Source organism: Apteryx mantelli, chromosome 3, assembly GCF_036417845.1.
Source record: "Apteryx mantelli isolate bAptMan1 chromosome 3, bAptMan1.hap1, whole genome shotgun sequence".
Classification (NCBI taxonomy): domain Eukaryota; kingdom Metazoa; phylum Chordata; class Aves; order Apterygiformes; family Apterygidae; genus Apteryx; species Apteryx mantelli.
This window is the reverse complement of record NC_089980.1, coordinates 100,895,984-100,968,072: the sequence shown is the minus strand read 5'-3', so window position 1 is coordinate 100,968,072 and position 72,089 is coordinate 100,895,984. Positions and strand designations below refer to the sequence as shown.

Here is a 72,089-nt window from a genome sequence, read left to right as displayed (position 1 = left end):
AAGATTCACCAACACAAGCATCTGGCCATTTTTCCCTTCAGGAAGAAAATACATTGATTTTATTGTAAAATCAAATATAAGAATAAAAAAAGACACAAAATAACATTCTAATTCAGATTAGCATCCTCATACAGACTAAGTATCTACAGTTTCAATTAGATTTTTTTCTTTGATAAAAAATTGGGATTACTTGATCCATCTGTTATTTTATTTATTTTTAAATGTAATATGAGTAAAAGCTATCTTCAATGAAATGAGGTAATGTACATCAATAATTTACTTTCAACAGCTATAATATTTAAAGTTAATCAGGCACTCAACCATTTACTAGCCCTAACAAAGTGAATACAGTGTCAGATATCACTGAAAGGCCTGGAGGATTAAGGCACCAACCCTGCAAACTCTGACACACTTGCCAGTCAAACTAGTCTCCAGGATATAGTTAAACCAAGTCATAACCCTTTGCTTGAAGTAAATGCATTTAAGTCTATTCATGCTTTGGATCATTGGCTCTCTGGCTGCAGGGAAAGTGCAGCTCAGTATTGGAGGAAGAGTAATATATGTAATATACATTTATTTTCTTGATGCATAATTTAACAGGCAACTGGTAGTCTCTATAATTGTCTATAAAACTGTAATTATCTATTCTGTAAGGTATTATGATAATTAGAAATAAAAAAAAAATAGATTGATGTGCTGTTTCAGTGAGGTTAGGAATTTCAGCAAGCAGGAACCCTTCAGGAATTCTTTTAGACCCTTCAGTGATGTGCAGGAAAGAAAAATTTGCTTTCAATATTTGAATGACATTTTATTACAAAGAAAAGTTTTTCTTCTCATATTCTGATTTAAAGAGAGTCATAAAATGAGATCATGCTGCCACAGCACCACAATGCATTTTATTCATTTAATATCTATGTTTCTGCAATACTCTGTGCATCCAAGAAAAAAAAAAAAGCAACACCAGCACCCTTTTTTCCCCTAATTTAACACCTTTTCATATTGGACTAACAAACTATATGCTATATTTAGAAGCAATGCTGCTAAAGGAGGAGAAAAATGAAAGACTGAGCATTAAATCTGACCTGCACATCCAAGTCAATGTTGCTGTCTCGTGAAGCAAATAAAATTTTATTGGCATTATCTGCCCCGCTCTGTGATCTGTCATGCAGACCCACAGGCTAGCTGACAAGTGTAAATTAGTCCCATTTAACATGCTTTGTCTCGGACCAATGAACCAGACAATAGTTGGGTTGTGTTAGGTGGAGAGAGCAGCTGGGTTGCTGACGATTCTCGGTTGGTGACTGCTGCAAGGAGGTCGCCTTTGCCTGGGTGCCCAGTGGCTTTTCTGGGGGTGCAAACAGCCCCGTGAGAGCACATATGCTTTGCTGCAGCACTGTTTGTAAGGCAAACACAGTACATTGCACAGGTAGAGTGAGTCTGAACGCCTCTAACTCAGGCGCAAATTAGGCTGGATGGTTCTTGCTTAGGCTAGGTTTACCTTAAGCTCATCTGTTTCATGATTATAATCTGCATATTTAATCCTAGAAAACCAGCTCTGCCCTAGAAGTGGCAAGTAGGTAAGTTTTTCTTCTTGCTGAGTTTCACGTTCCTCCTAGAATAAAGAATCTGATTTCTCTTTTTACTCTGGATCCAGTTTTATGCTTATCTCAGAGCTACAGTATCTTATATGTAATGAGCATACTTTGCTTCCTGGCAAACTGCAGTCTCCATGTGCACTGCTAGAGCTGAAAGAAGATATGGACAGTATCAGAAACGCTAGGAGGAGAAAAAGGAGAGCAAGGGAACATTTGTTTTTATTCATTTCATGTGGAAAAATCAATAATGTCAGATTATGACAGAAAGTCCAGTATTATGAGCTAATAAAGCCCAGCCAGTTATTACATGACAGCTGCTGAAGGTAATTAATGTGCCTGGTACCTTCTCATCATATTTTAAACAAATGAGCCTATTAAACTCATATAAGGAAACTTTTGCACACTGCAGGCTGATTAAAAGTTTTATTGTGTTGCTACGAAGACCAGAAATGCCTTAAAAGTCTTTGCAAAAAATTACTGAAAGGGCCTACAACCCCCTCAGTTTCACCTGGAAAGGTAAAGTAGCATTTAGCACCATCTGAAGCAAGCAGGTTCAGGAACTGCAAGACTTAAGCAGTCTTGTTTCCAGAGGCTGTCTCCCAGATGGATTCTCAGCTGTCTAGTAATGCAACTGAACTTTACAGCCTTTCCCTCAGTGGAGGACCTAATTTTTCGCTCAGTGGAGGAATTAATTTGGGTATCTCATAGGGGGAAAAGGAGCCAGGGTGAAGTAGTCTGTAGACAGGCAATACCTTTGAGATCTCTACCCTTTCGGTCAAATTCAGCTGAAATTAGCTGACATATCAAAAATTGCAAAGCAATGCACGACGAACAGATCACAGAAGCCCAACTGCCTTTGGAAAGCAAGCTATAAAGGCAAAATGGACCTACTCAGCATTTGTGCCTCCGTTATACCCTTAAAAAAAGGAACTCACAATAAACAGACAAAATAGGAAAAAGACAGTAGGATGGCTGGTAGGTAGTGGCTAGAAAAAAAATGCAGAAATGATGATGAAAAAATAACAAAATATTAGCACTGGTAGTCATTCTTTAAAATCAGTAAAGCTGAATAATGCTATTTTCAATGACAAGGGAGATAAAAGCAGAGCTTTTAGGACAGAAAAGGAATTGCTTGAAGGAAGGCAAAGTTTGAAAGCCCAAGACCCAACTACTGTGCTTCAACGTCAGAAGAAAAACTTCAAGATAAACAGAAGTAATGAGTCAAATTTATCTATCTTTGGTGCATCTCTCAGATAATTCCACCAACCCCAGCAGAACCATATTCCTATACCAGGGATGTCATCTCGTTGCGATATTAATGCACCATACAAACAGGCTCTGCCTTTGGGGTCCCACAATAGCAGCCCGATTTAGCCAGCAGCTTGTGAACATGCCTAATTGCATTCGCCGTTAGTCACGTTCTCAAGTCCGTTGCTGAGATTGGACATGTTATGCTTTTTAGTAACGTGGCCATTGTGCTAATAGTAGATTAAGTAATACTATGTAGAATTAACAGCTGTTTTCAAACACGTTTCCAAATTTGTAACCTGGTTCACATGTCGAGTAGTTATCAGATTGCTGTGCTGAGCAGAATCAGTACAGCATGCTTTAAATATCTGGACTGAGACAGCTAAAGAAAATGATCAGCAAATGGCACGAAGCAGATGTACAGTAGCTATAGAAACCACAGCTTAGACAAAACAAATAAGCATGGACCATTACCTACAATTTGGTTCACGTTCCTTCAACTGCGTCGTAACATCTGTTGTAAGGAACCTTGTAGGGAGAGCTGAGAAAATATGTTGAACACAAATACTGCTGAACGAAGAATAAAGCCATTTCAGACTTAATGTTGCTAAAAGAGTATTTAAATGTACTAATAAAGAAATTAATGAGGGATGCTGTTGGTGCCAAAGCAAAACACCAGAGAAAATTAGTTATAGCAACCTGCCTATGGAGCAACACGCATTACAACACATTGGCACAGGCAATAGCAAGACAGGGTTGTAATTGCTTTAAACATCAATTTAAAAAGCAAACTGTTAAGAAGTTTGCATTTTTTTTATTACTTGATGACAGACAATTGTCACCCTTGAAGATTTTGGTTTTCCCTTCTGAAAATCTACTGCTCACTTCAAAAGTAGTTTTGAAATAGGAGGATTTGAAACGAAGATCGTATTTCAGCCAACAGCAGCGATCACAACCTTATTTGCCTCTCTCTGGTCCTCTGAGGGTCTGCTAAGAGAATATCTGGCATTTTTCAAGGAAGAAAACCTGGGAAAACATAAGAAGTAGATACAAAAGCAGGCATTGGAAGTAATGAGGTATTATATCTATCCTAAGGCAGAGCTGAAGTACAAATAAAATACTTGCAGCTCACCTCTTCAGGATTTCTTTGCTCTAATTGCAGACAAATTGGGCTGATGCCCCGGAGAGTGCTTTAATGTCAGTATAAGGCAAGATGCTGAGTTTAAAAGGGAGGTAAGTGCATGAGAAAGTCAAGAGGAAAATAATTTGGGAGCCAATTCTGTGGACGGTCGTGAGGCTTTGCCTGCAGATAGGGCCATAGCCCTTCTCCAGCATGAGTGGGGCCAACGGGGAGGGAGCAGCTGCTCATCAGCAGCAACACTGAGCTCCTGGTATGGGACTGCTCTAATTAGTCCCCAAATAATCATGTTGCACTTGTATTTGTTAAAGCAGTTTTGCTGACTCTCTGCCATTAACCACAGTCAACTCACTGTTAACACATGTGCCCAGTTTTTAAAAGGACCCTTTATAGGGGATCAAAAAGGAAGACTGGAGGAAAGAGTAGACATATAAACTCTAAATCCTGGAGTCTTCCTGCATAAACCAGCAAAATAAGAAATGAAGATCAGGGGATTAACTAGTATCATATCAAAATATATCAGATAGACTGCTCCACTGCACTCACTTGCAAATTCTGTACTAAGTTTCCCCTAGAAGTCAATCATCAAATCCCAAGTGTTTATTCAAAGGCCAATGTCAGATTTCAGACTATGCCATTTTAGTTTATAATGCTTCCAGGTTTATGATGGATAATATTAATTTTCATTTCATTTTCCAGGGTTTCACTGTACTAATACCCAGCTAAAATGTATCATGATAGCATCCAGAGGCTCCACTGCACCACCAGGTGATATACAAATATATAGAACAGAAACAATCTTTGTTCTCAAGACATTGCTGTCTTAATAGACAAGAGAAAAGGACTGCAAAAAGGAAGGCCTATGGTGCATATTTTACCAACAGAAGACTGACATACAGGGAGATCAAGACTCCAAAATGCAGAATCTATAAGTATAGTTAAATGAGTACTCCTGCTCTTGCTAGCTCCAGAAAGTATGCCTTCAGTAGGTCAATAGCCCATAATACTAAAGTAAAAAAAATATATAGTTTTTCAGGATTTGAGACTAAAAGATTTTCCCAATGCTGTGACAAAATTTAGGATTTCCCAGTTCATTTCACAGTGATAGCGGAAGCAGAGAGGTGGGAGTAACCACTCAGCATAATGCTCTGCAACTGTGCAAGATGCTGATAAAAGAAATTATAACCTTCACAGAGCAAGGTGCTTCTTTCACCTAGAATCATCATCTTTAGTAATAGTTATCAACGTGTCTCTATGTCCAGTGGGATATTTGGGAATAACCACCTCAAATTCAACATGTAAAGATTTGACAGGTATGAGGAAAGAAGTGAGAGACTGATACAAGAGACACAGAATGGAAATGAGGAAAAAATCCTACAAGTGTTTCACATTTTACCATTTGGAAGGTAGGACTCTGAAAAGGAATAACAAGAGTTTCCCTATGAACAAATATCCAGTTAAGATTTGTCATAGGGAGAAACTTCTGATCCATCTCTCTTAAAGGAAGCATCGAGCACTCTCTCAGCTAATCTTCATAAGTTTTGTGACACTTATTTTTTTTCTGAGGAGCCCTGGTGACAGAATCAAGAAGCTGCATGAAAATCTTGTCCATAACTTTTTTAAAAAGTGAGTTTCTAGCCTCAAGACAACTGAAAAAAAAAATTGAGATCACCAAAATGATATCCCTGCAGAAATCAGAATAACTTAAAAGAACCTAGAACATAGTAGTATTCTTTAAATCAAAGGGATTTTAAACCAATAGCATGACTTCTAGGGACTGGCTCCTTTTTCAGTTCTGCAAGCAGTCCCGAATGTTTGTGTATAAACAGAATGCTCCTCAAGACAAGGACCTGGAGCACGCGCCGTAGGGGCTGCACCTACTAGAAGCAGGCTAAATGAAAACTAACAGAACTTGTAATGCAGAGAGGAGGCAACGGCACAGTGTACCAACAGACACTGACGGAAAACACTCCGAGGTCTGCCACTAGAGAGGCAAAAATAAGCAGCCCTGCTCCATGACAGGGAGTTAAATGTACCTCTCCCACAGAACGGGACACACCGAACTGCTGGCTTTCTAGCCCATTTAAAATTATTTGGTATTGGTTTTGTACCCGCTTCTGTTCATTTGTGGTGAGTGGCTGGGAAAGGTCACTTCTGCATTGTAAAGAACAGGGAGGCATCTGAATGCAGTCTATCACCAGAATTTAACGAGGTGCTCCAGTCTCGGTATGTGCTTGTAACATGTCACAGCAATGATAATAAAAAGCATATGTATTATTATTTTTTTCTTCTTCCCTCGATAGATAAAGGAGTTTAAAAAGGGACAGGTAAGCTAGTAGGAGGAAGAGGAAGGAGAAGGAAAGTTAATAGCTCATCCCATGTTTTCCATTCTGTAAGTAACAAGGTGTCATTTTCAAGATATCTTGTCTCTGGTTATCTGAGCATATATGCTGTATCACTGACCTGCTGGGAATTTAACAAGCAAAATCCAAGTTTAAACTGAAGCTCTAGGCCCAATTTCCATATTTCCCAAGGGTGGACTGTCAGCTCTTACACTATATAATATTTTTCACATTACAAGTGTTGCATTAGGCCTAATACATCTTAGCTGCCTGAAATCTACTTAATTGGAGTTGACTAGAGATTTCCACAGGCAAATCTGTGGTAAGTTAAAGACAGAGGATATTAAATATAAACAGAAAATTGCTTATACTATATTTCATATTATTTATTATGGACCACTAAAAATGTGCCAGGAGACAAAACTGGCTGGGCAATCCTATACCTGAATGTCCAGAACAGGAATGACAGAATAGTTGGGGTAGGAAGGCACCTCTGGAGACTGTCTAGTCCAATCATCCTGCTCAAAGCAGGGTCAACTACAGCAGGTTGCTCAGAACCATGTGCAGTTGGGTTTTGAATTTCTCCAATGATGGAGACTCCATAACCTTTCTGTGCAACTTGTTCTAGCTCAAACACCCTTACAGTAAAGATTTTTTTCTTACATTTAAAAGGAATTTCCTGCATTTCAGTTTGTGCCCATTGCCTCTTGTCCTGTCACTGGGCACACTGAGAAGAGTCTGGCCCTGTCTTTTTTATTCCTCCTTGTCAGGTATTTATACACTTTGAGAAGATCCCTCCTGAGCCTTCTCTTCTCCAGTCTTTCCAGCTTTCACAGCCTCTCCCCATATGTCAGATGCTCCAAGCTCTTGATCACCTTTTTGGCCCTTTGTTGGACTCTGTGCAGTATGTCCACGTCTCTCTTGTACTGGGGAGCCCATGACTGGACCCAGCACTCCAGATGGGTCTCACCAGGACTGAGCAGAGGGGAAAGATCATCCCCTCTACCTGCTGGCAACTGCCTAATGCAGCCCAGGATGCTGTTGGCCGCCTTTGCCACAAGGGCTCATTGCTGGTTTGTATTCAGCTTGCTGTCCACCAGGACCCCCAGGGCCTTCTCTGCCAAGCTGCTCTCCAGCCAGTCAGCCCCTGCCCAGCCTGTCCTGATGCCTGGGGTAATTCCTCCCCAGGGGCAGGACTTGGCATTTCCCTTTGTTGAGCTCCATGAGGTTCCTCTCTGCCCATTTCTCCAGCCTGTTGAGGTCCCTCTGAATGGCAATGCAACCCTCTGATATACCAGCTACTCCTCCCAGTTTTGTATTGTTGGCAACCTTGTTGAGGGTGCATTTGGCCCCATCATCCAGGTCATTAATGAGGATGCGAAACAGCATTGGTCCCAGTATTGTTGCTAGTGACTGGTCTCCAGCTGGACTTTGTGCCACTCACCACAGTCGACCTTATTCCAGTGGCAAACACATGATTAGCACAAGTACATAGACTCTTTTCAGAGCTGGAAGAATTGTTTTCTTTCCTGTAAAAATATTTGAGATTTCAAGTGCATTCCTAGTTTGCAGCAAGGGTAAACTAAGGGGCAGATTCTTAAGGCGTCAAGCTTGTAACTCCAACTTAAGTTTTCAGTGAGAGTTTAGAGTGTAAGTACTTTTGTGGATCTGGTGTCAATGTCTTACAATATTTTCCCAAACAGGTTGAAAGGGAAAAACCAGCCCAGTCATTGCTGGGCTCCTAGGATGTGGAAGATCCAGGCCCAAGATCCGATTCTACTTCACTCATAGGAAGTTGCCTTACACTTTGGTGCGGGCTCCTGCTGGAGCTGTTTCAGTTCTGGGGGAAGAGCTCCTCGAGGTTCTTCTATACCTGCTCTTTATTTCTTATTTTTAGTCAAAAACTCAGGCACCAGAAACAGGTGCTATCAAAATAACTATTTTTAAAAATCAAATAAAAAGGAACAGATAAACATTAAAAAAGCCAAATTTCCTCAGGATGTGTGAGATAGAAAGGATCTATTTCATGAAAATAAAATCTGCTTTTCTCCTCAGAGGGTGAAGTTTTCTTAGGAAAACATCATCCAGCATGCCAGCTGTGCTAGAGATAGCAGCTATTATCACTGTCATGCAATATTTTTGTCTTGGTAGCTCCTGACAGTGTTTGGCAGAGAAAAAAAAGTGGTTAATGGGCAGAGAAAGACAAATTTATTTTAAAAATTGCTTGTCAAAAATCAAACAAAACAGGGGGGAAAAGCTTCATTTTCATAACGATAGTTCTTTTAAAATACAACCATGTAAAAATACAAAAGTGAATATGAAATACCTCAAGTAAATTACTTGTCTCCAAGCAGTTCTCTACACCAGTTAGTCCCGTGTAGGGAACTGGAAAGTCAGCATATTTATACACAGTGATAATTATTTCTTATCCATTCAAATCCAAGTTCTGTTTAAATCACTTATCTGAGGTTCAAGGCTCTGTTTCTTAATCCTTTCCTCCTAAGCCCATGTTCCCTGAGGTTCTTAATTGACATTGCTTTAGAAGCTGATTTTGTAATGGTGTTCATTATCTGTACTTTTAACACTTTTAACGATCATTTTGCAGAAAAATGTGAAAAAGCTGGTCTACCAAAAAGGATTTTCACAATGTAAAGTCATTTTTCATAGAGCCTACTATATACTTTCATGCCTTTGACGTCATTGTTTTTGCATTCTTAATACTTCTCGTATTATTAGAGAAACTAGTAATTCAATCCAATTTTAACAATGTGTTTCCTTAGAGCTAATTTAAATTAGCTTACAAAGGGAATCACACAGACTCCTTTTACCTCCACTTCAACTTTTTAAAGCAGAAGTTGCCAGCTCTCCAGGTTTAGGGTCTGATCCTACCAATTGCTCCATGCTCATCCACCTTTGTAGGTTCTGCTGATGACAAGAATGCATCTACAGGTACTCAGGGAAAATACAAGAGAAGGAAGAATAGATTTCACATAATTCTAGACTTAGCTCAGACTTTTCAGCCTTTTGAAGGAAAACATGCTAGCATTTTTCAGACTATAAGTGGTAGAAAAATGAAGCTTCTGAAATCCATTTGTATATTTCTTGGAAATTTTGTAATATCTAATGGTGTACGAGATATGCTATTACTCAAGGAAAAACAATATTAAAAAGTACTTGTCTGTGGAAAGAAGTAGAAATTACTTTCTGGAGGGACAGACACTCCGTATATCATCCTGAACTCATCTTGAGTTCATTGTGTTCTGGTTCTCACTAACTGTTGCATATTTCCCATGGAAGATTCATTGTTTAAACACATTTACAGACCAGAAAAGTTAAGTCAGTGTGCTCTGTAACACACACTTATGTGTTTTTGGTCTGGTTTTCCAGGGGAATACTGCTTATGTGATTTTGCCATCTTTGTCCATCTATCATGTGCTGACTGCAACCAAGTCTGACAGTAAGGTAAGATATCAATGACTAATAATTTCTGACAAATTTCATGGGAGTCAGTGGCAGGGCAGATGAGAGAGATCTAAATTACTGTCCTACACTGAGGGAAAGGTTGTAGAGACAATCCAACTTATTGCTGGCAGCCTGGTCAACACAAATACCTCAGGTAGACAGGTGGTGTGATCAGTCGGCACACGTGAGGGACACGCACGGCCCCTTGCCTTGGCACAGAAAAGGGGACACGACAGAGATTGAGCAGCATCATGGGCATGGGAAGGTGGGTCACTTGGGACACCCTGTGTGCCCGTAAGAAGACGAAAACTGGAGATAACGTAGGGGAAGCTGAGCAATGACCCGAGGCAACCATTTGGCCATCATAGAGGCATAGGGGAGGCACCATGTTATTGTGAAGAAATATAGCAGTACAGCCAGCAAATCCATATGAAGGCACCTTCATTACTTCTGCTGATTCTGAAGCAGTTTGTTTGCTTGGAATAATAATGGAGATTACTGTTGCGTTTGCTGTTTTAACATGACATTCCTGAGTATTTCAGGGTGGTAAAGGTGGAATCCAGAACTATTGGATCTATTAGTGTGAATTTTGCTGACAGACTTGAAATGCTCAGCTTGGACCCAATATTACATTCAAACCTCTTGAGTGGGTGTACAGCCACATTTGAAAATGTATTTTGCATGCACTATTTATTTATTTATTATACTGCAGTTCCCCAGACACATTTCCTCCCAGTCATTGCTGAAAAAATTTTAAAAAGTTACATTTAGTATTTTGAAGGAAAAGAAATGAGAGTAAGATCTGCAGGTAGTGTATCATTCTGAAACTTCAGCAGCTGAAAAGATTTAGTACTCACATTAACAGCAAATAAAGAGTGATTGATTGTACTGAGCCCAATAACTTGTCTTCAGCTAAAGTGTATCTTCCAGAGAAGCATGCAGTCATAATTTGAAGATAACTAAAAATGAAAAATCCACTACCAACCTTGGTAATTTGTTTCTCATTGATTACAAAAAACAATTGTTCTTAATATCTCATTTGTATTTAACAAGCTTGAGCTTCCAGCCATTAGTTCTTTTTATACCTTTGTTAGAATGAAGAACCTTTTAGGACCCATATTTTCTCTTTTCAAAGCACACTGTAACCATGTCACTTCCAAGTTTTCTTTTGATAAACTAAACAGATTGAGTCTGTTACTGCAACTCTCTTGCTCTTAAATCATTTCATGGTCCTCTTCTGACCAGTGTCCAATTATCCAGCATCCTGCAAGCAAACGTGAAACTCACCTCACCAGCCTGCAAACCTCTAAAAGGACCTCTAATCATCTTCTGCTAGCAGATAATTCACCTTGGCCTAGCTTGGATATCTATTTCAAGATGAGATTAATCTCTCTAAATTAGTGCTGATGAATCCCATTCTGTTATTCCAATACCGAGTTCATCAGTACTGTATGCTGAGGTAAAATTACATCCTACTACAATTCACTACTTCTTTGCTTGCATAGTCAAAGACTGCATTAATCCTTTCTGCTTCAGCACCACCCTGGAATTTCATGTTGAATTGTCTGTTCATTGTGACCCCTAAATCCTTTCCAGAACTGTATTTTCTGGATTCAGTACCTGATCCTAAGATTTTTCTTAAGTATGCTGAAGGGTTTTCAAAATCTTCAGCTATACTGCGGCATCAAACCATATAACAAGAATAAATGCCACTCTCAAAACTGGACGGCAAACAAATAGATGCTACAACAAAGTTTGGGTCCAAAAGTAGCTAAAGACAGATTATTTCAAAACATGAGATAGTACTCTATCTCCAAAACACCATGTTTTGTCCTTACATTTCTGTCACTGCTGCATTCTTTGTATGAAGACAGAGAGTTAATGTGTTCCTATTGCTATCTCCATCCAGCTCTGGAGCAAAAAATTAATATTTCACCTTGGCTTTATAGACTAATATTTTTAAATGGCTTCTCTGCAACTATTGTGGAGGTTGCCAAAACAAGAACACAAAGAAGAAGAGGGACAATGTAGCTGCCTACATAACTTATTACACCTGTAACCCATATAGTCAGACATCTATATTATTTCAATAGTTTCTCATACTTATGTGAGAGAGTTCTGGCTTACAGCCGTTCCCCCTTCTCCCCCCAGACCCCTCCACATATCTTACCGCCATTCCTGTCAAAATATGCAAGCTGTTTCTCAAAGACATACAATTCCATCTTTCTTTATTATAACCTAGAACTCAGCTGAGAGCCAGGATCTTGATTCTTTAGAGTGTGATATGTTTGAGTATTGTTAGTCCATATGTACTGAGCTGTGATATAGCTCTTTACCTGACTTAGATGTAAGAATTGTCAAGGAATCCCAAAGGCTACACTTTTCATGAAATTAGGTATATATTCTTGCCCAAGGTTACTTGGTTTTCTTCACTGTAGTGTGTAAACAGGAGAAGGCTGTAACATCAAGTCATCGAAACAATATTGAAAAACATACATACAGTTTATATATATCGTAAGCATAGTTGTATATTCCTGCTTCTCATTGACCAAGTTAGTCACAAAGGTTTTTCTTCATTTATCCGTAAATTGTACTAAGCCAAATTTTATTATCTGTTATATACACATATGGCAAAAAACAGGCAGGCAACCACTTATGTTGGGGGAGACCTATAAAAATTATCTTATTGACTTCAACCTGCATAAGTAAATGCTCTCTGCTGCAGATGAGAATACCTGAGCAAGAAAGCCCGTGAGGCTTGGGGAGGTGAGACTCCGTCACTGCTGAAGTTCTGATAAAGATTCAGTTTCATCAGGCCTGAGCTAAGACTGTATAATCAAGTATTGTGATTTGAGCACCTGGTAGCACTTGTGTAATAGAAAATCTGTCAGCCTTTTTGATATGAATGATTTTTTCTCCTGTTGGGACAGTAAGAAATTAGGCGGTTTCAAATTTTTTATTCCTTTTTGAAATGCTCTGAAAGGAATTGTCTTTCTGTAAGAGAGAACAGGGATGTTCAATGTGATTCCTGATGAACAGGCAAACTAATCCTTAAGATGACTTTATATATATATATATATATTTAATATATAACCATAATGCTATAGCTTAAATAAACCCTGTGCAATGTACTATTTTGTTTTGCCTGTGCATTTTTTCCTTAAAGCTTAAAATATCTCTTTCCCTGAGATATCATTTGTCATCTGAAAGCCATGAACAACATGTCATTTCCTAGAGACACTTCCTTGCTTGCTGTTGGCACTCATCTCGCTCCTGCACCGCACCCTGGGTACCCTCCAGCCATGGCCCTTGCAATGCAAAGGACCTGCTGGCTGCAATAATGTATGTGCGCCACAGCTTAACAACCAGTCAGTGAGCAACATTTGCACCTGGTTAGCATATTCCAATCAGTGCTAATAGCATAAAGGAGAGCAACTGGATAGGGAGTTTGGGCAGGTCCCAGTGAAAAACAGACAGATCTAGGGAAAAAGAACAGCCCAAATCACCCTCATCATCCTTGTCATCTTCCGTCTTGCCACATGCTGCACTGGAGAGACCCCCCATGGGGAATGATCACTGGGACCTCATTGCTGCTCTTCATGGCTGGCCACTAAGGAGTTTTCCCTGTTCCTTTTTTCTCTCTCTCCTGTTTTTATTTTTCCTCGAAAATAACTTTTACAATTAAAATCAACATATGCCATCAGCTACAGACACCACTAATAAATCTTTGCACGTGTGAGCCTTCCTCAACATCCTTTGTGCCACAATCTCACCCAGTAACTTGTCTTTGAGTGTAGACTTCAGTGAAAGCCTAGAGTATGGGAACAAGGTGAGCCTATAACAGTATTTCCCCAGAACACTTTCCTAGACCCATTAAAAGGAGCAACCTGAGCCAGAAATCCTCAAGTGATATACTTGTACTTAAAAGTCCTTGCTGTATTTTTCTTCCTCAAATTTGTCCCATTGCTTTTTAAACCCATGTAACCTTTAAGCACCTCCAATATCCTTTGGCAAGGAATTCTGTTTCACTATGCACTGTGTGAAGAACTCCCTTCTGATTATTTTGAACTTGCCATTTTCCAGTTTCATCTGATGCCCCTTGTTCTTGTATTAGAAGAGACCATAAAAGACAGTTTCCAAGCTTCTCTGTGCCACTTAAGATGTCAAAGATAACCAGCATGACCTCATGGCTGTTATTTTTTCCAGGCTGTAGCTGTGGAGGTGCATGCCTTGTGGATGCAGAAGGAATAGATGCAGGGGGTTCTGCTCAGGTCACATCATTAACGAGCATATTCATGAAGGGCTGGGAATTTCAGCAAACAGAACCAGATTCAGCATTTTAGGGTAGGAGTGGAAATGCGTGCAGTCTACTCCAGCACCATGCAGGCCCCTACAAAACCACATGGTGAATGTTACACCACTGTGCACAGGACAGCGTATGGGTGCACATTTGTGCACAATGTACATGCACATTTGTGTGAATGCACATCATGGGATTAAAAGGTCTCCTTTCCCAATGTACTGTGCACAGAGAACCCAGTTCCACTGTCTTTTCAGCTCTTTGCTTTTGTTTAAAAGCTGTTTTTTTCAAGGGTAAAGAATAAGGCCTCAGAGGTTGGATTTGATTAGCAAGGACCTGTGTAAGCTGCTTCCAGCTCAAAGGATCAATCAGTTCAAAATTCAGAGGGTACAGACCGTTTTGTTCCAAATGGTCTTAACTGCATGTCTACCTTGCAAGACAGGCACAATACTGAGGGCATTGGTGTGAGCATCTGCACATGTAAATTCCTGACATACCTCTGTAAAGGAGATAATGTACACACACAAGTGAGTCATTTTGATGAAAGTATCTCACCTAGCAAGGAAAGGCAGCTTGTCAGTGTCAGAAGACTGTCACTTTCACACAGCTCCAAACTGAAAAATGTTTTATATTCTCTGCTCTGTAGTCACATAAAGAACTCTAAACAAACTGAACTCTCCAGCAAGAGAGAAAAAGTCTTCCCTGTGAGAAAGAAAAAGGTAGAAACATATATTTCATTAGAAATAAAATACAAAATAAAATTTTTACCTTGGCATATTGACCTACCAATAAAAGGTGACTAAGTTACCTTCTAAGATCTCATAATGGCATCTTTTACATTCTAAGTGCTAGACTTGAAAACAGATGAGTTAAAATGCAAGTTTTACTTCTAATTTGGCCTTTATTGTTTTAGAGTTGCCTTGTAGCAGCACTTTAACCTATATTTTCTGGTTTAATTAACAAAAGACGTAATATAGCACCTTCTACCTCACAGCAAGGAAATAAGTTTTGCAAACTGCAGTTAATAGTAGTTTTGTTAGGTTCATACTACTTCTCATGAATAAAAACAGCACACACTGCATACTGAGCTTCACAAGCTGGCAGAAGTGTAAAAATAGGCAGAAACGTTTGCTGTCATTTAATCTTGTCAATGCAAAGTGGATTAGAGCCTGGTCCGTAGAAGGTCAACACATACTTAGCTTCCAATGGCCTCTCAGGATCGGACCCTTACACTTTTGCCAAATTGATAGATATTTTAATCAAGAGATTTACACACTGGAGAGCAGTGGAATATAGACATTCTCTCTCTTAGTTTCAGCTGTTCAGTAAGCAGATCCCAAGAGAATGCATATATTTAAAAAGTAGTGCACTGAGCAGAGCCCACAAGCAACAAGCTAATGGAAAACGTTCAGGTAAGGTATGCAGCATTCGGACTTTCCTTATGTGATGGGCCAACGTTTCCATGTCCTCTCACCAGCTACATATCTCAGATCTTTAGCTGGTCTCCATTTCCTAATCTGAACTATGCATCTGAGCCATCAAAGAAGATATTTCATCCTAAATGTCCTAACTGACATGCAAACCAACTACCGACAAGCTACAAACCAACCTCCTCCTTGATCACTGACCCCATGGTCTTTTGTGGACTTCCCAAATGCAGACAGACATCTAGAGGGCAAATGGCAAAACTGAAAGTGTGTCGCACTATTAGAATCAGCTCTAACACAACAGGTTTCTACCTGGAACAAGCATCCAAAGGTCACAAGCAACCCTGGGAGGGTGAATACTGTGTTCACAGCCTCTCTACTAGAGGGAAGGGCCCAAGGTTTTGTCCTTTTGCCAAATGGGGCATATAGCAGTTTGAGAACTACAACCTCAGATAATACCAGAAAACAGAAAAGGCATCGAAAAACTTGAGTGTCGATAGTTCATATGAGCAATTGCTTAAGTTTCTGAGATGTTCTGTGTGTGCATTTCTAATGTACTCATTACAATAATAGCTGCAAAGCAATTTCTTTTATTCCTTTTTTTTACTCTTATAGTAATTATTTATTTTTAAAAAGTAGCTATATCAGCCAATCTCAAATAAGATATTATCCCTGCTTACAAATGTTACCTATGTGGGCAGGCAAAGTTTGTAATTTAGAAATGATTGATCTTCAGATGATCACAACTCCAACCACAACATTGGTACATACAGGAAAAGACAAACCAGATATTTTCTGCAATGAGAAACTGGACACTGTCAGATCAACACAGTGTGTTGTGTTGACAAGTAGGACTCCAGGGTGAACATTTTCCAAGGTTGCCATCAACACTGAATGTTTCAAACCAGTACTGCATGTCCAGACTACCTACTTCTGACTTTGCACAGGAAAAGCAATTCACTTCCAAGGTGGGATAAACTGCCTAGTGCAAAAGAAAGGCTATACCTTGCCTTTGCAATGCACCTGGACCACAGGAAGGATTCCAGCACTGTCTTGCACACCCTTTCCACAGTTAACTAAGGAAATCAGGTCTAGATTAAATTATCATAAAAACTGTTCACATCTGATTGTAAAAATATACTCAGAGAGCCAGTGTGGGAGGACATGTAGAGCGAGACTTCTTATGAGTGTCTCCTCTGCCAGTTCTATTCAATATTTTCATTAATTATAGAGTGTAGAGCCATAAAACAGTTGATGACAAGCTATAGCAGTAGCAAATGCTGTGAAAGATCAGACCAAATTTTAAAATGATCTGGTGATGTAGTTGTCCAAAATCAACAAGCTGAACTTAGCCCCTCTTCACCTCAAAAGCAATGCCCGGGCATTATTCCTGGCAAGCTGTTATGGAACAAATCTATGGGGATAACAATCAGCTAGACAGCTGTGTGTTGGTAAAACAGCTGGCTTTATAGGGGTCACTAAACCAGTACGGATTCAGCAGTCTAGCACTGCAGAAGGAAGGTGACTGTCACTTTGGGAAGTGTTACAGAAACCATGTGTATAGTAAGACAAGAAAGCTAATTCTTCTGTTATGCACAGTGCTGGTAGTGTTACCTGGAGCACCATATACAGAGCTGGATCCTGCCCTGAAGATATGGTAGAGAGAATAGCAGGAAAGGTGAGCAGTGGGAGGTTTGGAAAATAAGTCCTACAGAGAAAAAATCAAAAAAGACTAGAAAAGGGCTGAGAAAGAAATGGAAATCTTCCATCATGATAAATGTTGTTATAAGTTGTTCTTGCTAATTTTACAGTATTTAGGGTAGATACTAGGGAAAGTTTCTTAGTGATATGGGCGGACAGTGGAATGGCTACCTCCAAAGATTATGAAATTCCCATCAGTGCAGGACACTCAGGTTATGTCCATATTAGTCATTCAGCAGTATCAGAACACAGGCCCAGGCACTCAGTCATCTTCCCTGCAAAGCTGTTCTCTGTCCTGGGCTCATCAGCCCTCCCCAGACAGTTCCTGGGCATGGCTTGGGGGTTTGCATGGGCCACGTACCATTCCCAACAGACAGCTTCAACGCGAGTGCCCTTAACGGCAAGGTAGCGCAGCTTAAAAGTATGTTTGCAGATGCTGGTCTCAGGAGCAGAGAACTAACTGTCTCAGGCACATTTAACTTCTTAGTACTGGAGTCCATCAGTAAAAGTTTGTAGGAAAGTGACCTCACCTTAGCACAGCAGGGATTACGCAAAATCATAAGGCTTTATTCAATCTTACATGCTTGTAATTTGATGTTACACTTAATAATGGCCTTTGCTGGAACACACAGAAAACTTTGTAATATAGTCCTATCCCAATGAAATTCATTCTTCAGGATCCCTATAAAGAGGCAGCATGGCAGACCTTAAAACAAACAAATCAAAAAAAAATAAAAATAAGTTTTTTTCCTCCCCAAGTGGTTCGTCTTGTAGATAACTCAGTAGAAATAGAAAAATCAGTCTAATATAAATCAAATCTAACATCTCAGCTGGAGACAAACGACTTTTATCAACTAGGAGATGCAGAACTCAATTTACTGTTATATGGCATCACAAGAACAAGCATTAGCAAACAGTGTAAGTATATTGCCCTTCCATCATTTAGGAATTCAGAGGGGGCTGGAGGCACCACACTGCAGCACAGTTCACAAACAGCCTCCCTCTGCCAGCTGCGAGCCTAGCTTTATCATGCTTTACCAACAAAGAAAATGTCTATAATACAGTCACTGCTCCAACTGTGCTATGATCGAGAGCAGCTTATTTGCAGGGCCGTGGAGCTGCAGATCTTCATGCAAGGGATGGTTTGCTCAGGCTGCCTAAGCACAGTGTTGCTCCCTCAGGATTCCCACTGTTGTGCGAGGTGGCTGACTTAAACCTAGCTCAGGTAGCTTTTTGCTGGAGCTCCAGGGTGGACATGGCACACACCAGCATCCTTCTTCATTTCCTTCACTACATCTTAGGATTCTCCTGTTTTTCAGGGGGAGAGTGGAAAGAATGGGAAGAGAGACCCAGTCAGAAACCTGGGGAAGGTGTCACCAGCTTACCCAGGAAGCAGAGGATGGGGTCATTAACCTCTCTGCTAATAATGAGTAAAAAAAATCCTCATCTTGTGGTGAAAAAAGAAGCAGAATGTTTAGGGGCAAGGGCCAGCGTGTCAGAATGGGGAAACTTTGTGGAAAGTGAACATTTTTCTGCTGTATGAACTTGCTTTCCCTCCTCCTTGCCATATTCATAGTCAGCCTCAGTTCAGCCAGGCTCAGTTAAGACATCTGATAAAAAAGAAAGGATGAAAGCACTAGCTTGAGAGGAGAAAAAAAACGGATCATGAGGAACCCCAAATTCTTGCAATTTAGCAGTAGCAACACAGTAATAAAGACAGTTCAGTAGAACGTATTATCTGAATCCAGGATACAGTTTAAAAATAAAGAGGAGAGAATTTGAGTCACTTGGAGCAAGGTAGCTTTAAAATAAATTTGAGTATTCAAAACTGGTGCTGAGGGAGAAAATGACTTTGAAGAATGCTTGAAGTACCTTAGCCACCAACAAGCCTCTGTGTCTTCCCTTGCAGTCCCACACCATTGGCTCTAAGTCACCTGAGAGAACAGAGCATGTGGGTGTATAATATTTTTCCTAGCCATATTCCTCCTGGGAGGTCTGCTGCATGGCTTTACAACTGTATTTTTCCAGCAAATAATGAAATAAATTGACCCCTCAAGCACTAGACTACAGGAGGAACATTCAGTACACGGCAGGACTGTAAGTCACCTCTGAGTCATCAAATCTAGACCCCTGCTATCTCAAGCAATCACATCATATAAACCAATTCATAAATCTATCTTGTTCCATATTAAAAATGCTGTGGATGTTTGCCCAAATTCTAAGCTATTCTAAGCTAAATTTGGAAGGACAGAAATTTTCTTCAAACTTCCAACTTAACTTTATTCACGAGCAGCTATACCCATTAGTTTTTGTGGCATCAAGATCCGTTATCTTAGCTCTTCACTCTCCACAGTGCTTACCTCCTGCTCCCGTCTGCAGAAAAACAGCAGTTCTGGCCCCTTCCAAATTTTGTCTTGCCAGACTGACAAATCAAGGCTCTTTTCAGTCTCCTCTGAGAGGAGAGAAAGTTTCTCCCTTCTCCTGACCACCTACTGCACCTACTGCAGCTGGAATCCACTTTTTTTATTTTTTAAACTGGGTGATCAGAGTTGCAATTAGTTTTCCAGAGAGATTTTGCCAGCGGCTTGTACAATGGGGTTAATACTTGTTCATCTGCAGTAGAAACATTTAATCTGGTAGGTTTTAGCCTTATATTTGCCTTCTTCATTGCAGCATTTCATTTTTGAGTGTGATTCACCATCACACATTTCTTCTCCTTTCGTTTCCTAATGATAAATATCCAGTTTATAAGAGCGGTTATTGCTATCAGTCCTTACTAAATTTCCTCCCACTTCTGTAATTCCAGTCCAAAGGTTCAGCCAAGTTCTTTTATGTGGTATTCAAATCCTCATTGGCAGTGATAGTGCTGCTAACCTTTTCATCAGCAGCACTTTTCATTACCACACAATTTTCTTTTCCTGCTAAATTCACTGATGAAAACACAAAATACTCAAATCTGATCATCTATAACATATTTAAAATCTAAAATGTAATATTGCATTTTCATGTTTAAAAACAGATAACCAAGAGTTTCAGTACAATCCATCATAGCTTTAAACTACTGTCTCATTCTGTTTTTCATTTACATCTGTATCTAATTATTTTAAAAAATATCTTGCTTTTTGATACAGGCAAGGCTTGCGAATGACAGCAGCATATAAACCTTCATTTTGAAAAAAAATAAGGAAGTTCAATAACTTCACAAACCTTTCTACCTTAGATTTATCCTGGGATATTTTTAGCCTGCTGTATTGAACTGTTTAGTAGCAACAGAAATACTGTTTTATTGGGGTTTTATTTAGAAATGTAGAACCAAGCACAGCCTTTATCACAAGCAAGCTCCTATCTAAATAAAAAATGAGTTCAGGTTTGCCTATGGTCTGTGCTTTGCCTTTATGCCTGCATTTAGGCACCTAGACCCATATTTAGATCCCTAAATAAGTGCGGCCTGAAGCACTGTAAAACATCATCCCTTGTTGACTTGTTTGCAAGTCCAAGTTATTAGGTTTCCTCCCCTTTCGCTTGATGGAAGTTTTCATTTTGTCAAGAGCTAAAGATTGCTGGTGTTGCCATGCTCTGTGACTCCCGACGTCGCATTTTCTCACTCTTTAGTTTTCATTATCATTTGGAGGCAAGCAAGGCAAGCCAGAGATGGTGTTTCAAAGCCCAGTGCCATGCTGGCGTTTCTCGTGGGCAGCCAGCTCAGCGTTGTTTTGAGGCTGGATCATTCATGTCCACTGAACACAAAAAGGTTAAAGACCATGTATTGCCCTCAAAAGGAAACTTCTACTGGCAGACCCCCAAACCAACACAAAACGAGAAACATGAAAGTGCTTGCTCCGGGCTCTCCCTTCCTGGAGGTCATAGGAGTTGGCAAGGTTATTTTGGATTAGTTTCCCTTTAGTGCTTAGCAGCTGAGATGTTGCAGGCTTTGGGAGCTCTGTATTTCTGGTGTTTGAAATACGCGTTGTGTTTGAAAACTCTTCCCTGCTCTGTCCCCAGAAAAACCTTTGACAGATCCTGTTTTGGGCAGGCTCGTACACTAGAGAGCTCACCTTGTAAGATTCGCTTCCAGCCACACCAGAAGGCGAGGGAAAGTTTGCCCGTGACTTCTGAGCTAATGAGAAGCCTTTAGGAGTTTCTTGTGCTAATTTGCTCCTTCTGTTTTGAGCAACATTTTAATATTGAACTCAGTGAGAGTCAGGTGGGTAGTGGGAACAGTAACATGTTCTTTCTGCTTTTTGTTTCAAGGTGCCCCAAATTTGCTGACTAAAAACTGTGTTAAGAGGTACTTTTGGCTTCATTTTAAAGGAGGAAAAGCAAAGTTTATAAGCATGTGGAAAGTAGAAGTAGCAGCAGAGGGCAATGAGCTGAATTTGGAAGTAAAAGGATCAACTGTTGTGTGCATCACTAAAGGGGTGTCCAGAGCCAAAGTGAGTCAAAAGAAAAAACAGTGTAAATGAGGTGCCAAAGGGAAAATAAAGGCAGGAAAGGAAAAAGAGAAGCTATAAGAGGTATACAATTAAACCTGGGAAGTTTAACACTATTATGAAGGGACAACTGTGTTTCGACTAGGATCCTCTAAAAGCATGTTCCAAGTCCACTTTTAGCCTCCCCTTTACTTGACAGATTAAGCTAGCAATCAGGAGCAGCTGAGCAGAAAGACAGCAGGAATTCCTCTGCAGCACCCCGCAATAAATTTGCTCAAACAATATCTGAGATTAGAACCACAAACCATGTATTTGATGCAGAGTGCTGACATGGCAAATGGCATGCGTATGGTGATAGATGATACAAGGAGCTCAGACTGCCCACAGCCATTCATTAATTCAGCAGAGCCAAGACAACCAGCCAAGCTCAAAGACCTCTGGGAGCTGGGCATTGCAGCCATATGGAGGGCAGAAAGAAACCAAAGGCGAGAAAACCTTACATGCCATTTTACATGATGACTGTCTTGTACAGGCTGTGCTGAGCACATCACAGTTAAGCCTCAGCATTAAGAAAAACAAGGATAGGAAGAGTTAGGGGAAGGAAATAAAAGCTTACTTCATTCAAGTTCCAGTCTAGAGGAGAACGTGCAAAATATCCGACTGCACACATATCACTGAAAGTTTCCTGTGTGTTTCTCAGTGAAAAGAAAAAGAGTCACAGAAAGTAGAAACTGGCAAAAATTCTCTGTGGTGTAATTTAAAAGATTTTTCAGTATCGAACACATCCAAGCGGTGACAATCTATTGTCAGCCATGGGCAGTGCTCTTGGGTTGTGCTGCTCAGAACCTAATTTTCACCAACTAATCTCACCTCTTCTGGCTGCTCTCAGAAGTGACTGTGTTGGGAGGAATAAAAATCTCTGCGGAGAAGCAGTCTTGCAGCTTTCTACTATACTCGCTGGAATATCCTTTCTCCTTTTGGTTACATAAGAAAAAGCTCTACGAATGTTTTAACTAAAACTAATTCATAAAAGAGGAATACACACATGTTCATTATTATCTTGGTTTGGGGTCTTAAGTCATTGTATATCATTAGGATATACAATGGCTGACAAATAGACTAAACTCAGCATACAGAATAGAAATAATCCTGTCTGTATCTCACAGGAATGAACCTATAAACTTCATCATGGAAACACTGCAGACTTATACCAGCAGTAAAAGACTAACAAGACAAAATAATAACATCCTGAAAAGCCCAAAACTTCTCCAGCAAAATCAAGACTTAGATGCCCATAAGGACTTTCTCAGTTTGCATATCCGTGTATCAAAATCTTTTTAGCCTTTATTTAGGCTGAGTTTGAAAGCTCTTACTTATGAAGCAGTAAAAACACCTAGTGAATAAGAACATTGGGATTTAGCTTTTGGACTCCACGGTGTTTTTACAAACCTAAAACTAAAAGCACCCTACGTGCCATCAGGTCCCTCCAATCTGTCCTTCCACGACTTGCCATGCCGTCCATTGGTGCGGCTGCCCTGCTGGACCTCTTCCCTCTGTGGGGCTGGACCTGGTACACCACACCAATGTGCCGGACGCAGGTCAGCTCCGAGACAGTGCACCTGCATGCAGGTCCTCGGCACGGCAGTCTCCACCAAACGGGGCACATGTGCCTTGTGTGCTTTTCTCTTCCTCCCTTTCGTGGGCCATGAGACTGAGCAAGGGCTGGCTCCTGCTCACGCACCAGCGAAGCACTGGCACACAGGGCCTGGGTCTCGGCTGGGCCCATATATGCTGCTGTAATACAAATAAAGACTAAGAACATATTCAAAAGCTACGCTAAGAGCACTAGTTTCTCCACTATTAATTAGGCTTCATGCTTTGCAATAAAAAAAATACCTGTGCTTTGTGTATGATATATAATATACACACCTATAAAAAACACAGATTAATGGGCAGGCCCTGAGGATTCACTTTTTTAGCAGGACAGCAGGGAAGCCAACTATTATTTTAGAAAAGAAGGATCCAGTGCAGAACTAATACTCAAAGAGAATGTAAAAGCAAAGTCACAGAGCCATGTGTCACCTCACAGGAGAGCTTTGGGCATGAGAGTAACTAAGATATAGCAGGGGCTTATCATGTTTTTTTTAATATGCAAAATTTAGCTCAGTTTAAGCTATTTATTCTCTTTTTTTTGCCTGTTTCATCTGCAGAGTGATGAGGTTCCACTGCTTCTTTTGAATATGTTACCTGTGTTATGCAAGTGCAATACCCTGCTGTGCTACTGCCCTAAGATAATGTGTTGTCTGGGACCTCTGTGTCCCACATCACTGTCATACCTACTTACTCACCTGTGACATGATCACATGAGCTGAAGCAACTGTGCCTAAGAGTAAATTTGTCTATAGTCTGTATATGATTTCCATAATATACAACCAGTTTTTCATAATCTCCTTACAATACTGCAAAGGGACATTTTCTGATTTGATAAATATATTCTAGAACCTAAGAGGAAATAACACTAACTACTTGAAATAGGAAATAGGTCTTAATGCTGCAGAGATCATGTCTTTGCATAACACACCTTTTACCTCTTCCAGTAAAATCAGTTCAGCTTCCAGTAAAATCAGTGCTTTCTCTATGCCAGGTATACTTTTTCCATCTTTTTGTCACCATGGTGAGCAGATGTGCTATTATTCAGCTTTTCCTGTTCAGGTATGCCCACACTTCATGACATAAATGATGATAACATCTAAATGGAAAAACTGGGTAGTTAACACGTTCACTCACCATGGATACTCTGTGGTGCAGTGTGGATAGACCCTCAGCTAGTTCAGCTAGTGGTGTTTGCAGCTATGTTCGTGAGAAACTCTGAATGTGCTAATTTCTGTAGATGACTTAGCTCAGGTATCTGTAAGTCATGTGGGCAGTCTTCTAAGAGAATGGGTGGGATTCATCTCACTTAAGTCTCTAAATGTAAGTTGTCAAAGTCTCAGGTGATTACCCTGCTTCCCTTTATAGGCAACAGGGAGAAGCAGGCACATCCAAGGGGTAATTAATCTCATCTGAAGGCAGGTATCTAAAGTAGGTGAGATAGATAGATTGCATGGGGAGGGGGGGGGGAGGGTTCCACCAATGACTACAGAGGAAGCCTAGAGCAATTGGTGATGGATTAGACAACTGAGCCTTGAATATCTATACTGAGATGAAAATAATTTCACTTAATATTTTCCTATCAATGATAAATAGCTTCTACAAGGAAAGTTGTGCTCACGGTCATAGTTAACGACTTGGCTTATAAAACATGCCCTGCTCCAGGGTCCCCTATCCGAACCAGAGTGTTATGGCATATAAATAGGTCAGCACTCTTGTTAATGTTATACCACTCTAGCGATAAACCTTTTGTTTCTGCAGAAACAATATCCAAGTGCTACTTCTCCAGCATCTGTTTGGCTGTGATAGCGTGAGTATGGCTTGAAGTATAATATTTGTCCTTTTTTAATAGATCCATTAATTTATTCCCAGTGCAGAAAACCTTTGTACAGATTCACTGCTGGAAGAAAATAATAGTTAAGTAAAGGACAAATGCTTTTAAAAGGGCAGCTTGTTTTCATCTACACATTGCCTACAATGCCTGCACTTTTTTTTCTATTTTATAACATAAGCATGGATGTCACATTATATAAAGTAAATGTAAACTGTGGGGACTGAAGCCAATTTTTTGTTGTTTTGTTGTATTGAGCATAAGATAAAAATATTTTTCTGAATTAGACTGTTTTGTGTTCAGTAAATTAAGTAGAAGAGTGAGACAGAAATGATTTGAAGTCTTGAAGGATCAACATATAAGAGAAATCATTTCACACCAGCTTCTGCATCCAAGCGTTTCATATATTTGGATACAGTGATCTTAATTATGGTTATGTCTTTATATCCCATCCTTACTTGAAGACAATAACAAATATTTTTACTGTATCCTAGTAAAAGAACTTAGTTACTACTGTAATGGGTGTCTAATCAACATTTTTAAGATAAGAAGGTATTTTAATAAAGTATAAAAATCTAGCCTGTCCACTAAGGAAAACTTAATATTGTAATGATTATTCTTCTACCTTATTTTCACCTTACAGCACACTAAAAGATCAGCTGAGCTTTCTTTGCAAAATAAAATCTTTCTGAGAACAGGTATGTTATCTGACCACAACCTGAAGCTTTCCCTAAAATCTTCTTGGTCAGAGCTGCAAGAGTCATTTCTTTATGCAAATATTTTGAAAAAAAAAATCCTGATCCATTTGTATTATTGAGCTCTGTGCAAGATGCAAAAATTATTTTAGTCTGATATATCTTTAAATGTCTCCTCTGTGGATTACATGTGTTTTTATGTCTCAATTTCCCTGTTTAAACACGGTATATTTTATGGCATTCTACCTCAGAAGACCACGGGTCAGGGTCAATTAATGCTTAAATAGCACTTAGATTGATATATAATTGTTGATATATAATTGATTGCTATTGTATAAACATAGTACTAAATATATTGTCAAATGTTCGATATTTATGGTAACACTTCAGATTTCTAAAGCGATTTAAAAAAAAGTACCTCTAAGTCAGCTGAGAATAAATAAAAGCTGTAGAAGTTAGTTTTTTGTTGTTTGCCACTGGTAAACACCCTCTATCAGAACCTGATCCGTCAACATACGCCGTTGAAGGAAAAAGTAAATCATATGTCTAAAATGCTAAAACAGATTAATGAACCAAAGAAAGAAACAAGAAAAAAATATTCCATCTATCAGCTATCTAAATGTAACACCAGTAGAAGCAGCAGGCAGAACATTTCTGGAGGCAGAAATGATTAAAAAGAATAACAGACCTTGTTGATAACTAGCTTCCCCTTGATCATCACTCATAGCTTAGTGTTCCTTGATATTTGTCTAAGTTGCACTGAAAGATCTTTAATATGGGAAACAAATTTATTTTGTTTTATAAAGTCCTGCATAGACTGATTTAGGTAATATCACACTGTGCAATTTTTCACTGCAGTCTTTGCTTTGATCTTGGCCAATACAATAGCATAAATCATTTTGAAAAGTGAAATTTTCAAGAATGATGTTTTTCCAGAGCGTAAAAGCAAGGGAGACCTACAGTACAATTTGCTCTCTTCAGCTCAGTGGGGCCAGCTGGCCGCTTTCTCTTCACTTACATGAATTGCGGGCATATCCACAGACATCAAGACTGTACTCAACAGCTAGCACCAATTCCCTAGTTGGTGCCAGTATTTATCTCCAGATTTTACTCGATCAACAACATATTTCCCTCAGATTTTTTTTTGAAGCTCACATTTGAAAGGTCTTTGTTGATCTGGCAAAATTTGGCAGCTTTTGCTAACTTGGCAGCTTGAGCAACTTTAACCGAAAAGTTTGCAGCTACATGTGACTTGTTCTTCATAATTTTTTAAAATTTAATCATATTCATCTCAAGTTTTTAATTTAAAAAGACAAAGGAAATGTTAAACATTTTACTGTCTGGTGATATCAGTGGCAGTATCTCAGTAAAATCAAATTAAAAATATATTGAACAATATCTCTAGACTTTTCAAAGAATTTAGATACAGATCCAAACCTAGTAAATCACACTTTACAGTATATGAGATACCAGCTCAGTGGCACAGGAATAAGACTGGATGAGATTTGTTTTTCAGTGATATCTTTGTACCTTCAAGGACATGTTACGGTAGCACAAATAAGGAGGAGACCAGAAGTCCACCTGATCCTTATAGACCAAGAAAGTGCTCCTCACAGAAATGCAATTGGGTTAATTATTATATTGTAATAAGGATGAATTTGGACCTAAATATTTTTCCCATATATTGCTCTCATTTAAATGGAAGAGTTTGAAATTGCTGAAATCATTTATAGTGCAAAAGGCAATATGATTTTTCAGTTGTTTTATTTATTGTGTTCCTCAGGAGCATAAAGAGAGCTAGATCTGAAAGATTATCCTGGTATATATATCACAACGTGTTTTGAAATTCATGAGCGCAGTAGTTTCCATGCCTATGAAATCCAGGCTGGGTACCAGAGTGACGAGGCTTCCTGCAGAACTGGGGAATCGATGCCCACGTCCTTCAGTCTGCTTTTGTACGTGCACGTCTTGTAAAGATACCCCTGCACGGCACGGCTGGGACTTTGTGTCAACAGCCAGAGCAGGGGGATTGCAAATACACCCTGGCCAGGCATATAATTACTGGCAAGCTATATCTTTGACCTCTCTGTTCCACTCTGTGTCCAAATTTAAAGCTCCCGATCCTCAGAGCAGAAGCCTGGGGCTCACCTTTGCTCTCAGACCAGACAGGAGCCCTAATAACCACCTTGTCCGAGCCACAGACTTTCCCTGGCAGTTTTGGCAAGTGTAAAAACACAAGGACAGAGGACTGTTTGTTCAAAGCAAAGTCTTGACTTACCCACAAGAAAACCCACAGGAAGCAAAGAGAAAGAAGTCAGAATAAAATTACTCATGCAACCTTTTCCTCTTAACTGGGTCTTAGCCTTTCCTGGTCAGTGTAGGGGGAACACCAGCCGCGCGGTCCCCAGTTCTCTGCACAGAAAGCCCTCCATAACATTATTCTAACACTGCCCACAGTTCAGACTACCCCATTGTAGAGAAACCCTGATTCCAGTAAAATTTTATTCTGATTTTCTAAATAAATTCTTCTTCTATAGCAGAAAAGTTTTTCATATCTCCTCTGCACATTGTCTTTAAATCATCCAGACCTTCTGTCACCTTCTCAGTCTGATCTTAAACTTAAAATGATTGATAGTGTTGTTCTGATGACAAATACTACAGTAATGAGCCAGAGCAGGTATATTTTCAAGCTGAAAAACAGGATAAAAAGTCATTAGATCTATGATAAATCAATGATTTGAAGAAAAACACAACCATGAATGAAAAGAAAGAACCAGAAGACAGTCTGTCAGTCTTAGTGATTGACAGCACAAATGAGATATAGGTACAAACTATGTATTATTATTATTTATTTATTTTGTTATCTTATAAAAATGCACTGTGCATAAGCAATATGTCATTGTCTTTCAGTGACATACTGTAGCAAGCCATCATGCAGGAAAGGAATCCATCAGCAAACAGGAGACGGGAAATAACAACTAGTGAACATATTCTCAAAGTTTCAGATCAAATCTGACAGGAAACCCATGTGAGTAACAGAACTGGCCAAACATGAATATTTATTCACATACGAAGGAGCTTTGTTCAGCTTGACTCTCATTCACAAAAGCAAGTGATCATCCAAACAAATACTTGGAGGATGGCCATTCTTCATACAGATACTCTTATTCACACATGAACAATAGTAATGTTTGTTATTTGCTATTCATTGTCTGCTCCTCTGTTCAAATTGCTCCAGTTCTCCGACCAGTGGCAAAGACAGATTCAGCATGATACAGGTGACTGGACACTACAGTAAAAATCAAAAAGCACCTATAATCATGCCTGGGAGTGGGCCATATTTTTGTACAGCGACTGTCGTAGATCACTCATCTCTCTTAGTGAAACGAGTATGAGGAACATTTCCTACGAATTATATTTTTCTATCAGTCATATAAAACCCAGGATATAAAGTTAGATTAATAAAATGAAGGACAGATCAGAAGCAGAAGGATAAATCAATAACTCACCCATGTCTATTACACTGCTGTCAAATTCTTACACCAAAGGGAATTATATTGGATTTTCAAAGGCAAAAGAGCTTCATGCTCTCTGCAGCCAAGGCTCACATTCCCTCTGATTGTTAGCTAGGATGGGAGATCGAGCTCACAGTGCATGAAAGGAGACCTCTCTCACTCGAGCTAAAGGAATAACTTCCTCTTGTACCAATGCCAGCAGCAGCGCTGCAGGCTCTAGCAGAAATCCTGCGCTGATACTTGCTGGGGCAAATTAAGCTGATACTGCTCCCAGCTGTTCTCCCTTCCCGCTGGCAAACCTTACTGCTCCATAATAGGTGGAGAACAGTGTATACGTCCTCATTTCAGCCACCTTAGTTTGCAACCTGGTAATTTAGCTACTTCTTTAGCCATTTCAGCTAAAATGCTAGCCTGAACTGGGGCAGCTGAGGCATGCATGCGCCCTTCTGCCCCTGCCGCAAGAGCAGCAGCCTGCGGCCGCAGGGCAGAATAGGTGACAGCTGCTCTAATAGCTTTTCTGACCGCAGCTTACCTCAGCAGGGGACATCTGAGAGTCCCTGCTGTCGTGTTGCTTCATGCTCTTTTTGATTCGCCAGTGCCTGAGGTCTTGGAATTACATGAGATTTTCACCTTCCATTTTCTTTTTGTTTTATAATGAACACCAAAACCAGTGTTTTCTGAAGGCTCATAAAAGAAAAGGCAATTTTAAAATTTATTTTAAAAATTTCATGCTTTTTAAGTCAATTTTATTATTTGGCAGGAAGGAGGGGAAAACAATTTTTGGCTTTTGGAAGCTTGACACTGGCAATACTCTGCAGACAATTAGCCAACCATTCACAAGAAGGTATGTCATGCATTCTGTCAAAAATACAGATTGCCAGGAATAATCCATCAAAATCTACATTTGACAAAAAAAAAAAAGTTTCCTCATAATCAATTCTATTTCAGATCATGGGATGAAATTCATTAGGCCAAAATGCAAAGTTTTCAATAAAGATCCACTGCAAGCCAGAACATGAATGTGGTGACAGAACATAGTAGTTGAGCAGAAGATGACTAAAAGCTCCCAGGCTGATGCAGTCAGTCTCACATCACATTTGAACAGCTATCTGCAATGTGCTGGAGATATATTAGTGCAACAGAGTATATAATATCAGTGTCACTAAAACAACAAGGTGAGAAGGTACAGGGGATCCAGCATGCCATTCTGGTCAGTCCTGTCCCAGCACGAGGATCTCCACCTGGGCAAGGTACAAAGAACAGCTACTGCAATGCCAAAGAGCTGGGTAAAGTCTTCGTACGAGAAGATCCTCAAACTTTGCACTGTGAAAATGAAGGCTGAGATGACACAAGGCTGCTGCATATAGATACATGGGGCTAAGCATAAAGGAGGCAGGAAAGTTGCTGGATTCAAAGAACAAGTATGAACTGACCATGAAGAAATGGAGACTGGAGATTAAAAGATTTCTGATTGTCAAGAACTGGCAGCAGTTTAAACACTGGCAGTGGGCTCAGTGTCTCTCCCTGATACCTTCTTGTGGCACATTGCCTTTTGTGCTAGAGGTTTCTGCCTGCTGCTGGGGCAGGAAGAGAATTCTGTGATTTGTGTGGGGGAGAGGAGAGGGCAGTGAAGTGGACGTTTCTGTGGACCCTTCCATATTTAACAGCTATTACACCAAGGATGAATGCAATCCTTTCCAGTCCTCTGTTCCTATAAAAAGAGCAGTCATATTTTGTATAATGATAGGAGTCATGGTGGCAGGACACTACCTACTGTTAAGGTGGAGCATGGTCAGTTTATGAAGGGGTTGTACAATGTGATGCCCATGACAGCAGGTCACCAGGCTCAATCATCCAGGGGGTACTTAATGTTGCACCCCTGTCCCTGGGTGATATATCCTCAAAAGCATAGTAATCTGGTCAGGAGCTAGAGTAGTTGGAGAGTAGGACCAGTTGCCCAGACTCTTAATCAATCTGTTTGTGCTTAGACTTCTGGAAACATTCAGATGCTTAACATGGGTGTCAGCATGGTCACTCCCATATTAGTCACGGGATATCTGTTCTTACAGGGTCCTTTTAAACCACTTTACCAGCCCTGCTCTCCGACCAGTGCTGTGTGCCAAACTTAGAGCAGACCAGCAGTTACCTCACAGCATTTTCAGTTTAAGATGCTGGTGAGGAACTAAACAGCAGGCTGGTAAATGCAGCTCTGACATTACTGCTGAATTAGGATGCCCCGATAGATTTCAATATAATCACTTCTGACTTTCGTCAGTGGATAAAGACCAAAATTCAGCAGGTGTGTACAGTTGCGATGCTTCCTATTACTGGCATGCAAGAACTATACACAAGTGTCAAATAACAAATACACTTTGAGCCAAATTATGTTCTCTTTAACACTTCAGTGACTTCAGCGGACAAGCCCAGGGCACAACAAAATAGAGTTTTGCTCCTGATTTCAGACTTGAATAGAAAGTTATTTAAAGCTACTCAAAGGGGATTTAAAATTCATTTTACTCCTTCACTCTTACAAATTCCTTCCAAACAGCATCTTGGAGATGTCTGCTTTCCCTATGGCCATTTCTTTATATAGAATTTGCTTCCAGTTTTGAAATTATCCTGCATATCTGTACGGAGGAACCATTTAGAATTCATGCTTTTTATAGCACTCATCTGCTATTTTAACAGCATATTTTTCAAATACAAAGCTGAAACATGAGAGGTGAATTTGCTGGTAACAAGCTTATTTTTCCTAAATGGTACTATAATAGATAAAAATTTTTGATGGAGTTAACAATATCTTGTTGAACACAGTCATCAAAATTTGTATTTTCACTTACAGAAATATCTGCTGAAAAACCATAGTTCAAGGAGTAGGGAAGCTTGCTCTGCTGAACTTGTAAGTAACCAAGATACTATGAGAAAATCAAATTATGCTCCAGAATTGGCCAAAGGGAGCACTGAAGTCAAAATATGAATATACCACAATACTAATACATTAAGGTGATACATTAAGATATTTCACAACCTTAAGAAAAATAATCTTCCAGGATACATTAGTTCACTGAAGGGTGTGTTTAAAATGGCCATTTGAAGAGATGATAAAAAAATGACAGAATTACATAGCTTATTTGACAGGATGGTGTTTCAAAATATTGTTCCTCAAGGCAATTATGTTTTGTTAATTCTGAACAGATATCAGAGCCAGAAAGTCCAAGTTGTGCTTCTGACTCCACGAACATCTCTTGATAGGAAAAACTGTATCATTTTACTTCTTGTGCCTCTCTCTCTGCTGCTTCTCCCCATCATTAAAGAAAGACTGCCGGTGTTAGTCCATGAGCACAGTCCTCTTGATCTCTACGTACATAATTGTTGGCTGTTCAGAGACATTAGCAAGAAACAGGTGATTTGTTCCAGAATGGCAAAATGACTTAAAGAGAAAAGAAAGGCAGATCCATAAAACCAGGCTTAACCCATAGGCGGGTGCCTTTGATGTTGCTGTTATCCAGGCAAAATGCCTTTCAATAAGCCTTCTGCCTGAGCAGGAACTGCAGGGCTGTGTTCTAAAAAAAGCAATTAGAACTATTTGAAAATCGTACTCGGGCACTGAATCTTTTAGAACTGCCTTTCTGGGCAGCAAGGTAATACCATACTGTCAAGTTACATTACTGCTTTGCTTTAAAAAGAAAGCAGGAAGTCAGAAGTAATCCCAAGACTGCAGGTGACTTTTTAAACCGGCACCTGCGCTAAATTCTTTCCCAGTCTCTTACCAGATGTGCAAAGGCAAGCAGTGTCCCAGGATGGAACATTTGTAAGAGTGCATTTATTAAATTATAAAAGTATTCTCTAGGAAAAAAAGTTCATTTGTGGAATATATTTCACAATCCTTTGAAATATATTTTTCATATTTTTTTTAGAAGCCTGTGAATTCAATATTACCATGCAATGTACTATAAGTTTCTGCACAGTAATTCCATACACTGATTGCCAGTGCAACTACGATAAGGTTCTGTCATATCTGTTTTTTAAGGGAATGCACATTTACCACCATTTAAAATTATTTCCCCCCTTACTTTTGCCAGTATACTTGCCATTATATTTCCTTTCTGGATCACAAAGGAACAACTTACACCTCTGGGCCCCAGCTGAACTAGCCAGTAGGAGATAAATATTGGCAAGTGCTTGACATTTAAAGAGCCACTGCTGGAACAATTATTTGATAGTTACAGGTGAAACCTAATACCTTGTGCTTGGTGCTATGCTTCAGGAACCCTTGAATTATTTTAATCCCTGTGTGCCAGGGCCGCGTTGGAAGCAGTTCATCTGGTTTGATCTCAGCACACCTGCTATAGCCTGCCTCAGGCATATTTTGCAGCCCACCCTGCTCTCTGCCACCCCTGCGGCATTTTCGCTTTGCTTGGCTCAGCATAAAGCTTCTCCCCTTCTTCTCCCGCCAACCTCTTCAGCAGTCCCCACTAGGTCCCCATTCCTCAAGTCATTCCCCTCCTCCTGAGGGTCTTCTCCCAAAGCAAGTGATACTAAAATGATAGCAGTGCTGTGTGGGGGTGACCTCAAGATCTCTGCACTCTGGGTTTTCCCCTTTGCAAACTGAACCTCTCATACTCTTGTGAAGGTTAATTAATATTTGTAAAATACTTTGTCCATAACCAGCTCAATGCAAGTGCCAGGTAGTATTAAATAGGGAACAATCCTGCCCTGGTGAGTCACAAAGTAAATATCTATTATATCTTTTCCAAAGACGAAATGTAAGTCTCTTTTGCCTAATGAAGAGAACAGAAGTGCTCTCTTAAAACTCTTCCACGTAGGGGAAACAGAAAACAAACAAAAACCCAAGGCACTCAGCTGGACTACCCACACTGCTTAATTCTCAGGGAGCCAGGAAGAGCCTCTAAATAATGAAGAACCAGTGGCCTAATTAAAAGTCCATCTGTCCTTCCCCTTGCAGAGAGCTGCCAGGGAAGAGGAGCAGGTACGTGAACCCAGTCCTGCAATGATGCACATCTGGGGAACCAGGCCTGGAAGAGAAAGCACTGGGTGTTAAATGCATGGGGGGACTGAGCTGATGCTTGCCTGGGACCTGCCCAGCAGCAAGAGGCACTGCCCCAAGGAGAAGCACCAAATTACATGTCCTCAGCAACCCTTCCACTGCTTCCCCACCAGTGAAGCTGTGTATTTCTTGTATTAGAGCCAACTCACAACAGTGCTATTTCAGTGCTGCCTGTTTCTGCAGGTACCTGACTCCAACTCCCTGCTCATCTTCCGCCTAATCCTGAAGGCATCAGACATCTGCAAAAGCAACATTTCCATTTACGCATTTCCCCAAACATCTCTGGATCTGATGCCCAGAATTACTTCAGGTTTCACTAATATCTGCTTGGCATTGTCAAAGGGGAGAGCAACCCCCTCACCAGCTCCTGCCTTTGTAAGAAAAGGGTGGCTTCAGCATCCAAATCCAGGAGCAGCTGGAGGACTACAGATCTTTCTTACAGATCACTATGGCACTACAGCCTGCTGTAAGGGAATTACACTCCCAAAAGGAGCAGGAGTTCAGACTCAGCTCTTCCTTCAGAGTTTCCAATTTATTAGCTTAGGCACCCTGCTCTGAGCAAGCTGCCCTTTCTGGATCCCATTAAGAGCGGCCTCACTGCCCCCTGAAGGTCACAGAAATCCCAGACATCTGAAGAGGGTCGTGGTTTCCAGAGCGCAGCAGGGCAGCTTGGAAGTCGGAGCTGAAATAACCCAGTAGCTTTGTGGCTCTAGCCACTGGCGATCAGAAAGCCCTGGAAAAGCAGCATGGCCCTGTATGGTCATACTCCAGCATAAGGGCTCCTTGTAATGAGCTGGAATAGATAACGTGCCCCAAAAGCTGTGCAGTGCTTGGGGCGCTGACCAGGGTTAGGTGACCTTGTGCTATGGTGCCTCAGCCCTCAGCCATGCAGCTTGGCTCCAACTGCTAATACACTGTAAGCAGTGGTGGGAAACTGTGGGTGAGGGTTCAGTGTCTTGCTGGCTACCACAGACATCAAGCAACACAGGAGTTTTACCCAGGAAGGCAGCAATAACAGTTGCAGTTGTATTTGTTCAACTCTTTGGAGAAAGCTGGCACTCACCTTGGACAGGAGCCCAGAGCTTTTTAATGAGTTGTAACTTGCAATATTTCTGATCTGTGAATGAAAGAACGTCTTTTTCGGGGAGTGATTGTTACCAATTTTTTTTTTCCCAAGAGAAGTGTTTGTTATGCTTGAATCTGTCAAAAGCCCCGGACTTTCTAAATGTCTGTAGCTTTGCAGCCTCATTATCAAAGGGAGATTTTCTGAAGTGCCTCCTCATGAACTGAAGCATGACAACCTATGCTTCTCCAAAGAATTATATTCAATCATCTCTGCCCTGTCAGTTTTAAACTTGGCTATTGGCCTGGAGAACTTCTCCTACCTTCTCCCCATCACATTTTCTAAACACTCTGTTCAAATAGATTTAAATAAACCTTATGCTCTGAAGAAACAGCCAGAGCAACTTTGAGATCGTCATGCAGCCAACAATATGCAGAGACACAGCAGACAAGCCTTTGCATGATACCTTTTACTTCCTGAACTCTAACATATGGCCCAGCCCCAGGTCTTGGAGCTTGACAAGAGCCATGTTTTGTACACAAACGTGCCACTGTTGTAGTCACAGCTGGTCATCACTTATCTCAGAAGTGTTCAGCAGGAGCACAGGCTCACAGCCTGGACTCAATCCTGATCTCGTAGTGGGGGTCTGGCCCTCCTTTCCCCTCTCCCACCCAAGGAGTGCAGGGCTCAGCCCAGCTCCAAGTTATGCAGCCCTGAGCTCAAGCTCAAGGCAGAAACCATCAAAACAGCCAGACGCAAAGCCTTGCTAGACCAAGCAAGTAGGGAAAATGATTATGACTTGTTTTTAGACATGAGAAATAGTCTGGGACAAGAGAAAGAAGTGGAGGATTGTCATAAGAAGGCAGATTTCCAGCAGAGCTAAAAGGTCTGCTAGGGCACACCCAGCCTTCTATACTCAGCAGCTGAAAAGAAGAAAGAGGAAAATATCTTCCCTAAACACCTGCAGAGCACAGTGCCTTTTGTTCGCTACATGAAAGCATCACGATACCCCGTAAGCACAGGGGGAGCAGAGGAGAGTCCAGGTAACCTGGTCAGATCCGGTGGCTTCAGGAATGTGGTTCACAGAGCAGTTTGTATGCAGATATTCCTACATGCACCAGAGGATTTGTCTACACTGTTTGTTAGCTGTGCCAAATGAGGGTTTGAGTGAACTGCGCCACTGTGGCCAGTTCACATTCATGCTCAGTGTTTCTCTGAACACGCTGCACCTCAGCATTTTCAGAGTAACTGGCTCCAGACCCAGACTGGCTTTGCAGCAGTGTTCGCTTTCAAAAGGTAAATGCAAGACTTCAGAAAACAGCATCAAGAGCTTCTCAAAGCATTATCACTAGAGTATATCAAAAATCCTATCTTTTTGTTAATAATATAGGGTCAACTTTCAAAACCTTTAATTTTCAAGCAATTTAGGCAGATATGAAGTCTCTCAAACCATCAGAAGTCCAGCCATGCTGGTACAGTCCTGTATATATCCTCAGTGGATGAAATAACTTCGTTACATTATCTCCCCTCGTTTCCAGGCTTCTCAAATATAAATGTCTGCTGAAGACTGTATGGTGTTTGTTGTTTCTTCTTTGCTATTCTTTCCCAATGGGATCTGCAAATAATCCATTTTGCGTACATTTTTTGGCAATTGTGACATAGCGTAGATTATTTTTGATACATGTCTGTCTTCTATTGCTCCATCCTAATTTGTGCTCCCAGGGTTCCTGTATGTACAGTATTCAACCAACAACCAGTCCAGCATGACAAAACAGCCATACACTGCATAAAGACCTCCAGAGAAAAGAATAGAATAGATTTACTTTCACCCTCCACTTTTAAACAAGAATTTGCCTAGAATAAGTTTGTGGTTTTTCACTTGCGCTGCCAAGAAGAAGTTGAACACTGGTAATGCATCCAGTCTTCCCCTGCTTTACCAAGGAGGACATCCATTTCTGATTCTAGGTGGTAACAACCTTATCCCATGATCAGGTTTATTCTGAGTTATTTGATAGTTTCTGTTGTTCACATACAAACAGTGAAAAGCACTCGACTCAGAGGACACATGACAATTCTCTCCAGAATAAACCTTTGTGTCTGTCCTTTTCTCTACAGCACCTTTTCCTGGGACTTCTCACCCTTTTTCCCTGGATCAGACACCTGCACTGCACATTTTTGAGCTCTAAGTAGTTTTGATGACCCACATTCTAATACAACAAATTGCTTCTGTAGTACAGGGACACTTACTAATCCAAAGACTTTTCTAAGGGCAATTATTTTTATATCCCAACCACCCCCAGCAAAAGAAAATATATTGAAAAGAATGACTGTCCTAATAGGTCCACTCACTACATGGACAAACAAACCATATAGAAAACCCCCCAAAATAAGTTCTAGGTCTATATCATACTTCCATTTTTAAGTGTTGAAATCATTGACAGTGTTCCAACTATTCTGTCTGATACAATAGCAGCTGGCAAGAGTCTTTCTCTTTGAATTACAGCAGAGTCTAATCCTGTTCACTCACTCTAGAAACTAATGCTTTGCCTGTTTTATGATGTTAATAAATAGATTTATTATTGTTTTATTTATTATTGTTAATAAATAAATAAATAAAAGATTTTGGCCACTAAATAAAAACATTCCTCATATATTTATAAGTTTTTATTTGACTTTGCAGGCATAAACTTGAACCTTATGGAGCTCTTCATATGCAAAACAGACAACAGTCTTTCATGGGCTAGAATAAATCCACTTGTACAAAAAGACTCAGATACCTCCCATTTGAAAAAGGGAGAGCTGTAGGAATCTTACCTTTTAAGAGTCATTTTATTCTCATTTTTTAAAGGTGACTGAGGCTGGAAGTGTACATGTTCTTCTGGAATTCATCTTGCTGGTGATCTCTACATAAAGATAAAAAACAGTGTGATTTACATTAAATATCATTCCCTGTTGAACAGCAAGACGTATTCTCTTGGACTTTGCTGCAGGAATCTGATAGACACTTAATGCAGCACTGACCTCAATTCATTTATATTCCACTTCCATTTCCTTTTCAGTGAAGTATGAGCTGTTAGACTGTGCTACCTCTATAGTGCCTCACTTTGGGCTCTTTTCTATGTGCTTCTGTAAGCACATAGGCATGTGTAAGTAATTTTCTTGCAAGCACTGAGGATGATACAAAGATTTTGTATCAGCCACAAACAAGGTTTTTTTTTTTAATCTTCTGAGACATTTCCGGTAATGAATGGTGCTACTGACCTCCCATTTCTAGGCTTATAGTTTATGGCACATCGACCTTCTTAGACAATTGCTAAATGCCAGCATGCAGCTGCTCCTGTTCTCTTACAAAAAATGGCCACTCTCCTTCCTTTCTTCTTGTCGCGGGAGTAGAAATTTCTTTTATTCTGTCTGGATTTATGTTCTCTCCCTTCCTCCCCTCACACTAATCTCTTTGAAAGTGCCTGACTTTAACATCCTTATAATGATGTCAACACGGAATCCCTAAAGTAAGAAAAAGCTTCCAATCTCCACGGGGGAAGCAGGATTCACTTTAGGACATGTTTGTCTGTTTTACGGAAAAAACAGATTTGACTGAAAGTGTATTTTCCTTGGTCACAGAACCTGAAGCGCATGTTACGGGAGGGGCAGAAAAAAAGTGAAACAGAAATGTTTATTTCTACTGTAAAATATTCCGGTCCGTGAGCTGAGCAGGCAAGAGGAACTCGCATCCAGAGGACGAACACCATTAGCCTCCATCCTTTAACATACACCTAAATTACAGAAAGACCTTTTTCCAGCCCAGCTGAGTCCCATGAAAGAAAACAGCTGGATTTCCTCCCTCCAGCAGGTTTGGCCCACAGTCATCTCTCGGGGGCAACAGCTTTGTGTCCCCTCTGGCCACGGGGCAGCCCGGAGAGCTGCCGAGGCCAAGCGCGGACCGCTCGGGGCCAACCTGGCGGGCACTCACAGCCAGCACACAGGGCTAATTACGGTTTTACAGCTCCAAGGTCGCCCTTCAAGGACCCCTCGTTGCTCCTGCTAACGACGGGCGGGTGAGCTTGTGTGAAATGCCAGCGCAGACCCAGCTACTGCCAGCTCACCTGCAATCCCCTAATCACCTCTGCCAGTGGGTGAACATTAATTATAAACTAACAAAATGCGAGTTTAACCAATCCCCAGGGAAACGGCATAGGACAGCTGGCATTCTCTCTGAATTACCTTATTTTTTTTAGGAGCTTTCAGACTCTGATCCAGCCGTGAAGTTTCTTTCTTGCTTGAAAGTTAAACTCATTTAACAAAGAGTGGCTCAGGTAGGGCTTCAGGAAACCCAGCATCACCACCACTGAAGTCCTAATCCACTGATAGGAAATCTGCTGCAAATATGAATATTTCACTCCAGAAACATAGGCAGTAAACCATACAGCGGACTTACTGAGGTGTATTCTCTGTAGTTAAAGGCACTAAAAATATCTGTCCAGACAAAAGAGATCAATAAGCATATTTTGCAATATCTATAAGTATATTGTCTACTTTCAGGTCCTGGATAATTATTTAGGATTCCTATACATAGCATAGGAAGATTCAGAAAGGAAAGACACCTCCCTCCAAGAATAGCTTTCCTAAACCAGCACCCTTACTTGCCAAATAAATGAGGAAGCTGGCTGAACAGTTTGTGAGTACTCAGAAACTTTCAGGAGGGAAAAGTCCTCTCCTTATATTAGGATTTCTTTGGGTTGATAGGGGGATTATTATTAAATATTCTACCACAGGGAATTACTGAAAGGTGACTTCTCTGAGTTTTTTTCTATACAAAATTCAAAGACAGAAAATAATCATTGGCAAAGTCTCCAAACAAAACGAGATTATGGCACATAAGCATTAGGCAAACATCTCCTTTAAAACTGCTTTTGAAGAAAAAAGAAACTTTTAAATCTTTTCTTCCTGTAAAACCACTGTTCTGATCATGGAAAGAGTCATATTTTTATCAGAGAGGGGATGGGTTGTGAATATTTGGAATTTTCCAGAGATAAAGTTTTATCAGCCTCATTAGAGACTCCACAGCTACTGGTACAAGAAATTCCATTTTTATCCTGGATACTCAACTCCTGGACCAAAATCATACAAAAGTAAGGTTATCCTCAGAATCAGAGGTTAAATCCGTGCCAGTATTTGTATCATTTCAGAATTACTTTGTTCCTCAGTTGGAAGCTTGAGTTCTTTCTATTCTGTTTTTTGTTTAAGAAAAGCATCCAGTAGAGAAAGAAGGTGTTTACTCCAACAATAAAAGCCTTTCCTAACCCTGTGGAACTGACCTTTCCATTTCTGCTCGACAAATGAGCAGAATTGAGTAGCTCTTCCTCTGCAGCATATCAGAAAACTCCTGCCACATAGCGTAGCTCTCTATACCCTTTATGGCAGTAATGCCACACTGTGGTCAGCCCCGGGGGTTATTAGAAAAAAATGATGGTTTCTGCTTGTTCTTTCTGAGACTTTTGGCCTCTGCTTTGTATCTCATTCCAATTTGCATTTTTGCCCATTACCACAAGATACCCCACTGTCTGAAAAATTGTGTCAAGAGGGTGTAGACTGTCGCAACCATCTGCTAACAAGCCAAGATATATATTTAATAAATGTGTTTATGCTCACAGGTGGTGTAGATTGTAAAAAAAATTAATGTTAAACTTTTCTGCTGTATAATCTAATGCAAGAGCTTTTTATATATAAAGGAATTGAAGGCCAAATTCTGTTTTTCATTGTTACTGATAAAAAACCTTTTCAATGTAATTGAAGTCAGTGGCATAGCTTCAATTTTACACACTGATAAAAAAAGAACACAGCTGAGAGTAATCAGTCAAGCTCCATCTATAAGTATTTCTCCACCAGTTTCTTTAAATTTTGTCTAAAACAGTATATTCACCCCACTGAAATCCATGGCAGTTTCTACCAGAGCCAGGACTTCACACATCCGTTTGGATCTCCCTGAAGTTCCTAATGTCTCCCTCGCTCTACAGTGACCTCCCACACCCTCCTCCATTGGGTGAGCACAAGCAAAATCCCCAGTTTATTTTTCCTTATCTCCTATGACCGTGTTTTTTCCCTATATTTAATCACAGCAGACTATCGGGTGGTATATAATGATAAAATTAAAAGTTCCTGGTCTTGGAAGACGCTTTCTTCTAAGAAGAAACCATTTTTCTTCATCACAGCATCCAGCAGTGTAGAATGTGTCCTTTGAACCATTGCTGGGAATGTGCCTTAGGCACCAACAGCAAGTAGATGGGTAAGCAGCAAAAACCACAGCATCACTTCCAAACCTTCAGTAAGAACTGATTCATGCCCATCTAAAGCTCAGTTGTTACCACCTGTCTCTCTGATGGGGCTTTTTCTATGTTGTTAAGTGTGATATAAAGGCTTGAATCAATATAAAGACTCAACTGCTGAGCTACTTTAGAATAGTGTTTTTTCCTGTTCATGTCTCTTGACACAACAGCGGCACACAGCAATGAGAAGAGCACAATATCTATCCTGCATGACAGAATTACACCTTCACCGTCACAGTAGCTCCTACATGGCAGTACGTCCATAGGCTCAGCCTGAGCTTGTGTCCAGATCTGGAGTCCCCAGTCACTCACACAGCTGCCACACTGGCCTGCATTTCACCCAAGGGCCTACAGTCACCCAAGGTGCTTGTTCACACAACATGGTTGTGAGCCAGGGTCTGGCTGGGCTTCGGCACTACCCTTATAGAATATATGGACCTGACCAGCTTGACATGACTCCTGGATCTTGGTATCGATAGTATCACATGAAATGGGTCAGTTGCAAAAATGGCCGGAGCAAAATCATATTCTCAAATATCTGTTCTAGTTTTAGGGAGGGACCTGAATAAGCAAGAGTTACTTGATTCTCTTATCACTCAGTTCAGACTGGAAATAGTCACAGCAGAGACATACCATTAACAGGTTGTCTCATGCAGCAGCGTCTGATCAGCATTTCTCCCTGTCTCCATCCCTTGCTTGATATTTTTGTCTCCCACTCGCTTCTCCAGCAGCTTCACTAACAGGTGGGACATATACTACATAAGTCACCAGGGCCGACCAGAGGACCTTTTCCTCAGTCATGTATGCTTACCCATAGCTGTCCTGCCATCATACCCTCCAAAAGATCCTTCTGGGACAGAAAGTCCAAAGGAATAAGCCACCCAGATGTGAAGGTTCAAAGTTTGCCTGTGGCAAACACCCCACACCTGGAACTGGGAACTCGGAAGCTCTCCAGAACGTGGTAGTACAGGCATAGCCTGGGGTGCAGAGCAGGCAGGATTGCTGAAATGCAGTGTGCCAGATGCAGAGCAGGAGCTTGCCCATCAGCTCCCAGTGGGGCCAGCCCCATCACAGGGACACAAGAAAATGCTACTAGAACTGGCATTTTCTCCTGCTGCAAACCAGCAGTCTGACCCTCAGCACTAACCCTTTAGATGGACTGTCTGAGAGAGCCCCTACTTCTCTCATTGACTTAATATAGACTGGTGAAGCCAGGAGGAGCAAAGGAGCTGTTTGACATGGCACAGGCACATGGAGAAAGTCTTGTCTCCACACCATCACCAGCTTGGGGGTCTAAGGATTTTGGTCTCTCCAGTGGTGAGCAGGCAATGTTTACACACAGCTTTGTCCTACACCTGCATTTCATGCTCCGCTGCAGCAAAGTCACCAAAGAGGTCCCCAAGTAGCTGCTGTGCCCAGTTCCCAGAGCTGTTCATTCCTGCCACCATTTGCGTTGATGGCACCAATGCACAAAGACAAAAGCAGCTAGAAATCTGTCAGTTCAAGTCCCATTGGGAGCATTTTAGAAAAAAAAATCCAAATTGGTGTGGAAAGTTCCCCACTACCATAGAGAAACAGGAGTGTGTGAAGGACAGCCAAGCAAAACAGTGCTTCTCCCTGTGCTGAACCATGCTTTGTGCTGCCCAAATAGGCAAGTGCATGTGCTGAAGACCCACTTTTCACTGACAGAGGCTGACCGCCTTGCGCCTTTTATTTATTTATTTTTTTTTTATTTTTGTATTTTTTATTTTCCTGGCTACCACAAGTAACGGAGAACAGAGTCACTGTACCCTGCCCCACAGGTCATTAGGCACACCATTGCAGGCTTATTTCTGTTTTAAGTTTTTCAAGGGTGGTTTTGGGACCCAAAGGGCAGGGATAAGCAGAGGCAGTAGTAGCAAAGCAAGCTACACTTACTGTTGTTTCAAAACTATTACAGCAATCAGCAAAGCAGAAAGGGATTAAAGTGACAGGTACTTACGTGGCTATGTAAAAAGATCTTGATCCACACATCACAGAAGGGCTTTCCAGCATTATTTGACAGAGATCTGTCAATAGGCAACACTTTGCCCATCATGAGAGCAGCTGATATCTACTAATGGGGGAGGAAGGGAGGGAGGGAAACAGCTTCAGAGTCACATCCTGGTACATGTAATTAGATCACCAAGTGATGGCGGAGAGAAGGATCAGGCTTGCAAGTAAAAACTGGAACAACTACATGCTCCTTCGTGTGGTATGACTGAACCTGACTGCAAGAAGGCAGGCATCGGGGGCAGAGTGCTACTTTTAGCACTTAAATTTTTGCTCCTGAAGCCGTGATAAAGTGAAGCTTAATTACATGGCAGCTGTGAAGTGTTAAAAAGTATCTGTGAAACAAAGAAGAAAAAACATACAACATCTCCTCTGTAGATTTGTTTCCACCGGCTCCCATATGGTGGGAAGCCTGTTTGCAGAGATCGCCCAGCTCTCTTCCGTGATACACAGATTATTCCATAAAGGGGATTCTGCATATTGAGTGGGGGAGGTTAGAGGAAGGATTTTCTTCTAGTTCCTACGTTTAGGTCTCTATTTTTTCCACCCCACAGTTGTCCCTCTACCTTCAAAAAAGGGTTTACTGAATGATGCCAGATGGCTAATTAAAAATTATTTTGGAGAAGATAAAGATCCTGAATAGCATGTAAAACAGTTAAGACAACAACTTCTAAAAAAACTCTGTGAACATAAAACTTCCTTTTAACAAGGAAGCCGGGAACAGGATTTGTGTGCAAAGTTGATAAACTCATGCAGGGATTATAAATTCCACAGGGACTCGTAGTTGCTGCTGGAATGAGAAAAAAACTAGGCCCAGGTTACAGCTCTTTCTCTGTTTCTTTGTTCCACTTGCAAGTTTTCATACATTAAGGTTATTTTGAAATCCATAACCAAAACAGAACAAACAAAACAAAAAACAAGGAAAGATGCCTCCTCTGTGGTGACAAATGTTATATAGGACACTTGAATGAGGCAATTCTTACTAGGGAGAATTGAAAATGTCAGACCATTGCCATTAGAAAAAGGAGTAGTAACAAATGTGAATTTAAAGATTTTTTGAAAGTGTTTGCAAATCAAAAAGTGACAACCATGCAGCTCATACCCATAAAGCTTAGAAATAGCTCCAGCACCAGCCCTAACTCTGCCAGAAAGTGGTGACCACAGAAATGCTCTAGCCATCAGTCACAAATTCAAGAAAAAAATCTGAAGTTAACAAACTACTTTTTGAATTTGAGAGACCAAGCCTAGGAAACATCTTCAAAGCAATTTTTAGACGTCACAATGTAAAAATCATCCTCCACATTTAAGCAGTACAAGACAGGTTCCAGTCAGCATACTGTGGACTTCCAGGGCAGACCACATACTCCCCTCCACCCTCTTTTCACCATCAGCAGAAAGTTCCCCAGCCTGGTGATAGCTCCTGTGCCCTTCAAGAGGAAGCTAACTTTCTTATCCTGACATCAAGGAGAGAAATAGGGTGTGAATTTTCAGGTACATAGGACAAACTATGCAATTCCCATTTTCTGTTCAACCTCACATCAAAAGAGGCTCACCTGCAGAATTTCAAGCCAGGTTAAATTTGTCCTCTGAAGGTACTTAGACAGTCGCTCTCGGGTTTCAGGCCCATTTTCTTGTTTGTTTTAGTTTTGTTCCAGCAAAAACAATAGCTGTCTTTAGTGAAAGGACATTGTCAGCAAAGGGAACAATGTAGAATAACAGCTGGAAATGCAGTGAAAAGCAGTAGCACTGCATCTTGTGTCGTATGTTGGATCAAGTGAGGTAAGTTCATCGTACCGTTTGCATTGCTCTTTTTAGTTGAATCTGTTTCCAAACAACAACTGTTTCACAGCAAGTTTTTGGTATTGAATCATTTTTTCTCCTCGTAGTCATTAATAATTTTCCTAAAAAGTAAATGAGCCCCTCACAGCCCCTGTCTCCTCCTGGCAGGCTTCACAGCGAGTTCAGCGCCAATGCATGGCCCCAGCCGCCGCGGCTGTGCTGGGACCCGCACCACCTTGCACCTGCTTAGGCTGCTGCAGCTCTACCAATGCTTAAAAAAAGGAAGGTAAAAGGAACATGATTTTAAAAGCCGGCATTTGCTTGGCTTTCTTGGGGGAAGAGGGACCAAATCATGGATATTTCTTACAGACACCTTGCTGTGCAGTACTGCAAGTTTCTCCAGGGTACCATGTCATGTCAAAGGGTCTCACTGGCTTTTAGTGGGGCTGCGGAGGTCAACATCTGATGCCAAGTACTTACAGGTCAAACCATTAATAAAACTCGGGCGAAAGCATCACCTGGAAAACAAAACCCCTGGCATGACTGCATCATCTCCTCATAACTCCATAATGCTCAAAGACAGATCCTGGCAGGGCCTAAGCGTGCCTGCCTAATGCTGTTTTATGTGCCTTTGGGCACTTGAGCCCTCTCACAGGGCTGCAGGTATGGCACTGGGCCTATGGGGAGCCTGTTGCCCTTCTGGATCAGCCATTGGAAGTCAGACAGAAAACCAAGGGCGACTAGGCACGCATGTTCAGGCACCGGATTCATTCCCAACAGACCTGAAGACGTGTCCTTCACTCACTGCATTGTTTGGGCAGGATGCTCAGTTACAGAAATAGACACAAAGGAAATGTAAAGCAAAAGTTAAAAACTACTTCACACTGAAGAACAATTTTCACCTGAGCACTGGTTTCTGGACCAGGTATAAAGTCACCTCCTTAGCTGCCATTGCTAATACTCCTTGCTATTACTGGTAGTGCTTTCCAGCTCTGCAGGCTCTTCCTCTGACTCTTGAAGCTCTTTCAGGTTAGTTAATCGTGTTCCTTTGCAGAGCAGGTAGCGATAATCTTGCTTGGCATGTGGGACATTGACAAGGATAAATGTGACACTCAGTATCCTGTGGAAATTATGGGGCAGACCCACAGGAGCTCATCAAGTTTCCCTATTCTCATGCAGGCCTGAGGCAGACACCTTCCTCCATGCTAACAAGGTCTTCGAAAGATGAGTCAGCAGTGACAATTCCTTCCACCCTCCATTTTTTCAAATACAGATGCAGAAAGCCTAGTCAGCATTTAAAAACCATAAGCTCCCATGTGGATTTTTTCAGGGCTGGCACATCATTTTTTTCCTCCATGCCTGTCTGGCAACTTCACCAGGTGTTGCTTCACCAAAACCTTTCTGACTTTTAATCTCCCAGTTGAAGACCAGGTTTTTACAGTATTAAGATACACTCAGGGTTGAATGTGGTCCAGCCACAGAGAAAGCACTGTCACATCCAGAAGCCAGAGGATCCTGGCTCCTTTGTGGAGCAGCAGATTTTAGTGACAAAGCCCCATCCAGATCTTAGTTAATTAAAAAAAACTTGTTTTGTATTTGTATTTGTATTTGTATTTGTAGACTGCGACCCAGACCAACCCTCTGACAGTAGATGTGGCTCTACAGGTCTCAGGCTGCAGGGAGTGCTTGGGGCCTCTCCGGGAGGCCTGGGCTGGCAGCCAGCTCTCCTGCAGGAGGTGTGCTGCTGTTGATGAGCTGTGTCGTCAGGTAAGGGAGTTACGGGAGGAGGTCAGTAGGCTGCGCAGCATCCGAGAAGATGAGCAAGAGATAGACAGGGTATTCTTGGAGACTGTGCAGCTTCGGGAGTCCCAACCCCCCACAGCAGTGGAGTTGCCAGAGGGCTCTGTGCCGTGTGAAACGGTACATCATGACACCGTAGAAGAAGGCTGGAAACTGGTCACTGCTCATGGGAGAAGAAAGGCTCCTAATCCTCCCGAAGACTTGCAGCTGAAGAACAGGTTTAGTGCCCTCCAGGATGAGGAGGAGATGGGCATGGCTGCAAGGGAAGTACCTGGGACAGCAGACCCTGTGCCCTGCCGGAACGCCTGGAAGAAGCGGCGGGTGATTGTTGTGGGGGACTCCCTGCTGCAGGGGAGGGAGGCATCTATCTGCCGACCTGACCTCTTGTCTAGAGAGATTTGTGGCCTGCCGGGGGCTCGTGTGAAAGATGTCACGGAAAGACTGCCAAGGCTTGTCCACGCTTCGAACTATTACCCACTGCTGCTCTTCCATGTGGGCACTAATGACACCAAGGACAAACTGGAGACCATCAAGCAGGATTTCAGAGCTCTGGGGATGGTGGTCAAGGGTCTGGGAGCCCAGGTCATCTTCTCCTCAATCCTGCCAGTGAGGGGGATGGATGAGAGGAGGAGGAGACGGACTTTCCAAGTTAACGACTGGCTGTGCCGCTGGTGTTGGCAACAGGGTTTTGGTTTCTACGACCATGGGACCCTGTTTGAAGATCAACAACTGATGGCGAGAGATGGGATCCACCTCACGAGGTGGGGCACGCGGGTCTTTCTTTGCCAACAGGTTGGCCAACCTGGTAAGGAGGGCTTTAAACTAGGAAAGATGGGGGAAGGGGAGAGTTATAGTGACAGGGTAGCTGGCAAAAGACTGCTCAAGTCGGGATGCCTCCAGCAGGTGAATGCAGCCAGGGAAGTGCGCATGGGATGTGGCTATGGAGGATCCTCTTTTACCCCTCCTGGGAAACCTGCATGCTCGATCACCTCCCTGAAATGCCTGTACACCAATGCACGCAGCATGGGGAACAAACAGGAAGAACTAGAGATCTGTGTGCGGTCGCAGGGCCATGATCTCATTGCCATTACAGAGACATGGTGGGATAGCTCGCATGACTGGAGTGCTGTCATGGGTGGCTACGTGCTTTTTAGGAAAGACAGGCCAGGAAAGCGAGGTGGTGGAGTTGCTCTTTATGTGAGAGAGCAACTGGAATGTATTGAGCTGTGCCTAGGGGTGGATGAAGAGCGAGTCGAGAGCTTATGGGTAAGGATCAAAGGGCAGGCTAGCATGGGTGACACTGTTGTGGGTGTTTACTACAGGCCACCTGATCAGGATGAGGAAGTCGATGAGGCCTTCTACAGACAGCTGGAAGTAGCCTCACGATCCCAGGCCCTGGTTCTCATGGGGGACTTCAACCACCCCGATATCTGCTGGAAAGACAACACAGCTAGGCACAAACAGTCCTGGAGGTTCCTGCAGAGCATTGGTGGCAACTTCTTGACACAGGTGGTGGAGGAGCCAACAAGGAGAGGTGTGCTGCTGGACCTCGTACTAACAAACAAAGAAGGACTGGTGGAAGATGTGAAGGTCGGGGGCTGCCTTGGCTGCAGTGACCATGAGATGGTGGAGTTCAGGATCCTGCGGGGAGGCAGCAGGGCACCAAGTAGGATCGCAACCCTGGACTTCAGGAGAGCAAACTTTGGCCTCTTCAGGGACCTACTCGGAGGAATCCCATGGGTTAGGGCCCTAGAAGGAAGAGGGGTTCAAGAGAGCTGGTTAATATTCAAACATCACTTCCTCCAGGCTCAAGAGCGGTGCATCCCTATGAGTAGGAAGTCAAGCAAAGGAGGCAGGAGACCTGCATGGATGAGCAAGGAGCTCCTGGCAAAACTCAACCAGAAGACGGAAGTATACAGAAAGTGGAAAGGGGGACAGGCCACTTGGGAGGAATATAGGAACGTTGTCAGAGTATGCAGGGAGGCAATGAGGAAGGCCAAGGCTCATTTGGAATTAAATCTGGCAAGAGATGTCAAGGACAGCAAGAAGGGCTTCTTCAAATACATCAGTAGCAAGAGGAAGACTAGGGAAAATGCGGGCCCTTTGCTGAATGGGGTGGGTGCCCTGGTGATGAAGGATGCAGAGAAGGCAAAGTTACTGAAGGCCTTCTTTGCTTCAGTCTTTACTGCTCAGGCCAGCCCTCAGGAACCCCAGACCCGACAGGCAAGAGAGAAAGTCTGGAGAGAGGAAGACTTTCCCTTGGTGGAGGAGGATCAGGTTAGAGATCATTTAGGCAAACTTGACACCCACAAATCCATGGGCCCCGATGGGATGCACCCACGAGTGCTGAGAGAGCTGGCGGACATTATTGCTAGGCCACTCTCCATCATCTTTGAAAGGTCATGGAGAACAGGAGAGGTGCCCGAGGACTGGAAGAAAGCCAATGTCACCCCAGTCTTTAAAAAGGGCAAGAAGGAGGACCCAGGGAACTACAGGCCAGTCAGCCTCACCTCCATCCCTGGAAAGGTGATGGAGCAGCTCATCCTGGAGACCATCTCCAAGCATGTGGAGGACAAGAAGAAGGTGATCAGGAGTAGTCAGCATGGCTTCACCAAGGGGAAATCATGCTTAACCAATCTGATAGCCTTCTCTGATGGAATGGCTGGCTGGGTAGATGAGGGAAGAGCAGTGGATGTTGTCTACCTAGACTTCAGCAAGGCTTTCGACACTGTCTCCCATAACATCCTCATAGGCAAGCTCAGGAAGTGTGGGCTAGATGAGTGGACAGTGAGGTGGATTGAGAACTGGCTGAATGGCAGAGCTCAGAGAGTTGTGATCAGCGGCGCAGAGTCTAGTTGGAGGCCTGTAGCTAGCGGTGTCCCCCAGGGGTCAGTACTGGGTCCAGTCTTGTTCAACTTCTTCATCAATGACCTGGATGAAGGGACAGAGCGCACCCTCAGCAAGTTTGCTGACGATACAAAACTGGGAGGAGTGGCCCATACACCAGAGGGCTGTGCTGCCATTCAGAGAGACCTGGACAGGCTGGAGAGGTGGGCGGAGAGGAACCTCATGAAGTTCAACAAAGGCAAGTGCAGGGTCCTGCACCTGGGGAGGAATAACCCCAGGCACCAGTACAGGCTGGGGGTTGACCTGCTGGAAAGCAGCTCTGCGGAGAAGGACCTGGAAGTGCTGGTGGACATCAAGTTAAGCATGAGGCAGCAATGTGCCCTTGTGGCCAAGAAGGCCAATGGTCTCCTGGGGTGCATCAGGAAGAGTGTTGCCAGCAGGTCGAGGGAGGTGATTCTCCCCCTCTACTCAGCCCTGGTGAGGCCACATCTGGAGTACTGCGTCCAGCTTTGGGCTCCCCAGTACAAGAGGGATGTGGCACTACTGGAGCAAGTCCAGCGAAGGGCTACAAAGATGATGAGGGGACTGGAGCATCTCTCTTATGAGGAAAGGCTGAGAGAGCTGGGCCTGTTTAGCCTGGAGAAGAGAAGGCTGAGAGGGGATCTTATCAATGTGTGCAAGTATCTGAAGGGAGGGTGTCGAGAGGATGGGACCAGACTCTTTTCAGTGGTGCCCAGCGACAGGACGCGAGGCAATGGGCACAAACTGAAACACAGACACTTCCATCTGAACATGAGGAAAAACTTTTTCACTGTGAGGGTGACAGAGCACTGGAACAGGTTGCCCAGAGAGGTTGTGGAGTCTCCTTCTCTGGAGATATTCAAAACCCGCCTGGATGCAATCCTGTGCAATGTGCTCTAGGTGACCCTGCTTGAGCAGGGGGGTTGGACTAGATGATCTCCAGAGGTCCCTTCCAACCTCAGCGATTCTGTGATTCTGTATTCACAGGTGCAGCCCACAGGCCCCCTCCTGCATGGCTCTTCTGGGGTTTTTTTGGATGCAGAAGCATTTAGGAATGTCACTTGTGATAGAGGTCACACAAGCAGGTCCAGTGTGGCAGCTGGAGTCCCAGAAAGCAGAGTGAGAACAATGATGAAAGTGAAATGCTGTGCTGCTCAGAGACCTGGCATAGGCACTGGGAGGAAATAAAATTTCTCTGTTTCATTTTTACAGCAGCCTCCACTGTGGTGTAACGTATTACAGGTCCTGGGTTTAGCGGGAAAAAACCCTTCTGGCTTCAGTTCAGCAAATGCAGGTTTTCTGATGATGCTGTGGGGTCTCCCAGTGGGAGATACCTGGGTGCAATTCAGGCTGCTGGTTCATGTGAAGTGGCTGACAACCCAAAGGAGATAAAATGATTGCTGCTACCCCAATCCATACTATTGCGTTCCCTGAGGGGGGAAGCCGCAGTGTGGGAAGGTGAACAGGATAGGTAGCTGTTTCTGAAGGGCAATTTGCTGTTTGATGTGTGAAAATGAACATCAAATGGTTTATGCTAAAATGCTGAGCTGGAAATTGAGACACTCTGGAGAGAGATGTGTATCCTGTTCACCTGTCCCTGCTCCTGGGGAGTTCAGGAAGAGTGGAGCATTAGGCAGGGGCCTTCCCTGCTCCAGCTGCTCCTGTTTCCATCCACCATAATATGGGAGCTGGCACCGTGAATGGTGATTTTTTGGAGCGCCTGAAATATTGAGTGTGTTTCAGAGGGTCTGACATCAACACTCCCATTCCCCAAGAAATCCCATGCTTGTCACCCTGCCCCTCCTGCCCTTCTTCTCACCAACTGCTCCTAGTTCAACCCCCAAGCCCTACACGAAGTATGGGAAGACTTTTTGTACATCCCACCCTTCTCTCTTTTCCCTCCATACCCTCTTTTCTGTTCCACTTTATCTGCATTTTACTCCTCTCCATTCATCATAGCCATCTCCTTTCCTCTCCTCTGGTGGGAGCCCTTCCTGACCCTGCCACTCTTCTTAGCTGTATTCCACGCATTTTTGCACAAAACACAGGAATCTCTCTTGGACACAATTCTTTGAAGGAAGGAAGGCTCCAACCAGCCTTCCCTTCCTCTCTAAATTTGTTAAGTCAGGCCATATCAGCATGATCAGCAATGCCAGGCATAAAAATATTGGAAGCTTGGGTTACCTAAGCTTTAGATTGGACTCTTGGAGAATTCATGTGATGGACTCATTGCCTTCATGGTTCGTTTGATTCTCACGATTCTGCGGTAAATATCCTCACACCCCAGTTCTTTTCTGCCAAATAGAGTATGAAGCTGGAATTTTGCAGGCCAGCAACTTTAGGGTGTTTTAGCTGCTGTTTTTGAAACATGATGGTAGGTCCCAGCAGATGCTTCTTTCCTCATCACTTTGAAATGTCAATAATTAATTTAAATGGTGGGAGGGGGAAACCCTTTACAAATATCTGTGAATGAGAAAAGAAACTCCTGCTTCTCAAAATATGTGCTCAACAGACGGTATTAAAAAATGCAACACTCAGTGTTTGAGGAATGGTTTTTAATTCCTAATTTGTTAAGAAATCAGACAGGGAGCAGAGTAAACTGCAGATTTTGTACTGTTGCCAGGTTTGTGCCATTAAAAAAAATTGCGCCAGGCTAGGTCTTAATTCATTTGCCAGTTCTACACTGTTTTCTTGCAAAGTTTTGTTACAAACTTTTTCTTAAAGCTAAGCAATTCAAGTGATTATTGGATGTATGCACACATAGTGGTTTAAATAGCGACCCAGTGTTAGCTATAGAGGCTCTTTGCAGAGAAATATAAGGTCTGCTGGCTCTTTCCTTAATGTTACAGCAGAACAGAGAAGTTTCAGTTTTACATTCTTATTTTGACCACTCCATATATGAACACGTGTCTGTAGGGATAAGTGGGCACATACATGCAAGAAAGCTACACCTGTATGCAAAATTTGCTCACAGTTCCTCTCTCCTATATTATTCTTCACAGTCAGTATTGCCAGAAGTTGTTCCCAGTAAAACCCATCCGAAATTTGAAGTGCAATGCCAGCCATTACAATAAAAGCCCTGTCACTACCGTTCCCTGGGTCCTATTTACTGAAACAGAAACTGCTCAAGCAGGGGTGGCTGGAGAATCAGAAAAGCAGTGTGCTCTTCCTGCTGCTTTCACTGGCCGTAAGTAAATCCCTTCTCTTGCCTATTTCCGTTAAAAGCTGATGTGGGGTTTGTAGACACCAAGCTCTTTGGAGAGGGAGTATTTCTCAGTCTGTATTTACACAAGTACATGGAGACCTCGTTCACAGCCGGAGCATATGCTAGTCTAACACTGGCGTGCTCACTGATGATATATTCACACAAAATTCTCCCCAACACAGCACCCAGTATGCGCTCCAATTTTGCTCATATAGCCTAAAGTTATTTCTAGTTTCAGAGCAAATACCTCTCCTGCTCAGCTTGCTGGGATATCCAAAGCATCTTAGGAAAGGTGATCTTCCAGCTGGTTGGGTTAGTTAAGTTGTTACACACTGGGTAATCCAGGCAGACTGTGCAGCAAATACCTATATATGCTACCACTCCTACCAAAATTAGGCAGACCTTCCAAAAAGGGAAGAACTGTGTTGGCTTGCAGCAAAAAGAGACCCGGATGCAACACAGCGCTTTAGGGTGAGCTACAGACGAAGGGTTTGTATAGCATGGTTCAGTTACAGACTGACGTGTGCCTTAGCAGAATTGTTTAATAAATGTATGCAAGCACAGAAAAGAGACTGGACACAAAACAGATTGTCTCTGTAGTGTGAAAAAATTTTCTCCTTAAGCAGCCAGATACTCAGCATGAGCTTGCATCTTCTCCTCCCACAGATACAAACAGACATGTAAAGGTCCCTTGCTTCCCCTTCCCCGCTTCATCTCTAGGAACCATGCTACTGAAGCAGATCAGTGCCCAGGCTGAGTATCACCAGAAACCCCTTGTAACAGAAACACAGAAGACATATGGTTATCAAGGGGAGAGGCTGACTAGATGTCACTGATAATTTTGTCGTGGCTCAGGCAACACTGTCCGTATGTTTCCACTGAGCTGGAACTACAAAGCACGTAAGCGCCAAAGGGGTACAAACACATGCAGTGAAAGGAAGACTTTCCCTTGTTGGAGGAGGATCGGGTTAGAGATCATTTAAGCAAACTTGACACCCACAAATCCATGGGCCCCGATGGGATGCACCCACGAGTGCTGAGAGAGCTGGCGGACATTATTGCTAGGCCACTCTCCATCATCTTTGAAAGGTCATGGAGAACAGGAGAGGTGCCTGAAGACTCGAAGAAAGCCAATGTCACCCCAGTCTTCAAAAAGGGCAAGAAGGAGGACCCAGGGAACTACAGGCCAGTCAGCCTCACCTCCATCCCTGGAAAGGTGATGGAGCAGCTCATCCTGGAGACCATCTCCAAGCATGTGGAGGACAAGAAGAAGGTGATCAGGAGTAGTCAGCATGGCTTCACCAAGGGGAAATCATGCTTAACCAATCTGATAGCCTTCTCTGATGGAATGGCTGGCTGGGTAGATGAGGGAAGAGCAGTGGATGTTGTCTACCTTGACTTCAGCAAGGCTTTCGACACTGTCTCCCATAGCATCCTCATAGGCAAGCTCAGGAAGTGTGGGCTAGATGAGTGGACAGTGAGGTGGATTGAGAACTGGCTGAATGGCAGAGCTCAGAGGGTGTGATCAGCGGCGCAGAGTCTAGTTGGAGGCCTGTAGCTAGCGGTGTCCCCCAGGGGTCAGTACTGGGTCCAGTCTTGTTCAACTTCTTCATCAATGACCTGGATGAAGGCACAGAGTGCACCCTCAGCAAGTTTGCTGACGATACAAAACTGGGAGGAGTGGCCCATACACCAGAGGGCTGTGCTGCCATTCAGAGAGACCTGGACAGGCTGGAGAGGTGGGCGGAGAGGAACCTCATGAAGTTCAACAAAGGCAAGTGCAGGGTCCTGCACCTGGGGAGGAATAACCCCAGGCACCAGTACAGGTTGGGGGTTGACCTGCTGGAAAGCAGCTCTGCGGAGAAGGACCTGGGAGTGCTGGTGGACACCAAGTTAAGCATGAGGCAGCAATGTGCCCTTGTGGCCAAGAAGGCCAATGGTCTCCTGGGGTGCATCAGGAAGAGTGTTGCCAGCAGGTCGAGGGAGGTGATCCTTCCCCTCTACTCAGCCCTGCTGAGGCCACATCTGGAGTACTGCGTCCAGTTCTGGGCTCCCCAGTACAAGAGGGATGTGGCACTACTGGAGCAAGTCCAGTGAAGGGCTACAAAGATGATGAGGGGACTGGAGCATCTCTCTTATGAGGAAAGACTGAGAGAGCTGGGCCTGTTTAGCCTGGAGAAGAGAAGGCTGAGAGGAGATCTTATCAACGTGTACAAGTATCTTAAGGGAGGGTGTCGAGAGGATGGGACCAGACTCTTTTCAGTGGTGCCAAGTGACAGGACATGAGGCAACGGGCACAAACTGAAACACAGGCAGTTCTGTCTGAACATGGGAAAAACTTTTTCACTGTGAGGGTGCCAGAGCACTGGAACAGGTTGCCCAGAGAGGTTGTGGAGTCTCCTTGTCTGGAGATATTCAAAACCCGCCTGGATGCAATCCTGTGCAATGTGCTCTAGGTGACCCTGCTTGAGCAGGGGGGTTGGACTAGATGATCTCCAGAGGTCCCTTCCAACCTCAACCATTCTGTGATTCTGTGATTCTGTGATTGCAGTCCCTGCTTCACTTCAGTTGTGCTGTGTGTAATGCTTTTGGAAGTGGTTTGTCCTATCTCCATCCCTATTTCAGTCACTTGCAGTGCTGGACCCAAGAGGACCAGCCCGCAATGGGAACAGACGAGGCAGCTCCTCACGCCAGGGGCAAGCAGGTCTCATCAAGATAAGAGGAACTGCTGTGCAGAAATTACAGATTTTCTGGGCTAGCTGCCTACGTCCCCTCCATGTTGAAACTGTCCTTTGAAGGCTGATTAATATAAGGGAAAGAAAGCTCCTTGTTCCACCTTTGTTTAATGTGAAACCGCAGATTGAAATCATTGTGTGTGTCTGACGAGAAAATGATGAAAGAAACCTCAAGTCTTTTCTATTGGAAGCTTCTGCAATGCGGTGTGGAAGTTATCCACATATTTTATTGAACCAAGTCCCTTAGAGAAAAGACTGAACACTCATGAATGGTAAAAGAGAAGAGGGAATTTTTTAATTACAATATTCAAATATTCCTTTCAGCATATTTTCCAAAGAAGCCATGAAGATCGACTCTCTGCTACTGCAGCATACACAGCAGCAAAAGTTTTCATAGGTAGCATTACTGGAGTGATATTTAGACCACAAACATTTATAAGAGAAGGTTGCAGCTGGAAATTTCCAAATGAATGCTTCTTCTTTTTTTTTTTCCTCTCAACTACCTGCATTGCAAGCAGCCTATGCTCCCTTTTGCCTGATGTGTCAGGGTGATGTCCTGTGAGGATTTTAGCTATTGCATCATTTCTTACCTGTGGTTCAACAGTAACATTCCCAAGTCCTCAGGAGGCACTTTTCTCTCAACATTATACATCCTCTAGATTGCCTATGCATGGAGAGAGATTCATAACTAACATAGTCGGTGTCACAAAATTCCACAGGCACAGCAGCCAATGCAAAATGCAGCACTAATTATGAACAGTACCTATCTGCTCAAATTACTGCTGAAATGCTAACTTTGGGAATAGATATTTTTATGCATAAGCTTTTCTGCAAAAGAAATATTACTAGAAGGGAAACAGCCACTCTTTCTGTTATGAGAATGAGCTCTGCTTTGCTTTTGTTATAGCTGCTTTTAAAGAGTAAAAAAAATATCCTCATACTAATTTCCATCTGAAGTGAAGAAAAAGAAAAAAACAAGCAGTCATGGTGATATTGAGGAAGAAAATTTTCCAGATCCCATTATTTTACAGACCCAGTGTTGTTTGTTTTAGCAAGGATAGAAATTCACTTATAGGTGCAAAATGTGATGTGAGAAAGATTGCCATTTGCATTGTAGCAAGTGTTTTTAATGAACTATCTCTATTTCATATTGTATAGTGCATAGAAAGCTTCTTAGGGATGCAAAGAGAAGTGTTTTTCAAACTAAAGACTGCTTTTAGGATAGTTCTGTCCCAGGTTCCTAAACCCACAAACCGTGATACATGGACGTAGATGTGTATAGACAGGAAGTTTGACAAACACAGGAGAAACAGGATAAGACTTGCCCCTACCAAAATCAATGAATGTTTCGGTACTGCCTTCAGGAGGGCCAGGCTTTCACCCATAGTAGCTGCCTGGAGGGTCCTTCAGCCTAACAGAAGTGCTATCCAGGGCAGCCATTCAGGTGCAGGGAGAGGAGGTGGCTTCAGCACTTGTCAGCATGAGGATCCACACAGAGTGATTCTCTGGGGACAAAACAACAGGAAAGACAACTTAATGGAGGAATCTGGAGAAAGGATGCCAGTTACACAAGAAGTAGTACAAAATATTGACCTCTCTAACCACAGCATGATCCCAGACCCAAGTGAAATAAGCTGTTCCCAGAATAAGTCAGTGCCTTCCAGTCTGAAGACTGTGAAAGTTTCCTGGCAAAAAAAGATGAAATCAAAGACTTCATGGATCCAGGAAAATTTTTTCATCAGGTTTTTCACTACATAATAGACTGTTTGTTTTAGACACCACCACCATTTGTCTCAACAACCTGTTGGCAAGGATTTATTTCTTCTCTCACAAAAACCTCCCAGTTGGAGTGGAGGAAGTGTCTTCATATCATACTGCTGACCAGAATAGCTCCTTATTTCTCAGTATGCCATTTGTATTGTAGGTACATGTTTTTCCTCTGCACATGAGAACTATTCAGTATCAAAACCCATCTCGAATTATGAACTGAGAGCTCACTAACAAAATGTTTTCATGTTTACTCATCCTACTGGTTACTTTTTAAAAAAACTAGTTAAACTGCCATTCATTGCAGATGAACTTTTCAAAGGGGAATGAATTCTGTGTTCTTTTTCCAACAACAGGCAATTAGCTAAATCTCTTTTTTTTTCCTCACCTTCATGAATTTCCTGAACTGCTTTTTTAGGTAGCTGTTCATCCTTTGCTATAGGGAACTGTAGCAAAGTAGGTAAGGTGATGCACTGTGACACCTAATGCACATATTTATCTTGCTCCAGACTCATGCTAAAACCTGCTCCCTATTGACTCAGTTTACAATAAGTATCTAGCCACTGGCACTGGAAAGTGAAAAGTGGTTAGATGGTCTGTAAAATTTATATCTGTATGCTTCTAAATGATGATCATTACAATAAGGATGAAATCTCTACTAAGCTCTTTTTTGGGGAGGAAAAAAAAAGCATTCCCAGAGGAAAAAATGGCAGTTAGTAGAAGCTGAAAGAAAACCCCTTCCACAATGCATGGAAATGAAATAATGATGGTTTTTAATATCATTTCTGCCTCATTCACGAACTATTCATAACTTAAGCAATCCAGGCTGAAAATGGAACCATTATATCCGCAGTCGTACAAGCAGAAAGGTGAAGTGTCAAAATCGATGCTTAGCTGAGTCCAAATACTGGAGTGGTGAACTTCAATTAGCAATTACTTGACATTTCAATTAGCAGTGGCCTTCAATTAGCATTGCCTGGACTGTTATATCCTGGTGACTCTGGTGCAGTAGCTAGCTGGTTGTTCAGCTCCACACTGTTATTATGAGAAATGGAAACATTGCTAAGGTAATTATTCTTATTCTTCAAGACACAAAGAAATTTAGTATTTTAACTAATGAAACATGGTAAGTACTGACACCTCCATTAATATTATCAAAGTTTTTAATTTGTTAGATCATGAAGCATCAAGGTTTCTATAGCAGCTGCTGATTTCAGCTTTTAGAAACACTGATCTTTTAAATTTTACTGTTCAAGTGACTGAATTCTAAAATGTTATTCTTGGAATAAAATATTATTCCTAGGAGTTTTTATTGGTTTAAATAAAATTTTCTCTAAATTAATCAAATTCTTTGAACTTGACACACTTTGAAGCACCGAGTAATAGCTGTTGACTCTGTAAACTACTGCTTCTTTTTGCTGGCTGGCACATTTTTTGTAGGGAAGAAAGGCTGAACTTTGAACAAACTTTAATTTTCATAACAATTTTCACAAAAGTGCAAGCCCCAGAACCAGCATCCTGTCAGAGGGATGAGCATCCAAAGAAAGCAGTGTCCAAGCAGCCAGTCCACAGATGACCTGTAACTCCAAAGGCATTTGAGCTATTGCATAGCTCCTCCTGGTCCCTCATTTCCAGGAAAGCAACTATATATGAATAAAACTTAAATGAATGATGTAGGTTTTTCTTATTTGATTGACCAATATTCAGTCAGAACTTTTTAAGAATGAATTCTGAATTTATGAGACAGATAACACTTAATGCCCAGCTTCTGTCATCTCACCCAGAAGTCCTCACCAAAATGTGAGTTGATTTTGATCGACTCAATCTAGTTAATCTACAGGTTGCCTCTGTCGTTTTGTTATTTTTGAAGCCAGAAAAAGGAACTGATTGCTGGCATGTGGGGAAAAGACCTGCCTCCTCAACTCCCAGTGAAAAGGAACTTTAAAAACTATTCTCGAAACCTGAACCCAAAGTGTGTAGCAAAATGCATTTACCTCTTGCAAAATACAGCACAGAGAGTCAATACAAGAATTTGTTTTGCTTTCTTTAGCTTTTTTACCCCTTCACTGTCTCTGGTCTTTTCCTGAGTCTCCGAGGATAAGGGTAAAACAGCAGTGTATAAGATAAGGGAGCATCCACCAACTTTACCTAGAGGAAAGCTGTTTCTCAAACTGAGCCGGTGTACTGGAGAATCTGGGCAATACGGGTTTAATGTCTTTATTCGGTCTGGCTGGTTCGAATTTCTTTGTCCATGTTGAGACAGACACTTGCCACTCAAGCCACCCAAGTCCTTGTGCATATCATTAGGGAGCACACTCACCCAAGGGCCGCTTCAGAGCTTGGCTGGGAAAATGTGTGGCTACTTTCCATTTGCTTTGTGGAATACCGGAGAAATGCCCACCTAAGTGCCAGACCACTGGTTCATGCAGAGACAACAGAAGTACCCCTCCACAGCCTTGCTTGGGTATTAAAAATGGCACAGCTGTGTCAAAGAAATGCTGTGTCTCAGCTAAAATACCCATGTGTCAGTATTCACAGATGATGTCAATATTCACAAAATTCAAAGAAGGCGACCCATGTCTCACATCACTCCATGATGAAAGTGTGGATGAGCTGACACAGGATGCAGTGAAGAGAGAATTACAGAATCAGAATCTAACTGATGCCAGTAACAATAGTATATTTGGAAATAGAATTTAATTCTGTGGTAAGACTAAAAATGTAATAAAGGCAACTGTGGAGATATTTTTGAGCCATATTTCTCCTGAGCTAAAGTATTACATGAAGTTCTGAAGAAACCAGCATGACACTGTCCCAGTCAGAGCATCATATTAAATGGATTAAGATCTGGTTAATTAGTAAATCAAAAGTGGCTGTCATTAAAGCAACGACTTGTTACCAGCAGGAATACTGTTAAAAGTTCAGATCCCTTCAGAACCTTTGTTGAAAGCATGAAAGCACCCAAGGTCACAAATTTATTGCAAAAACAGCACCCCATGGCCACTTTCCCCAAACCAATGGTCTATCCTTTCTTCCTACAATACTTCCAATATCAGGTTGCAGAGCACAGGGATTTCAACTACCTATTTCAGTTTGTTCCTTTCACTAAGTAATTTCTTAGTGCAACAGTAGACATAAGGGCTTCCAGGCATGGCTTGTTCCTTCTGGAATCTGCTTCTCACTGACCCCTCTGTCCCTGGACACAGCTGGCACCCCAGACACTGCTTTCCTATATTGGTTCTCCAAAATCTGCTGCTCCAGTATCTGTTTCTGATCCTTTTTCTCTGACAGGCTGGACTTCTTCATCCTTGCTTGGCCACATACCTTCACTTAATATGGGATTTGTCCTTTTTTCTTCCAATCCAGTTTACGTAGATAGCAAGTATTACACTATCCCCATGGTCAGAGAGAACACAGGGAGGTGCAGATGGCCAGCAACATAAAACACTTAAGCTTTATCTCTGTTATTTAATTGATTCCTGCCTAGTCTCTCTAGTACCTAGTTTTCCATCAGTAACACTCTCGGGGCTCTGCTACCTGAGTGGCTCTGCTGTAATAACACAAGTTAATGTTCTTTAGACCTTAAAATCCCTGCTTTAGGCTAGAACAGGATAGAGGGTTTTTTAATTGCAGACCACAAGTGGCTGCACATCACTGAGGTTTCTCTGTTCAGAAAGGTCACCAGTGCCTAGCTAGCTACCAAAAATTTGATCTATACTTACATGGTTTCATACAGCGGTGCCTGACACACTGCGTGGTCCTGCTGTTGATTTACTTGATAAAACATTACTAAGACTAATCCATACTGTGTTTGTATATCCCCAAGCTACATCTGAGAATAGCCAAAACTCTTTTCACATAAACCTAGGCCTTTCTTTTCCATTCATTTGTTTGGGAAAGGATCTGATATCTGAAATATCCATACCTTGATCAGATCCAGTTCTCTCTGTTAGAGCATCTATGTGCTGAACTGGGAGATGTGGGGGCCTGAAATGCACTAAGATATTTGCATTTATATGTGCTCTACATAGATAACTCTCTTATGCTGCATGACAGAGTACAGTATGATGTTAAATGCAATATGGTTTCCCTCTTTCAACAGAGGATACTTGTGATGAGCTTAATACCATGCTAACATAGTGTCACTCCACTATTTAGTCTGCAGCGAACCACACTGGGACTGTTTGCAGTAGCCTAATTCTCAGCTGTCCTATACGGGCACAGCATTTGTTGTCTTGCCTTTTTATCTGGTTGCCCACCAATTTGTTGGGTTATTGCATGGTGAGCAGCCACCAGCAGGAGTTATACAACTGCCCAGGGAACTCTTAGGGACTTCACACTAAGATCTGATATAAGCAGGACACCAGGAATTGGTTAGAGAGGTATGCAATCTGACCTGTGGACACAGTTGGTTGCATGTGTGCTCAGGACCGGGGAGGAGGAAGGAATAAGAAAGTCCATCCACCTCCAGGATGTGCAGGGACCTCTGGAAAGGCAAACCAATGAGGGGGCACTGCTGTTGTGTGTCACACAGTTGAGCCCAGAAGTGATTTAGTGTCAAGGGTGAATGCAGAGTAAAGGATACAACTGCCATAAAAATCCAGGTAGCATTGCTCAACACTACCCTGAACCACCTGGTTTCAGAGCAGTTGAAGGCGCTGCAGAGAGCAGGGGGGCTCTAGTCTCAGCTCATAGCCTTTTGGAAAAAGTCTTTTTCTGTTCAGGCAGATGACCTGTACCCAGCCAGTCCCAGAGCGAGGGGAAGAAGCAACCCTACAAGCATGGACATAGCACTGCCTAAACTGCCAAAACTCTTTTGTGGCCCAGTGTGAAACCTTAGGTTCAGCCACTTGCTCTTTTAAAGTTATGGGGAGGGGGGGCACCTGCTATTCATCTAACTGGGTATGATCACCACTGGCAGAGGCGCAGGAGGGAGGACTCTGGCTGGAGAGCACTGAGGCGCAAATGCCATCAAAGAGCAGTGAGTCAGGCCACCCTGGGGCTGAGTAGATGCAATTCTGTTCCTTCTGCAATTGCAGAGATTTGTTTGGCTTCCCTGTCCTCGCTCATTCCTCCGCTACACTACCCTCAAAGGCCTCCATGTCTTAAAATGTCTCTGCAGTGAGCAAGGTCTGGCCTTTCATCCACCAGTTTGCTTGAAAGTACTGGTAACTGTGGATACATTATCTTCTACGTTTATTTTCATAGGGGTCTTCTATGTTTATTTTTAATGGATGAATAAAGTATTTAATTCATTTTAATGAACCAGAATAGCATTTCCCTTTTCTTCACCATAGAAGGCTGCATGCAGTACAGTATGACACTGTCTTTTTGGACCACTGTGTCTCTTCCAGAAACACATCTACTGTTATTTTTGAACTCTCCTTTCATATTAATGACTCACCAGATACTAATCAATCTTAACTTCACCCCATTTCCAATACAGTAGTTGTAATCTTTGATTTTACAGATGGAGAAAATTGAGGTAACCATGCACTGTCTCCACGACTCCCTATCCACATCATTACCTTCACTTTGTCCCTTACATGAGTCACAGAGAAATAAGAGGAGACAGAGACAAAAAGAGTGACCAAGAACAAAGCAGTAATGAAGATGCCTGATGCCTCTCTTGGCTTTTGCAGAGCATACATCCCAAAGAGTTGCTCATCCTGGCCTTTTTTCATGCTGAGCAGCCACAACGTGAAAGAGAGAACACTGTTTCAGGCCTCTTTTTCCATCTATCCCATCTCACTTTCCTCAGCCTCTCTGAGCTGCAGCAGAGGAGATTACCTCGGTATGCGGGCTAGTCCTTTTCCAGTGGAAAGAGAAATCTAATACATGTTCATTCATGCCTCACAGAAATAAGTTTGCCAGACATCTTAATGAGGAGCAAATTTAGACACAGAAGGTAAACTGCAATTTTTTTTTAACCTTAATTTTTTATTGAAGTGTGTGACCATGCAGCTTCTAGAAACCATTTGAAAGTGGTAAAGATAGATCCTTGCTTACTAATTTTAGCAGGATCGTCATGACTTTAGTAGTCTGTCTCACCCACTCTCTGTCAGGAACACTAATTTCCCACTTAGTGCTGTTCTGCTGACTGCTTGATTTATGTGAAGATTTGCAATCATGAAGGGAGAAAAGGAAGGATCGTCCTGGACAATTTTTCCACTTGAGGAATGGCTGTTGGGTGTTGGTCCTGGAGGCTGGAGGGCCAGCCAAACTCCAGCCTAGCTCTGCAGCCGCTGACCTTGGCGCCACATTACAGCAATTCTCGGCTGCAAACCACTGCCCACTGAAGCTGCTTTGCTTTACAAGCATGCATGGCTTTTCTAGGGCGGGTAGTTATTAACCTTAACTCCTTCAGCTCCAAAGACTAAAAGCACAGATGATTACCTTCTGTCACTGCAGGGAAATTTATTCTCTTACAGCATGAGAAGCTAAAAGTGAAATCCATCAGCTGTGAAGTAAGTGAGTTTCTCAGATGGGCAGTGTTAAAGGACTCCTTATTCACGCAGTGTTGGTGATCTTGGTGGCTGTGAAAATAACTCAGTCACATCCAAATGACACTTCACATTCAAGCTGAAAGACCTTTTTCTTAAACATGAGGGGTGATCATTCCAGGTCAATGTTTAAACTGGTCAACAGTCTATAAATAGGCTACCCTGTGACCCCTACCACAGCTTCTTACATGATTAAAATGATTCAGTGTTTGGCACTATCAGACTATGCTCACAAACATGTATTTAATCCCTTCTTCTCACTATCCTCATTGTATGAAAGGAAAGACAAATGTAAGAACGTTGAGATATAATGTTTTGAGATCATGGATCTGGATGTGTGCCTTGTCTCACTTCAGCTTCCCTGCATCTAGATCACACTTAAGCTGTTCAGCTGCTCAGTATATCATATCTACTCTTAAAGCCTAGCCTCACTGCTCCCCAAACTCTAATAGACCTGCTGAGAAATACAAGTGCAACTTTACTCTCCATCTCAGCTGTTTCCAAAAACCAAGAAACTGTTGTAATAAAGAGAGGAAAAATGAGTTTAAAAGGAGAAAATAAATTGAATCTGTCAAACCAAATAGCAAGTGGGCTACCTGGTTAGGTAAATAATTTTTATTGTTTTTTTCCAACTAATCTGCCTGCAGGATTTATTGGTATTCTACTGTATCTTCAAATAAAGCAGCCGACTCTAGTTCCAGTTTATGCTTTATCCATTAATAATTTTGTATGTCTTAGAGAACTTTTAATAATATTTATTTAATTTATCTAACCATGATTACATTCATTGCAGCTGTTTAATGAGAAGCTATTCCAGGCCAACTTGCTAGAATTCAAACTGCATTTTATCACTCTTACAGAGGTGGCTTTTGGAACATTTCATTCCTAACCCAAGGGCTTTTTTCTGCCCCGGCCAGAAAACATTATGAAGAGGGGCTAACTAGAATGGGCTGTGCTCTGATCCTTCCCAAAAGAGAAACACTACCATGTCCTGTTATTCTCTGGGATAACCGCAAACATAATTGCTCTAACTTGCACTGCTCAGACTTGCACCAATGTCCAGACACACTTATCATCATCTCAGAAAGAAGGGCAGGCAAGGAGAGAGGAGACACAAAGCTGCTTCGTATCGCTCACCTCTCTGGTTTCTGCACTAAAGCTGAGATCAAAGCTTCTGTTTTCTAGGCTATAGAGGCACTTGCATCTTCACAGTCTATGGTAATGAGCCAACAAATATATCTTTATACAGTCCCATTCTGGGTTGCTCCAAGACTGTAGAAATGAGGTCTGAGTTGCAGAAAAGGATGTCTTCTTTATCTTTCTCTTAGATTTCCTGTGTGGATCTTTCAGTTTGCTGACGAGCAGCCAGTATGCAGTTCCTGTACTCCCTCTCAGTCTTCAAAGTCACTCCTTTTTATTGAAGTTTTGTCCTTTCGAGCTCTGAGCACCTGCAAACCTCCAGCCATGCAGTCTGGCACTGAATAGAATCTCTTCTGTTACCTATGAATCCTACATTTCATTACTTTGAAGCCAAGTGGGCAGGAGAAAGTCTTCTCCGCCCAGGTATGCTACAGGAAGGGTTTAACTGAGCCAACACTTCACAGAACAGAAATGGCAAAACTGAAGGCCACAGGGCAGGGACAAATCCATAGTGCTAAATGGTGCTTTAGTGGCTTCTCCTGATTTTTCATTTGAAAAACTTACAGGCGGCCAGCCTGTTAGGAAAGAAATGTGACCTAGCTTATCTAAATGTAGAGAATCTGCTTCAGAGATCTTAGAACATCTCTGTATGCCAGACTTAAAACTACACGAACATATCTCAGAGAGGAACACTTCCTTTATTATCACATCACTAGTAAAAGTCATATTAATCTGTGTAAGTTAACAGATAATATTAACACAAAATTACATTACTGTATATGAGGTAAATTAACAAATCCATCTGCTGTTTGTGAACAACCTGTATTTCTGGCCTTTGCCCACTCAAGGCTCTGGCTGATTTCTTACTCTTACATCAGCTGAGCTCCCACTTTTTCCAACTATTTTATTAGTCTGAGTAAGTCCAGGCTCAACATACAATGTTTCCACCTCTGCATCATTAAGTTGTTCCCTATATTGTTGACTCAAAATATTTCTAATAGTTGCTTAGACATTTTCGTTCATTAAGGTCTACAGAATATGTTAAGATTAAATAACAGCTTTGTCATTTGAATGTCACCTGAATGTCCAAGCCAGGGACGGCACCTGGGCTTCCCTCCTGCAAAATCCCTGGGGTGCCCAGAGGCATCTCCCCTCAGTGGGAGCAGGGACGGGAAACACTGCCTGCTCCCAGACCAAGGAGCTGGGAGGCCCCCTGGAGTCCCAGGGCATAGACAAGGCACTTGAGTTAAGTAGCTAAGGGCTGACACCTTCTTCTGAGACACTTGGGCATTTGGAACAGCCTAGAAAGCTCTTTGAAAATAATTGTAGAAATTTGGAAAACAACTGAGAAAAGTCACAGATGAGGGCAAGAAAAGAGAACGAAAAAGAAGTAGGTATCAAAAGCGAGCAAACCACAGTGCCTGACCTGGCTGCCTGGGGGAGATGTACCATTTTGTTGTTTGCTTTGAACTTCTGTGCAAGGACCAGTTTGTCCATGTTCGGTCCTTGGGACCAGCTCCGCAGTCCTGTCTGTGGAGCGGGAAGTGGTGGCGGCTGTAACATGGTCCCTGCTGTGCCAGATACAGTCTAACCACACCAGATGGACAGAGGGAGAAATGGTGAGCAGAGTGCAAAGACTAGAAGAGATTTCCTACAGGACACTGACAGGTCAGGGAAGAGAAACCAAAGCTTTTTAATCCCAAATCACTCTCTGCTCACAGGTTCCTGTGGTCTGTCATCTTTTACCCTCTACAAACCTTGAAGTGGTTGGCTCAAGAGCACATGAGCTGTAGCACTAGCTGTATTTGTTGATCATGCTATATGTCAGACAACATAAGCACAAGTCCTGGACACCTCTGTGCCGTAAGATCATCCTGCGCTGCAGGGTAGCTGCCACTGCAGGGTCGATGGCCACCTGCAACTCCTGAGTGCTGGGGTACATGTCACGGGGGGCTGTGGTGGCCCAGGAGTCAGGAGCAGAGACTGACGGGGTCTGGGGGTGCTCAGGTTTGCAGGACCTGGCAGAACCGCAGGCCAGAGAGATCACAGGGCAGGAGGGGAAGGGCAACACAGGCAGGATGGGAAAGAAAGTGGTCTGGAGGAAAGAATGTGCCATGGCAGGCTTTATTGTTGTTGTTTTCTTTTTCCTTTCTAGCAAAAAAAAAAAAAAAACAGTTAAGGAGGTCAGTATTAAAACTGAAGAAAGGAGGAGATAATGGCAGTTCTGAAAATTTTAACAAAGGTGCACAATTTCGGTAATATTAGTCAAGATACAGATATGTTAACAAGCACTGTGTGACGTACTAAGAACTTAAACCAAATACTGTAACTGCATTGTGCTCTCAGCTGCTTAGCTCTCACCCTCTGTCTTAAAATCTTCATTTCACTAGTATTTCAGTCATCCTAATGAAATCACCAGGACTGAGGGCACTATGTTTTCTGTAAAATTCTGCTTTTAGGAAAACACATCTTTTAATTAAACCTGAGCACTCTGAATGAAATCTGAGACATTTAAAAAGAAATCCAGAATATAGAAATTAATATGATATATAAACAAAAATTATGTTAATATAACTATATAAATTCCAAAATAGTCATCATACTCTTAAGTAGTTATTTGGCTAAATGCAAGAAAAAAAAACTATTGTTTTCTTGTAGAGGTTCAACAGCAGTTTGCAAACTAATCTTGATCTGAAGACAGCCATAAAATGCTAACTGTTAAAGCTTTCAAAGTCTATGCTTATTTACTCTACAAGAGAGAGAAGGCTGGCTGAGCAGGAGAGAAGTCCTAGGACATCTGATAGTCAGAAAGAGACACAGAGAAAGAGGGAGGCCAGGGAACCTCTTATCTACGAAAAGAAGTAGCAGCTGACACAGCTGCAGACAGATTTATATATTTTTTATTTTTAATGTACGAATAAAGTGCTTAGCAAATACTGCCTGAGATTTGAGGCTCTGTCTCCAGAGCATCGCAAACAGGATGAGCATGCGCACCCACCACTTACCCCTCCATCTCCAGGTTATTAAAAGAATGAAGAGGTAAGTATGAATTTAATACAACTAGAGCCCATTCAGTCCTGCGGACCAAATTATACAAGATCAGAGCGAGACCACTAATTTGTTGCTCAGGGACCACCACTGAACAGCCATTATGTGTCACAAGCTTGCAGTCCCTACTAACTTCCACTGAAGTCAGTGGGAACCTGTCCCCAGAGGTGTCCAAACCTTCACTCGCCCAGTTGCATGAGTGTTGGGTAGCAGATATTAAAGCAGCACCAGTCTAAGCTTCTGGGTGGACTATTCCTGCAGTGCCAGAGGTTCCAGTCAGGAGAGGACGCTCCAAACTGAACCAATCACTACAATTTGCCTCCGTAAAATTGTTTATACAAAAACTCTGGAAATGCACTGCAGCCCCAACACAGGGAGTCTAATCACGAGCACCTCAACAGGGGAACAGCATTGCTTTAAGTCTCACAGTCCTATTCACTATCCTTCATGTAATTATGCAGGTTTGCGTAGAAGCATCACACTCCTGAACAGCCCACAAGCAACAGCAAAGCATTAGACTTGCCCATCTCAATCAGAGATGCCAATGGAAAAAAGGGGGATTTTTGGCAAGAGGAAGAGTCTCCCCAGGAGGGTGCTGAAGCACTAGGTTTGGAAGACAGCCCCTTTCGGACACTCACTGTGCTCTCGGGGTTGTCACCATGTTTGCTCACAGCTGCTTTACATGGCAGAGATAATCATGCAAAAGGCCAGAGTCAATCTGCACTTTTGCCAGATATCTGGAGGGCTGCTGGGGAGCAACAAAGTCGGATTTCCTCCCAGAGAGACACACCGTGCCATGCCTGGGGCTACGGCGGTGGAGAAAGGCCACGAGTCTTCCCAGACTCCTGTTTATCTCTGCGGAAGCATATCAGTCATCAGGCACGCTGTAACCCGCCTGGGCTCCGAGCTCTTACAACACAGTGGTTTTTAACATGTGAAATACAGCAGAGACAGATGCTCCCCCCACATAAAAGGCCATCTTCAGAGTTTCGAATTTGACTGACAGCCACGAGCACAGTTGAAGAGAAAGGTAAACCAAGGACTGTGGTTAAGCTCTTTCAGGTAGCTCTAACTATGAATTTTCCTTTCCAAAAAGCAGCTGTTGAAATACTTCACTTTGATCAGAAAAGGGCAAGAATGATGTTCTTGTTTCTCAGAAGTGTTTGCTTTTTCTATTTGTCATCTGGCTGGGAATCACTACTTAATCTTCCGTTTTTCCAGGAGAGACCTGGTACACATCAGTAAGTTTACATTGTGAACAAGAGGTTTTAATCCTTAAAGATACCCATCTTTGTTGGGACTTCCAATATATCTTTGTCTTAAACACCTCTGCTGCTTTGTTCTTCATATTTGCCCTCACTTCCCCTTTTCTTCTCACTGACTGTTATCAACTTGTTCCATTACCCAACTTTTTTGTCTGCAGATTTTCCTGCTCCCTCTTCCACACTACTGCGATTTCAAATTTTCCTATCCCCAGTCTTTTGCTTTTTTTGCTCTTCCTTTTCCCTTTCCTTGTTGTTAGCAGCAGGATATCTCTCTGCACTACGAGTTTGTCCTCTTCTCTTTCTCTTCTGCCAATACTCTTGTTCAACAGACAGCTCTTTTTTCCTGATTCCTCACTGTTTTTTTCTCCATTAATATTGGGTTTTGTGCTTTCATCTCACATCACACAGTTACCCTGCTGCATAGTCCCCCATTTCCACTGGAGATGGACCCATCCTTGCACTACTTAAAAAACACACATCTACTGCTTTGTTGAACAAAACATTTCAAAGGATCCATAAGGATCTTTACTCTGTTTGCCTGCAAACAGTCTACCCTCCCATTCCCTTTGCTGAGATTGCGTGCTTTCTTCTATCTGACCTCTTTACTGTTTTCTTCACATCCCCCCTTTGGCTATTAATAATTTAATTTTTCATTTTTGTGGCCTGTCCCCTCAAGTAGTTTGGGCTCTGATCTGCCTCTCTCCTCAAAGAAAACCAAACCCAGAAAAAACATGTTCCTCAATACTACATTTCCAATTGTCGTTTTACTGCATTTCTTTCCTGGGTCACTAAATTCATTGAACCTCATTTGTTACTCAGTTCTGCAATTACCACTTCCAGCTTTGGCCTGGATCTCTTCCAAACTGCTTTTTATTTTCACCAGTCTCCATGAACCACTTTTGAAGTTTCTAGCCTCATCTTGGCTATATTCCAGGGCCTGAACGGTCTCTTGATCTTTCTGCTGCTCTCTCACACTCCCTCTTTACTCTCTCTCCCACACTTTCTCACTGCTCTCCTCTCTCTTCCCCTCGAGTCTGGTGGTGTCACTGGATCACCTTCCTGGTCTTCTTCTTCCCTCTCCAGCTTTCTGGGCGATCGAACCCAAGCACAAGGCTTCTACTTTCCCATGTGTGCCCAGGGCATTGCACTTCCACCTCATCTCCTTCACTCCTCTCTAGGATCTCAGACTGCCTCTAAACCTCCTCATCTTCTGTCACCATTGACAGGCAGAGGGGAAGTTAGGAAACATTAATATCACATAAAGCAAGCAGTACATATATGTATAAATTCCTCTCCACCCATCCTCTGCTTCTTTGGTCTTGCAATGCTGATTAGAGTCTTGGGGCCTTACTGTGACAGTGATGGACACTTCTCACTCTTGTGCTTGAGTAACAGCTTCTGACACACGTCAGGAGAAAGCCTGGGGTGCGGGGTTATGGGCAGTATTGCATTGTGTCACTTACTGAAAAGAAAAATGTACCAATAATTTGAAATGTTTGGACAGCAGGATGCACAAGATGAAAATGTGCATTGTGTCTTCCTTTCCGACACATGTAATCTCTCTAACAGCAGAACGGGAAGGAAACAGTTGATGTGGAATACGAGTGGGTTACGATATGGAATAGGATATGCAGTCCTTGGTCTCTGGTAGTGTGCTAAAGTATTATATTGGTGTCAGGGGAGGAGTAATTGGCAGGAGAGAGCATGCAGACTGATGCTGCTGCACCAGGATGGCTTTGCTGCTCTGCTGAAAGGGAAGGACTTGTGTCTGCGACACTTCCACGTGACAGGCACCACCGTGTTACTCAGGCACGGTTCACAACTCAGATCACAGCTGTCAAAGTGGAAACCAGTACTTTTCTCTGTGTTACGCAATGGATCCCTTTATTGCCAGGATTTTGGCAATATTCTTTTGCAGAGGCCAAAATGTTGGTGGAGGGCCAAGGAGGCACCCCTATGGGAGCAGTTCATATGGAATAGTTAAACATAAACAGAACATTTGCTGACAGCTCTGTTCTTTTTTGACTCAAACACCAGTTTAAATGCAGAAAATACTGATCAGCAAAATGGAAGGACTTTAAAAAGAAAAGGCAAACATTTTCCAGGAATATCTACATGACATGATCTTTCCCCTATTTCAGGAGAGAAAAAAACACCCCA

The 72,089-nt window shown here is 42.3% G+C and overlaps 1 long non-coding RNA gene across 1 annotated transcript; it reads right to left on the bottom strand.

Moving 5' to 3' along the window:
• Positions 1-37,156: 37,156 nt before the first annotated feature.
• On the bottom strand, positions 37,157-43,851 carry LOC136991685 (uncharacterized). Its single transcript, XR_010883905.1, has 3 exons — positions 43,770-43,851; positions 38,280-38,368; positions 37,157-37,259 (listed from the first exon to the last, which is right to left on the bottom strand). It is a non-coding gene; the product is annotated as an uncharacterized lncRNA (long non-coding RNA).
• Between the last annotated feature and the right edge of the window lie 28,238 nt (positions 43,852-72,089).